The following is a 70,569-nucleotide window of genomic DNA, read 5'->3' as shown; positions in this document are numbered from 1 at the left end:
ACATCTGCTGTTAAACCAAAAGGATAGAGGGAGGGAATGAATGAGGCAGGAAGGAGGAGAAGGAGAGAGGGAGGGAACGAGGGAATGAGGCAGGGAGGGAAGGAAGGGAGGATTGGAAAATGTGAGTCATTGAAAAACAAAATGTTTAGGAGGTCGGAGTATAGGGTTAGATGCGATGTAGGTAGAGAATGAAAGAGAAAGAGAGAGATGAGATAGGGTTTGGAGAAAAGAGAGATTTGTTGGAGGGGAAGAGTGAGCGGATGGTATTGGGGAGGTCTTTGAGTCTTATCGGTGCGATTTGGGCTCGTTTGCAGGGTAAAAGCTTTCAGGTGTGGTGCACTCATTTTTTTCAACAGCCACGTCCGGCCGGGTTCTGCTCAGCCTTGGGGGAGAGGCATGTTGGCAGGGCTTAAGAGGTTCTGGGTCCAGCCGCTGATAACGGTGCCGAGAAGAGGCCTTGGTGATTCTGCTGTTTGGGCTTTGTACCTCCATCACCTCCCCTGTATACTCAGTGTGAGTCTGTGTATGTTGGTAAGTTGAGAATGTGGGCCCACTTTTAATGCCTCTGTCATTTTGGACATAAAAGGCAGCAAGGAATGGAAGCAGAGGTACACGGTGTCATTTGAGAAGATTAGATGCAGAGTGGAGTCTGAGATAGTTTTTCTCCTTTGTGATGGAAGGAGACAAATAGAGATAGAGCAAGAGTGAGTTGGAGCGAGAGAGAGAGAGAGAGAGAGATGACTGTTCTGTGATTAAGCTAATCGCTACCATTGATAGAGTTCCCAGAAGCCATTGCTCTGTCAGTAATTATAGTGGACCACCACAGCTGGTGGGAGAGAGTCTAAATTGAGGATGATTGAAAACAGGGGTGGTGACCATTTTGTTCACTTTTTGTCTGAATACTTTGTTTTAGCTGTGTGTGGTGTGTGTGTATGTGTGTGTGTGCGTTTCTTCCACTCTAATTGTAGAGTATGGGCACAGACACAGCAATGTTTGTCTGATGTGTGTGAGGATCTGGGCTCTGTGTGTATGTGTGTGGTTTGTAAGTTTTGCTGTTTAGGGTCCCTCTGTGTTCTGTTTTTGGAGTCATCATTGGGTAGGCAGTCGAGGCCCTCTGGGTTTTCCAGGGCACATGTCTCATCTTATGGCTGTTCCAGCTGTGAACAGCTCTGTGCTGCACACACACAGAGACACACACACACACACACACAGAGTCCCGTTCCTGGGTTTTACTGTAGTTGATGGTTGTGTCAGAGACCACACAGCGAGGAGAAGGGGAGGTGCTGGCTTTAGTTAGGGGAAGGCTTTAGCATGGAAGCGGAGGAGGAGAAGGAGGAGGAGGTGGAGAAGGTGGGTGTACAACTCACAGACGGTCTCTCATGTTTTTTGGCTCGAGCGACACTTATCAAACAGGCATGCAGGGCTCTGAACATGGAGGCCTGGATCTGCTCTTCAAACATACTATAGAGCCGTGCATAAACACTTCTCCTCTCTCCTCTCCTCTTCCCCACTACCTTCTTTTCTTCTGCTCTTCAAACATACTATAGAGCCGTGCATAAACACTTCTCCTCTCTCCTCTCCTCTCCTCTTCTCCTCCCCACTACCTTCTTTTCTTCTGCTCTTCCTGAGTTTCTACATCATGGCTCTCCGGTGGCCCACTGGCCTTGCTGCACAGACAGAGGGAGTTCCAGATGACAGAGAGATGGAGTGAGGGAGGAAAGGGAAGGGGGAGGGAGGGGGGGTGATGGACAGAGAGACAAAGGGAGGGAGAGACAGAGAGAGAGAGAGAGATGAGGTGAAAGGAGAGGTAACATCCCAACTCAAGGCCTTCTGAGAGTTTAAGTGAAAAGCGTATGTTGCCTTTATTCCAGTGGAATAATTTTTTTTCCTGTCAAAGTTAATAGAGGCCAAAAGGAAAAGACTGGTGAAATTCCGCTCCATTCCGTCTAATGTTCTCTGACTGTAGTAATCACTGGCAGCCTGCACTGAACTAACGGTGTTGTGCTTCCTGAACATGCCGACCACAAGTTAAGCCCACTGTCCGCAAGCCACGTGAAGTTTCTGTGCGATTATACTATAATATTACTATATTACTAATAATACTGTAATATTCTCCTCTAATATTTGATATCTTTGGCAAAACAATTGGAGGTAATGGCTTCATCAAGTCTACTCATAGCGGTCCTACACAGCTCTGCAAAGACAGAGGTCACTGCACACGTGTATGTGTGTGAGTATGCACTGCGCTTCAGATGTGTCCACTCTGCTTGCTAATGGGGGTGGGGGGGGGGGAGCTTACAGCCTTGTGGCAGGGTGTGTATGGCTCTGACTGGATGCTTCTCAAAGGCCTGTATATGGATTTGTGCTTGGGCCAAGTAACAGACACACTAGATTGACTTTTATTGCCCAGTGGACCTGCTGATGGGGGAAAGAGGCTCCTGACATGTCAAACTTAGTGTGTGTGTGTGTGTGTGTGTGTGAGAGTGTGTGTGTGTGTGACCATGTGAGTGAACCGCAAGACCCAGGAGATGGTACCTGCCATTCACCAGCACTGCAGTGAGCTAGGTTCACGTCAGGGAAACGTGTGTGTGTGTGTGTGTGTGTCTGCAGTGGACGGGTTGACCTGAACAGAGCAGGCTGGGGATGGGAGCTTTAAGGACCGGCGAGGCCTTCTGCAAACAACATGTGTCGAGGCTTTGGCGCCTAATGTAGCGTGGAACGTTTATGTACTGCTCGCCCACTTCACCAATATCCATGAGGAGGGACCAGTAGGGGGCCAGGGGGAGGTTTTGGCTGCCGTGACCACCCTCGGCCGTTTCCACACCGCTGTGCCTCATCTACCCCCTTCCTGCTAATCTCTCTCTCTTTGAAAATGAAAAAGAAAAAAACTCCCAAGGGACGGGTCTTCCCTCACCACCCCTGGCTCAGCTGTTAAGTGTGCGGAAGTGCCTCCCCAAGCAGGTGGCCCCCTCACAGACCCCGTTGTTTTTCCTGTGTCCTGCCAAAATAGGCGAAGGGGAAGGGGTGACTGAAATGTTATGAGCCTGTGTTTTTTTTTTTCTTTTTTCTTTTGCACTGTTTCTAAATTTGGTACAACACCCAGTTCTCCGAATGGAATGAGAGAGCATAAAGTTTTCAACAGTTCCTATTCGATGTCAGTCTGGCGGTTTTAGCAACAGGCTTCACTGAAGCTACAGACAGCTTAATTTGCCCTAAGAGATGACGTAAAGACCAGTAGCTACATGGAGTCAAAAGTAAACATTTTTGGTGATGGTGCTCACAAGACACTTGACCTCTTGCCCATTCCTTGGTAGCTGTGTTTACAAGATGAGAGAAGAACCATAATTCTTTTGACTCATTTGAGAGGGAAACAAGCTGAGACCTCTCTCTCTCTCTCTCTCCGAATGAGCTGCTAACCTCGCTCGACCTTCTCTCACTCTGATGTTTATCCTTATCTTCCCTCTCTTTTTTTCTGAAGCCAGGATTGTTTTTAGCTTCATAGGCAGTTGTGTGCAATTAGCCTTACAACTCAGCCTTAGTTCTGCCAGTATCATAGATAAACACCACACCGCAGGAAGGAGAGAGAGAAAGAGAAAGAGAGAGAGACCGACAGACAGACAGACATTGGGTCATTGTCTGGAACTAGTAAGAGATCTATTGAATCTCCAAAGAGATCTCGCTGGCCTTCTCTACTTCCATTCTTGGATAATCCAAGTGCTGTCTGCTGTAATTATGGCAAATCAATGAAAACAGAGTGAAAGAGAGACAGAGAGAATGAGAGAGAGCAAGTTCATAAGACGAGAACTGACTTTTCACTGACAATGCCACATTAACGCACAGGCTATGTAAAGAATCAAAGGGCTGTCCCTCACTGCTCTTTTGGCAGCAGTCTGATACACTAAACCACAGGTTCTCAGCCTGTTTTGCCAGCTGAACCCCTTCAACCCAAATTATTTTCCTTAAACACCCCCTTGAGATTTCAGCTAAATGATTTTAATTTGACAATGACGTTTCCATCAGAACCTCACAAACCCAGTACAATACCATTATGATATTATGACAAGGTTAGCATATGACACAATCAGTTACCACCGAGGTGGTAGGTTAGCATATGACACAATCAGAAACCACTGAGATGGTAGGTTAGCATATGACATAATCAGTTACCACTGAGATGGTAGGTTAGCATATGACATAATCAGTTACCACTGAGATGGTAGGTTAGCATATGACACAATCAGAAACCACTGAGATGGTAGGTTAGCATATGACATAATCAGTTACCACTGAGGTGGTAGGTTAGCATATGACATAATCAGTTACCACTGAGGTGGTAGGTTAGCATATGACATAATCAGTTACCACTGAGGTGGTAGGTTAGCATATGACATAATCAGTTACCACTGAGGTGGTAGGTTAGCATATGACACAATCAGAAACCACTGAGGTGGTAGGTTAGCATATGACATAATCAGTTACCACTGAGGTGGTAGGTTAGCATATGACACAATCAGAAACCACTGAGGTGGTAGGTTAGCATATGACATAATCAGTTACCACTGAGGTGGTAGGTTAGCATATGACATAATCAGTTACCACTGAGGTGGTAGGTTAAGGAGCTTCCTGTGCAGGAGCCTCAGACTGGATGCATTTCCCCTCAGCCATCGAGGGACACCAGAACATGTAGTCACCATCTGACAGAGCATTCTCTCTCTCTCTCTCTCTCTCTCTCCCTCTGTCAATGGGAAACAGACTGCACGTATTACCATGAAAGGCCAGCCAACGCTCAGTGATAATATGCTTTTCTTTACACTTCAGAGGATAAACAAACAGGCACTCACACAAACAATCTGAGCAAACAAAGCATGTTCAGGAATGCTCTGATGACAACGGACACATGGTGAAGACACATATGCACTCGCGTGGACTTACAGAGATACGGTAAAAAAGAAAAGGATAAAGAGAAGGACTTGTTTTAAAAATGTATGGCAACCTGTTGTATAGCCTTCTTCTTTATGTCACTTCACCGGTGAGTGGAGGGCTTTCTGAGAAAAGATATTTTTGTTCCTTAAGAAAGAAACCTTGTCCATAACTGGAGTAAAGTCAAAATGGCAACATACAAGGCCACACTTTATTTCTTTTATTTATTTACTTTTTCACGTATGCTTCCATGTGCACACACACGCTAGTGTGCGCACACACATGCACACACACGCTTTCTCTCTCACTCTCCCTCTCTGTCTGACTCTCCCTCCCTCCAGATCTTATGCTTGATTCAGCATAGTGATTTTTTTTGAAGTCAAAGACATTATAGCATTACCATTTTTTTTTAAAAACAAACTTGAACCCTGGTGTGCCTCACCCATCTGGAAGTGGTAGAGGGCTTGTCTGAAAGATAAAAACGATATGAATCGCTCCTGGCAACACAAACCTCCAATCTGGGATCAATTACAGAGACAGGACTCTGAGCGTAGAGCAAGGGTGTGTGTGTGTGTGTGTTTGTCTGTTTTGGGAGGGGGGGAGAGAACAGATTGTGAGCCACAGTCTGGCCCAGAGAAAGTACACACACACACACACACACAGACACACACACACACACACACAAAATAAACTCCTCTCTCTAACCTACAGTTTGAGTACAGCGTCTAGTTGCTGATTGGCTTAAACTGCATGATACTTTGTTCCCGCCCTACCAGCGCTGTGTTGTCGGCCTCAAACAGGGCCTGATGGCAATTCCAGTTCTACCAGAGGGAGGCCACCCCAGGCCAGCTATTCTGCCAGTATTCATTTGGGGCTCTTTCTCTCTCTCCACTCAGAATTAACACCTATATCTTTATACATATACCACTAACTTTGGTCATGTGTTCATAAAGGCTTGCACTATTCCAAAGAAAAAAAAAAGGGAAAAAAAGTTATGACCCAGAAAGTCACACACAAGCACATACACACCCCAGAATGCCCCAAACTGTGAGACATCTGCCAAGCAGCCTAGGAGCAATGCATTATGGGAGTAGTGGGGGTTAATGAAAGGAATATGAATAGCACAAAGTAAAAACAGAGAGGCAAAACAGGAGGAGAGAGAGAGAGAGAGAGAGACAAAGGAATTTAATGCAGTCCAGATTGTCTGGAGCTCTCACTCTTCCAAATGGGGCTTTTGCCACAACTGTGTTAATATGCATATGTTGAGAAAAGCAGAGACACTCTTTTGAGTGTGAGGCACACTGCTCTGCCTGTCCCCTTCACTGCAGATGTACTGATCTCACTTTCACACATCACATGACATAGACCCATCATTAAAGCAGCAGAGAACACGCAGGCGTTTCCAGCTCATCTTTCTCCTATACACACACATCCGCACGTGAGCATGGCCCAAACTCCATATCCACTGATTGATATGCTCCTATCAATCTTTAACTCTGTTTATTCATGTCTGTGTTTAGCTCTTTAGTGGCCATTTGGATGGCAGAGTGTTCTGTAGAGGATCAAATAAGTGAAACGAACATTAAACTGTGTCGTACTTCACACAGGGTAGATTGATTTTATTCCAGAACATCTACGCTGTGTGTGTTTTATGGCTGCGTTAATTTACTGTGGGTTACTGTAGGGAAGGGTTTACACTGCGATCAAAAAGCCATTGCTCTGTGGTGTGTTAGCTTAGCCTCCCTCTTCAGTTTGTCGAAACCTCTGTTTGAGCTTGTGAGTGTTTTATGAGAGGCCCTTGGTCACCTCAGAATAACAACACTGCCATCTAGTGGTCAGTTTTCCAACTCACAGTTCACAGTGATCATTCTATTACTCTCTCACACACACACACACACACGCATGCATGCACGCACACACACACACACACACACACACCCACCCACCCCTCAAGCTTTGTATAAACCTGTGTATATATGTGAATCACATGAGGAATAATCAATAAAGGACAATGACAGAGTTGTGGGAAAGTCAGTAACCATCTCTGCGTAGGCAGGTGTGTCTAGGTGAGTAGGCAATGTTTTCAGAACTGAGTCAGTCTAACAGGGTTTTACTATTCTCAAGAGTCAAATGCCATTCATGCATGGGCATTTCTTAAAGGTTTAATCGTATGTAAATATTCAGGGTGAAGTTTATATGAGTTCTCTTTAGACAGGAGCCTCCAGTCATGCTGGTTTGTCTGTGGGGTTCTGGAAAAACTTCAGACTGATTGTCTGTCCGACAGTCAAAGCCTTTTACAAAATATGAGATAGTGTTCCCCTTAGGCACTTGACTGCATGTCGAAATTATGAAATGCAAAAAAATAAAGAAAAACAAAACAAAAACAGCACATAGCATTTTTTGAGTGCAGACATTTACAGTTTAAATCTCATCTACTTCTGTGTCCCTTTATTGTGTTGTGTGAAAAGGGATATTTCAATTCTATATTTACACTTAATAATAAAAAAAAGGGCTGTAAATACAACTCAGTGTTTCTCAGAGTAAAACATTAAATCTTCAAGGGGAATCTATGGACCTAACCACTCTGCATTTGACATAATATCCAGAGCTTCACCTGAATAAAACAAACACAGGCATATTTCTTTATTCACTGTGCTCTGCTAAGGCTTTTTAATCCACTGTTTAAATAATGCAGTGCAAACAGATAACTATTACTGCATTCTAAAATGGTAAGTTCCCTTGGCGTTTGTAACCTTTGTCGGTGAGACCGTGTCCATGAACAGTACTGGCTCAGCCTAATCCTCAGCCTACCCTAGCAGGAACCAGGTGGTTGTTGGTTTAAATCCCATGCTGAACGACAGAAGTGTTGGTTTAGTACAGGACGACTGTGTGTTATTACCTTCTTTATTCTTTCTCTGATGGTGGTCACTGGAAGGCACTATACCCACTGCAGGAATACTGTGACACGGCAACCCTGTCTCCTTCACGCTGGCAGGGCAGTCCAGGCTAGCCTGCTCAGTGCCTCTACTCCTGAGTAAACGTTAAAATAAAAGGAATACATGAATAATGAGTAAAGTATTGCACTGGCTGCTCGAACTCCTCAGTTCAGCAAAACTGCTTTCTTTGGTGGTATTTTGAGCAGACACACTCAGAGTTCTCATATATGCAGGGGTGAGAGAGTCTTCCTGTTTCTTTCTTTCTGCTATGCTAATGTTAGCATGTGGAGCTCAGTGCATCATTTATCAGCTCATTTGACAGATGCAATCTTGCTTTAGGCCAATTATCACTGCGTGTGGAACACAGTTTGCGCTCTCATCAACAGGTTTATCAGCAGGAACTGGTCATGAGGAAAGGGCTACAGCAGCCACATAATACAGTGCTAAATTTACCCTGCTACATATAACCCCCCCCCCCCCAACACACACACACACACACACACACACACACACACACACACACACACACACACACACACCTGTCTAGATCTGGATGTGAGAGGTCGTTTGTGATTTTGTGGCATGTTTTATTAAATTACAGGGGAGAGGAGCTGCGGTGCAGGTTGGGCTGACTTCTCCTTCACAGACACAATGGCTGGAGTATTGTTGTCACCAGGGAAACCATTAGTTGCCAGGCAACCTCCCCATCATGGCCGAGTTGTGAGCGTGGCATCTAATAATGGGATTCCGGCAGCCCAAAGTGTTAATACATCTATGTGGGTGTTTGTGTAGACAGTAGGACGGGTGGCTGAATTGAGAGTGAGACGTAGAGATAAAAAAAAAAAAGGCCCTACGTAACAAAAAAAGACTGGCGAGAGAGAGAGAGAGAGACAAAAAAAATATAGATAAAGATATTTAGAGATATAGACATATAGATATATATATACACGCAGACACATGCACACATGTATATACATATTAATGCAAGAGCAAAAGTGGATTGAAGGGGCCGAACCAGCTCGTTCCAATAAGCCTCCATTATAAAGGCTTGTTCTTTGCATGTGAAGTGCCCTTGAACAGTTGTATAGATAGGAGCCACACTTGGCCTTGGATGTGTTCCAGTCTGTACACAAGCCGTGTGCTCTGACTGCAGCCCCCTGCTCTGCTTTTTCTGACATGCCCTTGAAAAGTTTCAGGATAAATGGCTTTGTGAGGATGCTGGAGCTCATGTAAAAACCTTTAGCAGAAAGCGCGAGAGAGAGAGAGAGAGTTCAAAGTCTGTGTGAGATATATAGCACAGGTCTGATAAAACACACCCATACTACTCATTGTAAAACCATTCCTTTAGTTTGTTTATTACATACAAGCATGCAGCATGGGCAGTGCAGTTCTCCAACAAAGAATTATGTCATATTAGCATTAAATAAATAAAATAGATAAATAAGGATTACAGCCACTTTATAATTCTGATATTGTCTTACCTTACCACACACTTCAGTTTATCAGCTATAAATTACAAACACTGCTGGGATTTTCCTCTGACTTTTCTTTTCTGTGACACGGATGTTTATACTTCGTTTAGCATTGGGTAAGAGAAGTGTAAGAATGGTTTTGGGTTATAAAACTATAACAAGTTTAGCTACATAACATGTCCAGCTAGACATCCACTGTGTGACTCACAGTGGAGTACAACGACACACACAGCAGAATTAACAAATAGAGCAAGTCTACTTGCTAAACTGTCATATTTGATTAGCAAGGGCCAAATTCAAATTCCAGGCTGAGTTAGCTTTGCTGATTCAATGCTACTCTCTAATCTTCTCTGCATATGGGTGTTTGTACAAGAAGGGTATATTTGACTAAGTTTTTTCTCTCTCTCTCTCTCTCTCTCTCTCTCCTCCGGTCTGTGGGTGTTTGTGTAACTCCATTTTTCTTTATTAAACACTAATGTAAGGAGGGGAAAACTCAGTGTCTCAAGAGGACTCCCCATTGCTAACGAGCTTAATTCAACTTGAGAAAAACAAACAAGGCAACATTTGTGGCACAAACCACAAACACACATGCAATCACACACACAAACACACACACAGAGATCTCCCCCACCTCCTAAACCATCCTACTCAGATCCTCCCAAGCCTAATTAAATTCACTTCTTAATGACTTAAGTCAAGAACTGAGCTGTCTAATTAGATGCTCTTTCTTCCAGTTGCCTGTGTTTTGCCAGCTATCTTTGTGTGCAGTTCCAGGTTTGATGTGTTTACACCCCATGCTTGTAATCTGGATTCTGTGTTTATACCCCATGCTTGTAATCTGGATTCTGTGTTGGCATCATATATGAGCCTTATTAACCTCCTGCCTCTAGAAAGCTGGACTCATTTTAGACTTGTGTTTATGTGTACATGAATGTACATTTTAACCATCTCCTTCCTGGTGAACCCATAGAAATACATATGCTATCACTCCCATTCTCCCTCTCTTGCTCTCTCTCTCTCTTTCTCCTCTTGTTATCCAATTCCGTTACACTCTCAGATGGTAAACCAATTTACATTCTTGTTTTGGTCTTCAGATCCTTGCCAGTTTCCATGACAACACTGCTCTCTCTCTCTCTCTCTCTGTACCTCAGGATCTTTTATTCCCTTACTGTTTCCTACCTCTCTTCTCTTGACCTTCCTCCTTTTTTCTCATTCTCTTTCTCTTTACATTCTGTTTTGTCCTTCTCTCCAGCCCTCATTTCCTCATATAACTGAAGCTGATCCTCTGCTTGGCACACAGAGGTACAAGGTAATATGCACTATGTGAGAGAGATTTAACTGAGGAGAGGAGAGGAGAGGAGAGGAGAGGAGAGGAGAGGAGAGGAGAGGAGAGGAGAGGAGAGGAGAGTTAATGTACATTTTTATGTACTCTGCCACTGATGTTAGTGGTCAAACTGGTTTTCACTGAGATGAGAATGAGAGAATTTTCACGATGCAAGCACAGACCAAATGAACAAAGAAAAGGGATGTCTTTAAAAAGATGTTAAGAATACACACACCTTGTGCCATCTTACCCTGCCTCCCACCCTCCACTACAACCCCACTGTTTTTCTTCACCTCTTCACTAAGTTTTCCTCCTTCCCCCCAAAGTGTTCTCACCCATATAAACTCAGCCCCCCCACCCCTTCCTCCAGGCTTGCCAGCGGTGTAACACAACACCAAGTCAGACAGACAAAGGAACAGAGCTATGCTTCCCTCAGTAATGTATGTGAACTTGGCACGCACTTCAGATATAGAGATTTTCGCATTACATTCACATGGCATTCAGTCAATGGAGTGAGAGTTCCTCTAAATTATTACAAACAAATGGACTCATTTACCTTTGATAATGTCACACTTTGAGTGTTCAGGTAAATTCCTCTTTGATTAAAGAAAGCATGTAAACCATTTCTGGGGATTTTTTAAATATCATATACCAATCTGTCCAGAATTTCAGAGTATTACATCATATATTTCTTACTTTAATGAATGTCTGTTGAAAGAGAAATAGCTGAGCAATTCGTCAGGATAGTATTTTTTATAGGCTGAGTCTAATTTGTCTGTGGAAAGGTATACTGGTGTTCTGTATGGATTTATCTGCATTAGTGTAAGTACTGCATGATGTTTTGAGTATTCCTCTATAACGTCACAAAGTCAAGTGTTCTGCCAAACTGAAACCCAATTTAAAAGCATTTATGCTTGACTTGATCTTTTTTTCTTTTTTTTGGGGGGTGGGGGGGAGGGGGGTGATACATCCTACACCACCAGAGGGAGTGCTCACATGCGAAATCAACGGAGATTCACTGAACACTGGCTGCCTCGCCTGAGCTGCGATCAGATCGTGAAATATGGTCTGCCTCATACAGAACCGCCGAATTGGAAATCCAATTTCCTTGATCTACTATTGCTACATTATAAATAAATAAAAGATCGAGCGTAATAGCCTACTTTATTCCTATTGGTATTAATGTAAGCGAATTCGTCCTTTTTTGAGTTGGAATAGATAGGTCAGAAATTACAGTAAAAATGGAGTAATTTGAAAAGTTGAACAGTGTGGTTTTCAGATACCTATTTGTTCGTTTACAGATATATGTGAATGGTTTGGTGTGATCAAACAGGGATGTATCTTGTCTTCAGATATCACAGTTGGGGCACGAGTCAATGTTACCCTGATTTCTTTTTTTTAAAACCACTCAATAAATAACTGTAAATAATTAATATAACTAATCAATCTTCCAAATAAAATTATTCACTAGATGGTGATGATGATAATGACGATGATGATTGTTGTTATTATTATTATTATTATTACTATTATTATTATTTTTTTTATTATTATCATGAATAAATTCATCTCCATTGTAAAATAATAATTCCTCCGGCTCCCTATTTTCTTTGTCAATGGTTATGCGTTGGAGAAAACACGGTAGTTGATGTAGCTAGACAAACATGCCAGTCAACTGGTGAGTCCGGTAATCAACACTACGGCGGTTGTCTAAGTCGCTTCATCAGTTTGCTTAGTTGTATTTGGTGTAAGTACTGTGTTGTGGTACCTATGGACTGTAATATGCAGACAACGTCCTGCCCTTCCTCGTCTCCAATTGTGAAGTCATGATCTGCTGTCTTCCCCAGGACTCGTCTTCCGCTTTCAGCTGTACAAAAAAAAAAAAAAAAACAATATTGAAAGCATCTAATATTTGATCGCCGCCAGCCACCGGCTACAGTGGAATTGGGAAGCCCGGTGGTGGTTGTTACAGCCAGGAGGATCTTGCGCAGTGGCAACGGTGCAAGGCAAGCAGTGGCGGCCACTTCGGGTGATGTCTACTGGCCGTCACTCCTGACATCGGCCTGTCTGTGATACAGCGGAATGGGGTAGGAAATCTACAGCTGCACTCACCACAACCTCCACATTTGTCTGCAACAACGCTCTGGCAACACTGCCCGTTCGCAATATGGCAATGAGCTGACCATTGTGTTTCTTTACACATAGGAAGCAGACCAAGTTGCTACTCCGCAAAATGTGTCTCACATGATGCATTGTAACATTACTTAGGTGAACTAGACCAGAGCAACGTCAGACACTGTAGTTAGCTTCGTCAGCTAACTGGCTAGCTAATCTCTTTATGCAATGGAAGCTAATGAGCTGTGAGTAGGCTAGTGAAACATCAGGCCCATCTCCATGTGACTGTTCAAACGCGGATAATAAATTAATATTTATAACAGTAGGCACTGCTTCTAAACAGACGAGTGATTTGTTAAGTCGTATTTACGTGACATTTTAGGGCTTGTTACCAGGTTGTCCAAACGCTAGCCTGTTCGAATGTCGAGACAGCTTGGCAGACTCGATAAAGCACTTGAAGAATTTGGTCTTCAGCTATGCTACCACTAGCTCCATCAAGTCAGCACCGTAGGAGGCACGATAGTAATATGAAACAGTTCTGTGTCCCAGCGGACGTGATCATTAGAATGGATTCATATTGTGACAACGGTTCAAAAATCTTGTAGTCCATTGTCATCTTGGGTAACACGACATTTTTTAAATCAGTCTTAGAACTTAAATGTCGTTTTGAGAACGGGGGGAATAGTAAAGGAGAATACGTGACAATATTTTACGTTGTACCCGACCGTCATGTTATTGTTTGACCGTTATCACTTCTAACAGTAAATGTAACTGTGAATGTTACTGTTACTGACGTGACTTGTTACTCCGGTAGCGTGCGAGCGCGCAACGACCCAGCCAGAAAATGTATGTTTCCAAACTCTCATTAAACTGTTTATGACATAACTGATTTATATAGATAGATAGATAGATGTAATGTGCCCGAGTTCTGCGTCTGTCGTGTAGTTTTCCGCACATCTGAATGGAGAGCTCCTGTGGGTAGCAACACGTAGTATGTTCCCATAGCAGCGTTAGACGGTCCCTATCTGATTTTTTAAAAACTTGATAACTGTCCGTGGCATTGGACTAGCACTCAGAGCACGCCTTTGCTGATGCCTTCCTAATTCCCCGCTTCCCGTAAAGCCCCCAATGACATGATGACGCAAGTAAAGTCGCTCGATGTTTTGTATGAGATAGCGGTGCCATCTTGTTGATTCCTGATTAAATCAGAACTTCAGATAATGTTCCATTTCCGCTTAATTGTGACAGGGCTGGTGATGCCTCCTTTAAGCAAACGGAGTTTCTTTGGTAGGCACTGCACAAGCGCCAAAATGATCAAATTATAATATCCTAATCAGCCTTCTGGACCACACGCAATGAACAATGTGCCAAACATGCTGCATAGCATTAAACAGTACTTTTTTTCTACCTCCCCCCTTTTATACATGGCAGCTTTGCTGTGTGTCAATATGACTATGTATGTGTGTGTGTGTGTGTGTGTGAGAGAGAGATGTGTGAACTGTTGCATTAACTGTGTTATGCTGCTCCTTGGCCCAGTGGCCACACAAGCTGAATTTTCCCCATTAGTCTGTGCTGTGAGTGTGATCTCCTCACTGTGCTATTTATAGCAGCTAAACAGAGTTTGCAACTCGATCTGAATTGTCTTTGAGAGCCTTAGAGCCACAGTGTGTGGCTGTGCATTTACCCCAGTTCAGCACCTTTCCAAGCCTATTGACCAGCTGAAAATTCAGCACAAAGCAGTGGTTCAGTTTGAAAGTGTCTTACTGACCACTGAGGGTGTTAAGCAGTGAGTAAAATCTGTGATATTATGGAGGTGAGTGATCCATGGTGTGTCGTGTGAACGCTGCAATAAGGAATGGGCACTGGGTTTGACTACCTGCTGTGTTCAACACTGTGCTATGGATCCCTTGTCAGCATTGTGAGAAATAATCTAGTCCTTTCATCCTCTGTTCGTGTGTGTGTGTATTAGAAATCAAGGTACAGATGATCGCAGGTGTTGTGGTGGCTCCCAAACTTGTACACAAGACGACCCCCCCGGACTTTAGAGTGAATTTGAATGATTTTTTTGAAAAGTTGAATCTTGTTTTATGTCTGTGATTTGGGGAACATAGTCCCTTGGAACACATTGTCCTTGTTTTTTGGTCTTATTTATTGTTTTTTTTTGTTGCAGATGGGCAGTCTTTAGAAGAGACGCCAACATGCACACTGTGCATTGTTTTGACATGATATTGCAATGGAAAGTATGTTTTTTAAGTCAGTGATGGTTGTGTGGAATATCTCTCGTTTTGGCTTTGTACCAGACAGTACACTTAGTGCTCTAACAATTGTCCATGTGTGATTCACCACTAAGGCACACCAGTTCCTGAACAGCTCGATATGTTGAGTGTTTTGTTTTTCCCTCCCCAAATACAAACAAATAAGCAAACAAACAAAATGTTAACATGACTTTTGTTGCTGAGCTAATGTAAAAAAAAAAAAAAAAGAAAAAGAAAGAAATCATCAGTGACAGTTGAAGTTAGAGCTGAGACAATATTGGAGTGTTTGTTAAAAAGTTTGATTGTTTTGAATGTCAGAGCATTCACGTTTTACAGTCATCTGGTGAAAGCTGTGTGTGTGTCTGTGTGTGTGTGTGTGTGTGTGTGGGGCATGCGTGTCTGTCTGCATACGTGAGTGTGTGCACACGCCCGTGTGTGTGTGTGTGTGTGTGTGTGTCTGCGCCCGTGTGTCTGTGTGTGTGCGCGTGCCTGTGTTTGTGGGTGTGTGTGTGAAGATGGACAGAATTCGGTGCTGCTGACATAAGGTAGCTTATCGGGACAGGTGATCTGAGAGTGTTCCATGGTGAATTACCAGCCGCAGCAGCGTGGTGCTAAGGCGGGCCATGAAAGAGTAATGTGATATTGAGAAGCTTTTCCGTAGGCCAGAGAAGAGCCGTGAGATAACCTTCAGTTGCCACGGTGAAAACAACTGGGTTAAAGGAGATACCAATACTCAAACAGATACACACACACACACACACACAAACACACTGCCTGTTCATGTCTGGTTAGGAACACAGAAATGCTCTTTGACTCAAAGTAAAAGGTGGTCATTTGAAAGCAAAAAATTGGCTGTGCGCCTGCACCGAAAATGGAGAAGTGGAGTGAGAAGTGTGTGTCTGTGTGTGTATCTGTGTGTGTGTGTGGGGGCGGCAGGACGTTGTTTCCTTTTGAGTTAAGGAGGTTGTCTCTTGAGCTGAGATAGAGAATAGGGTAAAGTTGAATGGAGTTTGTGTACATACAGTATTAATTTAATACTTTAAATATTTAGATTGGATCGCCCAGAACTCTGTGAACACTCTCTGGGAAGACAAGTGGCACCATCATTTTGCTTTGCTAATGAGTGCTTGTTACTACTTGTGTATAGCCTACAGGTTTTCTCTTGTTTGTTCTAGCCACACTTTAATATATTAGCCGACTTGGTGTGTCTGTGTGTGTGTTCCAAATCACTATGTTGAAACTTTCCATATTTTGGCCTGTATTTTCATTTTATAAATCCTAATCTTAACACGTGTTCTGCATGTTAACAGTCAGAGGACAGTGTTCGCTCAGTCTAGTCCTCACCCAGTGCTTTCCTGTTCTCCGTGTGTCACTTTCACGCTCCCTCTCCCTTCCCCTCCGTCTGTTGACATGAGTGCTACACACAGTTCTGGGACGACAGATCAGCCTCTATCCGTAAGTCAACGGTCCCTCTCTCTCTCTCTCTCTCTCTCTCTCTCTCTCTCTCTCTCTCTCTCTCTCTCTCTCTTTCTTTCTCTTTCCCTCTCTCTCTCTCTCTCTCTCTCTCTCTCTTTCTCTTTCCCTCTCTCTCTTTCTCTCTCTCTCTCTCCCAGTCCTCCTGTCTCCTCACTGCTGAGGTTGCTCTGTGGGCTTTTTCCTTGCTCTACTTGGCTGTTATCCCAGAATGTGCTGGATCAGATACAACCCTTGACCCCCAACGCAAAGTGAACCTAGCACTTTCTCTGTCAGTGAATGGGGGAGAGAAAGACCGGTGAAGCACTAACGTACTGCGTTTACTGAACTACTCTACTCAGCTCAAGTCAGACTGTTGTTCTGGTTCTACTGCAGTCCCTGTTACTGGGCTTCTTTTCTGTGTGTTAATTCACTCTCTGTGTCATCCTCCTTTGCTCCCTAACACACTTTCTCACTCTCTATTCTCTCAAGTCACTCTTTTTTTTTCTTGTCTCAGTATCTTCCTCTCTCTCTCTCTCTCTCTCTCTTTCGCTCTCGCTCTTGTTCTTGTTCTCATTCTGGGCCTTGACTGCACTTCTCTGAAGTCATGAGGGTCACGTGACTGCCCAACAAAATTCAGTTTCTAGACACACACACACACACACGCGCACACACACACACACACACACACACTCATGTTCACGTTCTGCACATGTATGTTGTCATGTTCCTGAATGCACAGATACAAACACGCAGGGGCATACACACACACTCACATAAAGATATAATGCACCCATTAGCAGATTCTCCATCTCAAAGTCGGATCAGCTGGTCTCTCTCTCTCCTCTCTGTCTGTCTCTGCTTCTTTAATTCTCCTTCCTTTTCCAAGTCTCTACACAGCTTTTTATGTGCTCTCTCTCTCCCCTTCTCTCTCTCTCCATCTTTCCCTCCCTACACAAACAGTGCTGTATTCTCTCATAGCCTGGGTGTTTTATAATAATATAGCAGTGTTTGAACAATGGTGGCTCTTAAAGATGGACTCTCATGGCCCTGCGTCTTATCCGGAGAGATTTGGCATTCTCCTCCGAGCCGCTCCGCTCCGCTTCCCACCGCTCCTCTCTCTCACCTCCAGCAGTTTCTATTTGCTCAGGCCCATGTCATGTTTTGTTGCCACAGCAACCGGCCTCAGCCCCCCAATGGGGTGATTTCTTGGCTGTCACCTGTCCGCAGTCCCACAATGCCTCACACATTACCTCTAACGTGCTGCAAACACGCAGAATTGTTGCGAATAAAAGAGGCACTCTCTCCACGAGCTCAGTCGCTGAGCCCACATTCCGCTCCAGACACGTCCAAAAACAGCCACAGCTGGTATTTTCCTCAACAGCAGCGATGCAGCCAAAACAATACAACACGTCAAACAGATTTGATGTAATTATTGATAATTATAACAAATGCTTTTGGAGGACATCTAATTGTCCTCTGAGAGAGAAAAAGCTAAAAGATTGATTGTAATTTGAGGCTGATTATACTTTTTAGTGAAGAGAGCACAAATTGTTTCGACAGTTTCTTTCCCTAATGTTTATCTGTCCCTTAGGTCAGGGCACACAACTACTGTTTCAGACCAAACCACTCACAGTAAGTCACTTATTTACCTAAGGCCCTATTGACAAAGACTGTTTATGGAACATAAATACAAGACCATTCACTACGTCATTCAGCTCAGTTATAGAGAGAATTAAATGACTGGGTCTCCTTTTGGTGTTTCTTGGCACATCATGTAAATAATCAGGTTTTTTTCTTTTTTTTTTTTTGCTTTGATTGCAGTAAATTCCGACATGATTATAATTGTCACTGAGCTGTTGGCATCTATCAGAGCAAATGACCATCGTTCAGCAGACATGACCAGACCATGTACTCCTCAAAGACACTGAATAACAAGTCAAGTCTCAGGTCTGAAGCGTTTAGACACTGTAGTGAAAGACTAAAGCTTTTGGACACTGTAGTGAGAGACTAAAGCTTTTGGACACTGTAGTGAGAGACTAAAGCTTTTGGACACTGTAGTGAGAGACTAAAGCTTTTGGACACTGTAGTGAGAGACTAAAGCGTTTAGACACTGTAGTGAGAGACTAAAGCGTTTAGACACTGTAGTGAGAGACTAAAGCTTTTGGACACTGTAGTGAGAGACTAAAGCTTTTGGACACTGTAGTGAGAGACTAAAGCTTTTTGACACTGTAGTGAGAGACTAAAGCTTTTGGACACTGTAGTGAGAGACTAAAGCTTTTAGACACTGTAGTGAGAGACTAAAGCTTTTGGACACTGTAGTGAGAGACTAAAGCTTTTGGACACTGTAGTGAGAGACTAAAGCGTTTAGACACTGTAGTGAGAGACTAAAGCTTTTAGACACTGTAGTGAGAGACTAAAGCTTTTGGACACTGTAGTGAGAGACTAAAGCTTTTGGACGCTGTAGTGAGAGACTAAAGCTTTTGGACACTGTAGTGAGAGACTAAAGCGTTTAGACACTGTAGTGAGAGACTAAAGCTTTTGGACACTGTAGTGAGAGACTAAAGCTTTTGGACACTGTAGTGAGAGACTAAAGCTTTTGGACACTGTAGTGAGAGACTAAAGCTTTTGGACACTGTAGTGAGAGACTAAAGCTTTTGGACACTGTAGTGAGAGACTAAAGCGTTTAGACACTGTAGTGAGAGACTAAAGCGTTTAGACACTGTAGTGAGAGACTAAAGCTTTTGGACACTGTAGTGAGAGACTAAAGCGTTTAGACACTGTAGTGAGAGACTAAAGCGTTTAGACACTGTAGTGAAAGACTCAAGCGTTTAGACACTGTAGTGAGAGACTAAAGCGTTTAGACACTGTAGTGAAAGACTAAAGCGTTTGGACACTGTAGTGAAAGACTAAAGCTTTTGGACACTGTAGTGAGAGACTAAAGCGTTTGGACACTGTAGTGAGAGACTAAAACCCGGAGACAGTGGAGTGAGAGACTAAACCAAAGGAAAAGCAATAGTCTTATTGACCTATATTCGGAGATTAGCTGATTTGGTACATTAGCTGAATGTCAACTATGATTGGTGAATCTAGACATTCATATGTCCTTTCATTCTGAGCTTCCTCTTACACAATGTGCAGCAAAGATTAACCAGGGCATTGTTCTCATTGGCTCACTGTTTGCCAGACCAGCCAAGCTCTGATTGGGTAGTACAGATTTGGAAATGTCACTTTATCACCTTTCTTGGGGGAAACATTCTGCACCTTTTGGAGTGCCTTGATAACCCCCCTTCTCTGTCATGCACACACTAAACTGTCCAAGTGAAACACACACATCAGCTCCCGTCGTTCTGGTTGCCTTGCACATGAGGTAATTGCCCTCCTATAACCTTTTGTTTTTCTTGATTCTTGCCTCACTCCCAGAGCCAGAGCCACACGGTGTAGAAAAACAGACAGTGTGTCGCAGGAGAGAAACAAGGAGGTGATTGAGGAGGGGGTGGGGACAACAAGTGACGGAGATGGGCAGGGCAGGGAAAGGACACGCCACAGAAAGAGAGAGAGAGAGAGAGAAAGCAAGAGAGCTAGGATGAAAGAAAGAGAGGTCCCCAGTGATCAGTGTGGTGAGTGTAAGGGAAGGAAAACGATGAGTGTAGATGACCTATATTTGGAATGTGTTGAACTGTAGGACTGTATGGTAACTCTTTTATTTAAAGCTGGTGTGTGTGTGTGTGTGTGTGTAAGGGCCTGTTAATCAGCCATGACACACTGAAACTTGTTCTAAACAAGCCTTTCTTTCAAAACAAGCGCCATCGCTCTTCTGATGTCATGTTGTGTCATTTTTAGGCTGTTTGAGTGGGAAAAGAAAGTGACCTCATTACAAGCTGCAGCATCATATGCATCTGTGATTAAACACAAACCCAGAGGAACAATAACTCCTCCAAGTTTTTTGGCTTTATGTGAAACCACTGCTTCATTCCATCAGGTTTTTGCCATTATTTTCCTCTTTATTAAACGCACTCACATCCTCAAGACTAAAGAGTCACCAAGATAATTGCTGATTTTGTGCCTGAAGTGATATATTTTGACTGTTTTTGCATTCCCGCTGTAGTCAGAGGATGGTGCTAACCCAGGTCAGGACCGACTGACGTTTCCCGGAGTTGTTTGGTCATTGGCATATATAATTATATATATTTTTTGTCAATGCGGTTTTGTAGGCAAAGACAAAAGAGTCCTGCCTGGCCATGTGCTGGTGATCAGGTCACTTGCGCTGGCAAAGTGATAATTAGTTTAATTGATGGATGAGAACCAGCACAGCATTTTGCAAAACCGCATTAAGATCTAACAAACATTGATCAATCACAGAGTGCTCGACCTCTGCAACTTCCATTTTCCAGACCTTTCTGTCTTCAACTTCTCTCTGTCTCTCTCTCTCTCTCTCTTCTGTCAGTGGGCGAACTTTCTGTGAAACAAATATACGTACAATGTCTTATGCAGAGGGAACACACCATAAACTTTAATGCGGATAAAATTTGTCTCATGATTAAACTCGACCAAAGAATCGTTTTTTTGGGGGGGGGGGTTCAAGGGGGGAGGTGTTCTCGTTTAATCTTACTTAAAATGCTTTGCACGACACTCTTTTTCGTGGTGTTGGGCAGTGTGGGTGTGACAGAGATTTTAGTCCTCAGTATATGACTCACATCTGCCCTCAACCAAGAGCCATGAGACAGGAGCTTTTTTATGAGCAAAATGTTTTTCTTCACAGTCAACAAAAACTCTGCTGCTATACTGGAACTCATAATGTTACTGACTGCTTCACTCGCTTTCCTTTTCTTACTGGATTTTTCCTTTGTCTCTCTCTAGTTTTTTCAAAGGGGGTTTATGTTCCAACTTTGAAAACATTTGTAAGGCCAGTTGGCAGTACCTCTGTGTCATCTTGAACATGCCTTGTTTCTCAGTTCAGATGAATCCGGTGTCTTCCGTGCTGAGCTGTGGTGACTGGGTTTGTTGATGGTCACTGTGGTTTTCTCTTTGAACCACTCTGTCATGGTTTGCCTGCTCTCATATGAAGCATTCACACATAAAGAGTGAAACCATAAAATGACCGCCGTGTTAAACAGATGGAATCGCTCCGCGCAGGACATCTGTCTGTCTCAGAAACATATACACTGACCTGTGTGATGGATCCAGGCCCATGTCTTACCCTGTGTGTGAGTGAGTGTGTGTGCACATGGCTGTATGTGTGTGTGCGTGTGCATGCATGTGTGCGTGTGAAAAGGGAAACACAAGATCTGTGTATGACTTAATTGAGTCGTCATGCTACGCTGAAGCCCAGTTGAGTGTCTGTCTTCTGTAGTTGAGTGTGAATAATGAGATTTGAGAAGGTTTTTAAAGCTGCTGTGATAGCCCCATCTCTGACCTGTGTACTACAGCAGGGAAGATCCTCAGAGCGCGTGTGGGTGTCCAGTGCCGTCACTGTGGTTGACGAATGACTAAACGTACTTCAGCAGTGACTGTGCACCCCGTTTATTGTAAACAGTGCGACACTTTGGTGTCTGCAGCACGAAGGGATGCATATCTGTCTGTTCTCTCCAAACTTTAAATCAAGTTGTGTTTGCAGCCTGTTGACTGTCTGAATTAGAGGAGAGAGTGTTTGTGCTGTGTGTCTGTATTAGAGTAGAGTGTGTCTTGTGTGTTGAGAATATTAGAGTAGAAAACTGAGCGTGCTTTGTGCATTGACTGTAAGTTGTGTGGAGATATGGTGTCTGTACTTCATGTTTGAACAAGACTTGAGTCTTTTCTCTCTCTCTCTCTCTTTCTCTCTTTCTCTCTCTCTCTCTCTGTCTCTCTCTCTGTCTCTCTCTCTGTCTCTCTCTCTCCCTCTATCTTTCTAAGTAGCTGAATGGTTTAAGGGTGTGGGTCAGCAAGTCTTCATTGTAAAATGAGGGGAAAAAAGTCTGAGCTGAGTTGTAAAAATGGATTTGGTAACACTCCCTTGTCCAGGTGAAACACCTGTAGTCAGTGTGCACTGTTACGTAACATAACTCCACCTGGAATTTTCCAGAATAAACTACAGAGCACCTCTCACAGAAAATGAAAGAAATACAGTCATCAATCATATGTTTTATCAGCATAACAAAGTATGTTTCTTTCCAAAGCAAACAGGCTTTGTTTATTTGTAGGTTGTCGGTGGCTTTGAGTCTTTGTGACGTCCAATCAGAAGAAAGCTTTGAGCGTTCGATTAGTTTGTGCTCAGTGTGTCAGTCAGTCGGTCTCTCCATATTTACCTTCCTCTGACACCAGCTGCCAGAGTTCAAAGGTCAAACTGTCAGGTGATACCAACTAAAGGCTCAAGTACAGTGACAAAAACCTTTGCTCTCTTCTGTTAAATAAGAGAGTGCATGAGCGTGTGTCTGTGTGTTTTGCATTTTGCGTGAGTTTCATGGTACTGTGAATTCATCTTAAGGGAATTCTCTGAACTCTGTTGTTTTGGGTGAAAACACAGTAAGAATTCACACTGCCGTGTCGGTGCCATCATTTTTCACATATTGCTTTTAAAAAGGGCCAGCTGTGCTGTCTGAGTGTGCATGTGAGTTTGAGTGTGCTCTCTCACATTGGCCTTGCTCTAAGCTCAATCAATAAACATTTGTCATTCATCTGGAGAAGATTCTGGAGCTCTTACGGCTCCTTAAACTCGATTAAATCGTCCGGGCAGCCTGGCCACCATGGCAAGGTTAAGTCGCCAAAGTCAAAGAGCGAGTTGTTGTTTTGGAAACAAACAGTCTGGTCTGCCAGCCACAGCCCAGTGCTCCAACTGTCAGAGGAGGAGGAGGAGAATGGAGTGACCCAGTGCATTCTTCCCCTCTTCTCTCTCTCTCTCTTTCTCTCTGTCTCTCTCTTTCTCTCTCTCTCTGTTTTCTATCCCTCTCCCTCTTTCCTTTCCCCACACCACTTTCCTCATTTTCCTTGGCGCCATGCACAAATGTAGTTTGTGAAACCAGTCCAGTGTTAGAAAGCCTTGACTGTGTGTGTGTGTGTGTGTGTGTGGTATGTATTCTGCTTTACAAACAGTTACATGATTGTGCTGTGTATTTATGTGCGTGTGTGTGTGTGCATGTGTGTGTCTGTAGGTCTGTGTGTGTGTGTGTGGGTCTGTGTGTATTTATGAGTGTGTTTGTGTATATGTGTGTCTGTTTCTGTGTTTGTTTGACTGTGTTTGTGTGTATGTGTCTGTGTCTGTGTCTGTGTGTGTGTTTGTGTGTGTTTATCTGAAGAGTGGCCCCTGAATTTTTTCCCCTTACTTTCCTCCTGCTCTCCTCTGGGACTGCAGAGCTATAAATACACACAGTCCTCTAAAAATACACAACTCTGTGTGTATGTGTGTGTGTGTATGTGTGTGTGTGTGACCTGCTCTGAGACCTCAAGACAGAAGCTCCCTCAGTACATCTTTCTGTCTCTCTGTCTCTGTCTCTGTCTGTCTGTCTTTCTCTCTGTCTCGTCTCTTTGTCTCTCTGTCTCTCTGTCTCTCTCTCTATCCCATGTTCTGATCTGCTCTGTTGCAACTGTGTCTTTGCCTTTGGGAGGCATCAAGTTTGGAAAAAGACACACACATGCGCGCGCACACACAGACATACATGTGCACACGCATACACAGGATTCCCTAAGTTGATTCCCCTGTGTGCTGCCTCTGGGGCCATCTCTGAAATGAGAAGATGTTTGGAATGAGCAGAGAAAAAAAAAATAGTCCTACTGTAATGAAGCACACACACACACACAGACACACACGCAGACACACACACACAGACACATGCAATCAAAGCTGCTCGCTTTTCTCTTCCTTCTAGTAAATGTGATTAATGAAGAGAAATGATTATGGTTACCAGTCACATCAGAGTCAGTCCACTTTTAGACTTTTACATAAACTCTGCAGCTGTTTGTGTAAGCAAGCACCATGTGTTCTGCACTGCTCTCATTCACTTTCTATTCTCGCCTCCTCACTGGCTCTCCTCACTGGTTCTGCTCCCCACTGGCTCTCCTCTTGACTAGCACACCACCATGCAGGCAGTTATGTGGGATCATAGCATAAGACAATTCAGTTTGATTTTCAGAAAACAAACAAACAACCAAACATTCAAACTCGTAGAATTCAGAAAAGTGATGCTTTGAAGTTATGCAGTCTCTCTGTCACACACACACACACACACACATACACAGACTCACACACACACACACACAGACTCACACACACTCACACTCAGACATATACTCCTTGTAGTTTGTGTGCGTTTGTGTAAGTATACCTTTTACCACCCTGATTGTATTTTACAAGCCTCTGATAATCAGATGTCATACACTTAACTTAGAATGAGTGATGATGCATGTACTGAAATGAATGAGTGATGATGCATGTATTGAAATGAATGAGTGATGATGCATGTATTGAAATGAATGAGTGATGATGCATGTATTCAGATGAATGAGTGATGATGCATGTATTGAGATGAATGAGTGATGATGCATGTATTCAGATGAATGAGTGATGATGCATGTATTGAAATGAATGAGTGATGATGCATGTATTGAGATGAATGAGTGATGATGCATGTATTCAGATGAATGAGTGATGATGCATGTATTGAAATGAATGAGTGTTGATGCATGTATTGAAATGAATGAGTGATGATGCATGTATTGAAATGAATGAGTGATGATGCATGTATTCAGATGAATGAGTGATGATGCATGTATTGAAATGAATGAGTGATGATGCATGTATTGAAATGAATGAGTGATGATGCATGTATTGAAATGAATGAGTGATGATGCATGTATTCAGATGAATGAGTGATGATGCATGTATTGAGATGAATGAGTGATGATGCATGTATTCAGATGAATGAGTGATGATGCATGTATTGAAATGAATGAGTGATGATGCATGTATTGAGATGAATGAGTGATGATGCATGTATTCAGATGAATGAGTGATGATGCATGTATTGAAATGAATGAGTGTTGATGCATGTATTGAAATGAATGAGTGATGATGCATGTATTGAAATGAATGAGTGATGATGCATGTATTCAGATGAATGAGTGATGATGCATGTATTGAAATGAATGAGTGATGATGCATGTATTGAAATGAATGAGTGATGATGCATGTATTGAAATGAATGAGTGATGATGCATGTATTCAGATGAATGAGTGATGATGCATGTATTCAGATGAATGAGTGATGATGCATGTATTGAAATGAATGAGTGATGATGCATGTATTCAGATGAATGAGTGATGATGCATGTATTCAGATGAATGAGTGATGATGCATGTATTGAAATGAATGAGTGATGATGCATGTATTGAAATGAATGAGTGATGATGCATGTATTCAGATGAATGAGTGATGATGCATGTATTGAAATGAATGAGTGATGATGCATGTATTGAAATGAATGAGTGATGATGCATGTATTGAAATGAATGAGTGATGATGCATGTATTGAAATGAATGAGTGATGATGCATGTATTGAAATGAGAGAGTGAGGAGAGAGAGCGGGAGACACACAACTCTGACTCTAGTCAGAAAGTTTCAATTCAGTGATGTGTGTTAATGAGTGCCTGTGTGAACAAAGCCTGGTGCTGTGTGTCTGTGTGTGTGTATGTGTATGTATATAGGTATGCGTGTGTGTGTGTGTGTGTGTGTGTGTGTTAATGACTAATTACAGTCCCAGCTCCCTGTCCCAGGCAAGGTGAGTGCTACAGATGGTTCCAGCTGAGGCTGGCTGCAAGAGTAGGGGGAGAGGGAGAAAGGGAAGGAAAGGGTGAGTCAAAGACAGGCAGATGGCGGCTGTGAGAAAGAGGGAGCAAGAGACTGAATGACAGAAGAGGATGAATGAATAAAAGAGTGAGCAAGTTATTGAATGTGAAGATGAAATGGAGCGAGTACAGGGAGGTCGTATGCTGTTGAGAGAGAGAGACAGAGAAAGACAGAGAGGTGGGTGTGGAGGGTGTTGAGGTCACCACCCGAAAATGGCAGCAGGGTGGAAATGTGTGTGGGACCCTCTCAGCATCACCAGAGAAGACTGTGATATTCCCAGAATCACTGTTCTTTTTTTGTTTGTGTGTGCGTGCGTGCGTGCGTGCGTGTGTGTGTGTGTGAGAAAAAGAGAGAGAGAGATAAAATATCACCACACATGTTTTTCCAGTGGATAGGAGAACCACCTGAACTAACTCTTTTGAGCCACACAGAAAATAGGCCAACATTTTCTGAATGTGTGTGTCTGTGTGTTTCTATGTGTGTGTGTGTATTAATGTGAGCTTGTTTAGATATGTGTGTATTTCAGTTTAAATGTGTATGAAATATGAGAATGTCTGGACCCTGTCTCAATGCTATTAAATGGCTCCTATACCTTTTGTACTTTATTTGTTTATTTATTTGTTTACTTAAGTGACAGACATGCCAGCAGAGTGTGTTAAAATAACACCAAACAGATATCACATGAGAGCCTTACAGTGCCTGTATCAAACTGCCTATTATTCACTTAAATGAGATTAATTTCCAAGAGAACCGAGACTCATTCAACATTCAAATACTGAAAATACATATTCATCTTGGGACAGGGCTGTGTGGGTGTGTGTGCATGCGTGCGTGCAGACATGCATGTATTCATGCCTGTGTGTGTGTGTGTTTGTGTAAGACATGTGTAACAGGTATGGAGGTGAATTGTTGAGACCTGTTATCTGGGAGGAAATGTATTCAGTTCTCCTCCACTCGCATGTCTGTACAACAGCCTTGGTGGACTTTATGGAAACTCCCATAACACACACACACACACACACACACACACAGAAAGCGCAAAATGTGGTGAGTTGAAGGTCTGCAGTGTACAGACATGGGCAGGTGAAGGCTACCTGTGTGTGTGAGTGTGTGTCTTCTCAGGAGACTCTTTTTGATGTGTAAGTGGTGGCATATTCCTGAATCACTAATGCCTTATGAGTGTGACGAAATTATTTGGGCCTGGTGTGAATTGGCATCAGTTTAAAAACTTCAGGGTAACACTTGTAATAGGAGCATTTAAAAAATTTACTGTGAAAAGTTACAGGGAGATGTGTTGAGAGAGATAGTGCCTCAAAGGAAGACAGAAAGCCTGAAAGAGAGAGAGTGAGAGAGCAAGAGAGCTCTTTAGAAATGTAGTTGTGGAATGTGTGGTGGAGTTTTTGTGGTTTTCAAACGGCTTGTGGTGGGCGGGGCTTGTAGTACGGGAAACACATATCAGAGCAACAGTCTCCTCCCCTAGCTGAAGTTTGCTCTTTTTGCTCATGCTCTCTTAAAGGGACAGTAATGCTACGGTGCTTTCAAATTTATGTAGTTTTCTCTTCATTCCTTTTTCTTCATTTCTCTTCATCCCAAGAGCCAAGGTGCATCTCTTCTCTTCTCTTCTCTTCTCTTCTCTTCTCTTCTCTTCTCTTCTCTTCTCTTCTCTTCTCTTCTCTTCTCTTCTCTTCTCTTCTCTTCTCTCTTTCACCTATCCATGCTCTGTACAGGCTGATGCATAGAGGCTGATGTGAGTAGGTGAGCTGAGTGCTGTGAGTATGTTTCAATGCACTGTCTCTTTCTGTCTTTCAGAGCAGAGTGTGTGCAGTGAGTGGACGTGTGGCCAGAATATGCCCCTCTGTACCAGTCTGTTTTTGGACTGAGGTGAGTGTCAGTTAGCCCACTGCCTACGCGCGTGCACACACACACGCACACGCACACGCACACACACACAACATCCCCATCAGCTGTCAAATGCTGATGACATCATGACACCTGTGCAGATGTTGCATATCAAGGTTCTAGAACTGTCCGTGCGTTTCTCCGTGATAAGACGGATATGTCAGTGTTTGCTGCTCTTTCTGTGTGTAGCCAGCAGGTCAATACATACACATTTGGATCTGACATGCTAGTGTTACCAGTGACTATTTTTGTATGATGTGTGCATCTCTCCCCCCGTTCAGATGTCTATTCTGTCTGCTCAATGGTGAAGGCCCAGCGTATCTATCTGATATGAGCCGAACCGAACCCTCGGTTCATTAGGAATGAGTCAGTTAGTCCTGCCTGAGGTAAAGACTAAACATGGAGAAGCAGCGTTTAGCTATTACACTTCTCTTAAGTGGAATCAGTTGACAGAGAGCATTACAAGAGCCCCAACACTAGACACTTTGAAACCCGGGGCTGGAAATGTTCCTGTTTGACCAGGCTTTTGAGCTCAGTTTAACACACTGTTAGCTCTACTGCACTTCTGTCCTTGAACGGCACCTTATTCTCTTAATTAAATTTTTAATTTGCTTTTTATTTACATGTTTAATTTCTCTTTTTTTAAAGTTCTCTTTTAAATCTATTGTTTTAATCATGTTTAATTTCTTCTCCTTTAAATCTGTTGTATTAATCATGTTTTAATCATGTTTTTAATTTCTGTTCTCTTATATCTTTTTAATTTGAATTTGAATTATCTTTGTATTTTGTATTTTCTCATTTGTAAAGCACTTTGAATGACCACAGTGTATGAAAGGTGCTATATAAATAAACTTGCCTTACCCTGCCTTCAGAGAAGAGAGGGAGGCTGGCCCTGAGTGCTTAATGAGAAGAATGGAAATATATGACGTTATTTCCTGAACTGACTTGTCAGTAAAATGAAAGAACAGGTTTTTGGGAAGCACAGTAGTGGGCAGGGTCCAGCACTGGGAATTCTCCTCTTCAGTGAGTGATGGCTGTTTCAGGTGGAGGGAGAGAACCTCCAGGGAATGATGAAATAAAAAGATTTGTAAAGTTTAATTCTCTCTCTCTCTCTCTCTCTCTCTCTGTCTCTCTGTCTCTCCAGCTGTCTGTGTACGGTGTTACCTTCACTGACAAGCATAGGCAGCAGCAGACTACAGTAACTGTACCCCCCACCCTCTTCCTCATCACCAACCAATCAAATGCACCCAGAAAATAAACTTACCAATCATGGCAAGCAAGTGAGCAGCAGCGCCCAATCACAGATCCCTAATGTGAATCTGCAACAACCGCAGGGACCCGGGGGCAACCTGGGGTCCAAGGGCGGAGGGGCGGGCAATCATGGAGTTAAAACCAATCAGATTTCTCCCAGCAACCCTGGGCTGAAGAGCGTGAGCCAATCAGGTGCCGGCAGTGGCAGTGTTGGGGTTGGAGGGATGCTGAAGACCAAGGCCAAGAGGGAGAGAAGCGTCTCCATGGATGCAGGAGACCAAAGAGATAGCATCACCCCTGTTCTTGAGCCTGATGCCAAAGGTATGGCCAATATATAAGTGCGCGCACATACGTACACACACCAACATTACCTCTCTTCCTTGTAAGTTCTTCCTCCTTTCATTTCTGTCTGTCACCATAATCATTCAACAGTTCTTAGTCTGATAGTCTCTGTAATTCCCCTTCCACATGAAAGCAGACAGAAGATGAAACAGCTTGTGTTTCAGCAATGCTGAAATGCCCTGACCTTTCGTGTGTGTGTGTGTGTGTGTCTGTATGTGTGTGTGTGTGTGTGTGAGTGTGTGTACGAAGCGTCAGAGTTTCCACCTGGCCCTGAGAGAGGGGTAATGCTCTGTTTCTGTAGGGGAAATTTGGGGCGGTGTTGTCAAGGTGATGTTTAGATGGAGATCGGGCGACAGTTGAGGGAGGACTTAAACGGGATGGAGAATGTAGAGTGGGAGGAAGGAGAGTGGAGGAGGACACACACACACACACACACACACACACACACACACACACTCTCTCACTCAGAAGACTACTGAGTCAGTTCATCTGATCAGCATGTGTGTATGATGTGCAAAGAGAGAGAGAGTCATGCGTGTATCTTCCTGGAGTCTGTGGGTGGGGCCTTTCTTTTGACTCTAAGAGTGGGTGAATGTGTGATGAGTATGTGTGGGTGTGTGCACGTGTGTGGGTGGTTTCTCTCTAATTTGCATTTATTTGTTTCATTGTGCTATTCCTGTTTTATTTGCATTAGACTGGTATTCACTAGCCTTTGCAAGCATTGTGGATGTGTTTGTGTGTGTGTGTGTGTGAGAGAGAGAGAGAGAAAAAGAGACAGAGGGACGATGACAAGCAATAATATGATTTTTCATGAAACCGAGTCATCTGGGCTTCCTGTAATGATACAGAGAACCCTAAGTAACCCACGAACACACACACACACATACACGCGCACACATCATATACATACACACACACAAGCACACACATGGATCATACACATATACACATACAGACCGACACAGCTGTGTAACAAAGTAAGGTGTGGTCAAAACACAAAGAAATGGAGGAGAAAGAAAGAAAGAAAGAAAGAGAGGCTTTTGAATGGAAACGTCAGATTCTCTTTTTCCGTCCCTTTCTTTCACTCTCCTTCCTCTGTGACTGTGTGATGTTCTGTCAGTAGAAAAACAAACCAACACATTCAAATGAAATGCAAGTCACCACTCCACTTCAAAACCACTCCAGCTCCACACCTGGCCGTGGCCAATGATTAAAGAGAATGTAAACGAGAGAGAGAGAGAAAAAGAGAGAGAGAGAGAGCTGACTCACTCGTTTACGTAAACTAATGTCTGCTGGGAACAAAAGAGGATGCAGAAAAGGTCAGCTCTTTATCTCTGCTCACTGTTGTCACTGCTTGCACAGGCTAAGGACACCTCACAACCTTCACCTCTCTCTCTCTCTCTCTCTCTCTCTCTCTCTCTGGTCATTGCCTCACTCTGTCACTCTGTCTGGTATTCAGGGCTGTGAGATAGTTGGAGGCCTTTGCAGTCCTCTCACCCTGTCTGTAAATGCCTCAGCTTTGCTGACGTACTTGTGAGCTGTGTTTTTTCCTCTTCCTTTTAACAAAACCAGTTTACCAGATCGACAGTCAGATCTTTTAACTGACAATGAAACTCTAACCTTTGTACCTTTGTATGTGTGTATGTGTGTATGTGTGTGTGTGTGTGTGTGCGTGCGTGTGCGCGCGCGCGCGTGTGTGTCTTTGCATGTGTGCGTGTGTGTGTGTGTGTGTTTGTCCAGTAGAGGGTGTGATGCGCAGTAAGCGGCGCTGTGTGTTAGAGAAGAAGCAGCCGTACAGTGGAGATGAATGGTGTTCAGGTCCTGACACCGAAGAGGATGAGGATAAACCCCCCTCTACTACACACCGTAAGAGCTCTGTGCAGTACACACACACACACTCACTAACACACACACACACACACACACACACATACACACACACGCACGCACACACACTAACACACACACTCACTAACACACACACACACACACACACACACACACACTCACTAACACACACGCACACACACACCATTGCACACACACTAACACAAATGCAGACGGAACAGCTGCTGTCATGCAGCAACAGAAATACACATGTAAATATTGTCCTCTGAGGTCACTCAGTGTTTTTGAACATAGATTATTCAGGTTTTCTAGTCACATATACAGACACAAATTGTGGACTTCAGTGTTGTATTTTGTTTTTCCATCAAGTTGTACATAAAAAAAAATACACCCCATCTGTGAGACTCTGATGATTAGGGATTGTTGAATTGAACCTCCCTATTCGCTGCCATTGGACCCCTCGCATACATCTAAAGAACACTCATTAGATTTCTCTGTGTTTCTGACATTTTAAAAGATTTTAACACATATTTTTGCTCATTACCCAGTTCACACTGCTTTGGTTAAAAATAGAACCCAAAGAGAATATACCATCAGAAATCAAACACAAAACAGGGGAAGTCCACAAATTTATCAAGCCCCCTCAACTGGTGGTGTAAGAACAACTTAACCAGTAGTAGTCGTTGCAACAGAAAAATTCAAATGTAGTTGCTTTTGACTCTGCTCTGACAAAAACGGCCTTGCGCATTTTGGCAACTTCCCAAAGTGATCTCCAGCCTCCCGCAGAAGAGCAGGCGTGGATCACAGCTAAGCTGATGTTGATCTGATCCATAGAATGGAACAAAAGCATTTTTGATGACCTGGGATGACCTTTCCTATGCCCTGGGCCTGTAAATCAGCTTTGCTTTGTTACAGCAAGCTGAAGCATACTGTGCCATACAGTGCTTTGTGAAGAAGCTATAGTCTCTGAAGAGGAAACACACACACACACACACGCACACACACACACACACACACACACACACACACACACACACACACACACACACACACACACACACACAACTAATGACAAATGAGTGTGTGCTGAAAGCAAGGCACAATGATATCTACTCTACATTTTAAAACAAAACTTAAAACAACAATTATCAGTCAAATTCCAGACTTATGCTGATATTTCTCAAACATGCTTTAAAATATTAAGATATTCAGAGTCATCTCTAAAATGTTGAAAATATGAATCATTTCTAGCGTTTTTAGTAGAGCAAAATCTGAGTGTAGTACAGGTAGCCTGGGGCACAGGAAGACACACATCTAGATACTATCAGGTCCCTTCCCTGAAACGGGCTTCTACTACATTTATATAAACTCCACTTTTGTCAACTTCAAAGCCTTGTTCTTTGTGTTCTCTGTGTTTTCTGTGTGCGTGAATGTGTATGTGTGTGCGCATGTGCACGCAGGCATGCATGTGTTTACATGTGTGTTGGTTGGTGGCACACAGAGAAGCTCAGAAACGCGTACGCTAAAGGTTTTTACAAAAGCACAAACTGAAATCTCCTTCACACCTTCTCCCTCAGAAAAATGTCCCTTCTTGTTCTTGACGGTCCTTAAGGGACACACAGACTGTTCAGGCCTTTGTCTTTAATCCCCGTGGCCTCAACTGACACTGAGCTTGGCTCCCTCTCGTAGTTCATCATACACGCATAGGAGATTCTTTTAATGCTCAGATCCACTTTTTAATTTTTTCACTATCAGTTTGGACTTCCCTCTGATTCCTTTAGGCCGAGATTTGACTGTTTCTCAGATTCCTTTTTCTTCTTAGAGTTTTATGGCTTTGCCCAACCCACAGCTTGGTCTAATCCCTTCATTTTTCAGTTTTGGCTCTTTTTCTGTGTTCTTCAGGGCTTTCTCTTTGACTAATCAAATTTTCCCATAATATCTCATTTTTTCATTCAGTAATCTGGTCTCTTTCTCAGATTATTTGGGGCTGTTGAGGAGAGCCTGAGGAGATGAGTAAACTTGTGTTTTCACTGGTGTGTGGTGTTACAATCACTTTAGGGTGAGGGGAAGTGTTTCCTGTGTGTGTGAGTGTGTGTGTGTGTGTGTGTGTGTGTGTGTGTGTGTGTGTATGTATGTATGTGTTTGAGAGAGAGAGAGAGAAGGATGACATAGAGGAGTGGAACACCTGGGGATAGCACTTAATTCAGTGAGCTAATATGGCAGAGCTATGCAAATATATATCCATTAAAAGACAGATCTTTTCTGATGCCCTGTTTCTGAGTGTAATGGAGAACCTGCTTTTAACATACAGAGCAACAGGTTTTCAACAATGGCATGCTATGTATATGATACATTCATATACAGTCACCCATACCGCAGAAGCTTCAGAATCACACACACACACACATACAGAGAGAGGTATGAGTGTAACTTTATCTCATCCTCTGTATGGGTAATCCCCTCTATTGTCGGTAGATCGACAATGTGTTTTGATTTGCTTTGTTCCACAAGACTAGCAGTTCTGCCCACATTAATGTCAGTGGTTGGATTGTGCTTAACCATAGCAGAGACACCAACGTCCCCCATCTCGCACTTTAGGAATGACACATCAAAACCTTAAGCCTTGGGTCTGGTTTTTTTTTGTGTTTAGTTATTCAGAGTGACTCTACAGTATAAACATTCTTTTCTGACACTCACTCTGTTTTTTCATCTCTAGTAAGATAATGTTAGGGCAACAGAAGCTGATCGAAGAGGCGTTGTCTGTGTGACCAAGGTCTCTGTGCATTATTTGTCTTTTTGTGTCCTTTAGCTCCATCTAGTGTTTGAACACTGGTAATGCGTTCACAGCTGTGCCACTATTGAAACTCTTCTTCATATGATGCATTAACACATGTCAGCATGAGCATATGAATGCTCAACATGGCTTTGGTGATCAGCTGTTGAAAAGAGGAAATGAAGCTCACACAACTTCATGAAATGAAAAATCTGTCCATTAAGATATGTTTTGTTAAAATTTCCTGGGAGAATAGAGAAGAGGCTATGCTAAAATTTCCCAGAATATCCTCCGCAGCAGTTTCAGTTAGTAACATTCCTCACACAAGCAGGAGTGAAATATCAAATGCAAGAGGCATATAGGCAGACAGACATGCTGTAATTCTCTTTCATTTGTCAGTCTTTTAGAATCAGTGTACACGTTGAGACACACAGCCAGTAAGTAGTGCAGATGCTGCTGAATCCTGCTCTGCACACAGAGTTGTGTGAGGCAGGTGTGTGATCTGCCATTATTTTTCTGACCATCCCTTCTCTCCACTCCTCAGGGGAGCGTGTGATGGCATGCCCTGGTCAGTCCCTGTCTGGGCCCTCCACAGTGGGGTCGGCGAACACTGAGCAGGGGGGCCCAGTTTTGGGACGTGGCGTCGGACCGGCACCACTCTCCGATCTGCCAGCACGTCCTGCTCAGCAGGTTGTTTATGTCTTCACCACCAGTCTCGCCAACAGGTGAGTCAGTGTGTTCAGCCACCTCTTACAAGCAGTGAAGAGAGAAATTTCAGTAATGAGCAATAACTGAAGATGTGCTTCATAAGCCATAAAGAGTGCTAAAATGCTTAAAAAATGTAAAACAGGTTAAAATACATGAAGTGTGAGGCTTATTTTTTCTTCATTTATTGATTTTGTTATTGTATTTTCAGTGAGCTGCACTTGCCTGTGTCAGATGGTCTCTAGTCAGTTTTCTTATTTAACTGTGTTTAAGCTAAACCCATAAGTTTCTAATTTGTTTGTTTGTTACTTTCTTTCTTTCTGTCTTTCTTTCTCTCTCTTGCTGTCTCACTCTCTCTCACACTGTCTCACTCTCTTGCTCTCTCTCTGTCTCTTTCTCTGTTTCTGTATGTGTGTCTATCAGTGCTGCAGAGGCAGTCATGCATGGCCACACTGACTCCATCCTCATGTTTCACCAGCAGAATGTACCCCGCACCAAACTGGACCAGGTCAGACTACACACACACACACGCTCGTAACTAGTGTAAATCATTATGTTATGGGTGTGATTTTTAGAAGCAGAGACTTAGACCCCAGTAACAGTGCATAGAACAATGGTAGAGCCAACTTAGGCATATCTGCTATAGTTTACAAAGGTCATACTTGCCAAGATAAGTGTTAGGTCTTCCTGATAATCTGTGGCAAGATTTCATTGCCACAATCGCCCCAACTCAACATGTAAAATTTTGTGGAAAGATACAAAGAAAATGCCCAAATTCAGATGTGCGTAATCAACAGACTCATTCCAAAAGACTCAGTGCTGTAACTGATGGATTGAATATTTGGGCAGACATTTCAGTTTTTCATTTTTCATTTTTTTTGTATGTGACACTACAAAACTCTTTGCACTTTTAACTTTGTGGCATTTGAATAGAGAGAGAAAAATTATTTCAATGTATGAAATATCCAGGTGGTAAAATTTACAAATGTTGAAAGGAAATGAATACAGACCCCCATGCAAACAGATGTGATGTGCTGTGATACACATACGCACACACACACATGCGGACACACACACACACACACACATGCGTATGACTCATACATACTCACGCTCTCCTCATCCGGTGTAGCAATGAGAGAGGATATATTCATGATTACACACAAGTTTAAGTTCACTCATTTGCATCAATTTCTGGTATTGTGTTCAGACTGCAAAAGAGAGAGGCAGAAGTAGAGACAGTGTTTTCAATGGGCTTCCTGCAGGTGCTGTAATATGTGGGAGGCTGTGTTTGTTTAAAATTCTATTTAAATCAACACACCTATCTTTGTTCCTGTTTCTGTCTGAAACAAATGTATGTTGAAGGAAACCCGTGTACTCATCGAGTTGAAAGAGCTTTATTTGGCTTATGTGTGATAAGGAGTTATGACTTGTGTATGTACTGAGGTTTCATTGCTGCTACAAATCCCAAGGAAAAAATCTAGTGGGGTCATGAAACCTTTTGTTTTTTTTTCCTCTGCTCCTTTGCTACAGTGAATAACCTCTACAGCCCCTAATTCTGCTCTGTTTTTCTACCTGTCTCACAGCAGTGTACTGGTATGGGAAAGCTCCCCAGTCTTTCAGAACAGCTCAGTACCAGTAGCACCCCACCTATGGGTACGCCCAAATCCCAGAGCGGAACTCCTAGGCCTGCCTCAGTTGGGGGTGTAGTTGGAGGAAACATAGCGACTACTGGCACCCCCTCTTCCACCAGTCACACAGAGGGTGAACCCACGCAAAACCGCCAAGGGGGAGGTTCTAGTAATAACGGTGGTGCTGGGACTCACTCGACGGGTCCAGGGGGATCAGGACCACAGAGTGGGGGAGGATCGGGTCCAGGAGGGGTGGAGGGCCCAAGGTCACTCCCCAACCCCAGCACAGCAGTTTCCCCCTCCTCCAGTCCCTCTGTGCTATCTACACACCTCCAAAATGATGGAAGTCAGCGAGGAGGACCAAGCAATGCTGATGGACTGTCTAAAGAGCAGTTGGAGCATCGTGAGCGATCTCTACAAACGCTAAGGGACATTGAGAGATTGTTCCTCCGTGGTAATGACCCCGGAGGCCCCAATGGTAATCCCAATAATAACACCAATGTTAATAACAATAACAATGCAGATGGCAGTGGGGTACTGGAAGATGGTGAGAATGTTGCTGGCAATAGTACCGGGATGCCTGCCATGGCTGTAATGAAGAAGTATGAGGAACCTCTGCAGTCCATCATCTCCCAGACGCAGAGCCTTGGTGGACCTGGCCTGGATGAGCCTCCCATGGGCCCACAACACCATGGCCTGCCCCCCCACCCACACCCCCACCCCCACCCCCACCCTCACCATCTCTCCTCACCTTCTGGGATGGACATGGGCCCCATGCTTGGGCCAGATGGGCTTACCCCAGAGCAAATCGCCTGGAGGAAGCTACAGGAGGAGTACTACCAGGAAAAACGGCGGCAGCAGGAGATGCACCCGCAACACTTCCGTATGATGCCTGACATGGGGATGCCAGGGGGGCCTCCACACATCATGATGAGGGGTCCTCCACCTCCATATCACAGCAAGCCTGGTGACCAGCAGTGGGGACCTGGACCCATGATGGGGGGAACCATGGGGGGGAATGCCCGGATGATGGACATGCACCAAGAGGGGCCTCGAGGCCCCAGGTTCCTTGGGCAGGTGCCACGAGGGCCTCCAGGTGGTGGGGGTTATCCTGGCAGCCCTGGTGGAGTTCTAGGTATGGAGGGACTTGGGACTCAGAGACCTTCCAGACCAGGCATGGGTTGGCTGGAGGACTTGCCTGGAGGTCCGTTTCATGGATGCTACCCCCCTGGAGGGCCTGGTGGACCCCCTCAGCACCTTCAGGGGGATCCAGATCGCCTCCTGACCAGAGAAGAAGTGTTCCGGATCATGGAGAAGCGGCAGCTGCAGAGACTAGAGCTAGACCGGTTAGCCAAGCAGCAGGGTGGGCTTGGGGGTCCCAGACTGATGGAGAACCCTGGTGGCCCAGGATTCCCTAACATAGGTGGTGGGCCCTCTGCCAGAGGTGATCCAATGGACTTTCCCGGCTCACGGGGCATGATTGGTTCCCCTATTGGGGCAGGTGGTGGTGGTGTCCCACCTATGAGAGACATGGTTGACTCGCCTTTGGGGGGTAACCTGAACATGAGCATAGGAATGAATTTGAACCCACAACAGCAGCAAATGTTGGCTCAGAAGCTGAGGGCAGGATCTGGTGGAGGGGGTCCTATAGGAGAGATTCTGAGTCCAGAGGACATATCTCGCCTCAGGGCTGCACAGAATGGGCGGGGGGGTCCTAACAAGGGGATGATCCCTGGCCCAGAGGGGCCTCTCCAGTTTCCCAACCATGGCCCATTTCCCGGTGGTGGTAGTTCAGGCGAAGGACCTTACCTCCAGCAGCCAGGTCATGAAGCGTTCATTCAAGACCAGCCAGGTCCTCCCCAGACAGGTGGCACCTCAAGGCTCAGCCACATGCCCATGAATGCTGGTCCGACAGGAGCTGACCTTGGTGGCCGCCACCCCTCTGATTTGTCAATCAACGTAAACCCATTGGGCTCACCAGCCATGCCCCCTCCTCACCAGCTTAAGTCCCCATCTCTAAGCCAAGAGCCTTCACCCCTTATGCCCTCACCTTCTGCCCCGGGCCTCAAATCCCCTACTCAACTGCCCTCAACAGGGCCACCCCACAATCCTCTCCCTGCTGCTACTGGTGCAGGAACACCCTCCTCTTCTTCTATGAAGTCCCCCCAGGTAATCGGTCCTTCTTTGGGGCTACGCTCCCCTTCTGGCTCCCCTGGACACCTCAAATCACCAGTCATGCCGGTGGCCTCTCCCGGCTGGACTGCTTCCCCTAAAACTACCTTACCCAGCCCAGGGGGACCACCTAGTGGAAAGGGAACAGGTAATGGAGGAAGTAGCTCTACTGAGACAGGTGAAAATTTTCAAACACTCCTCAAATATACTTATAGATATGGAAATTTGTTTTTGTACGCTATTTATGTTTTTCATTTGATATCTAAATGTTAATTATGGAAAGAGATACAGTGCATTTCATCTAATCTTCTCATAGTAATATGTGTTAGTGAGTGAAACATTGCTGTTAGAGTTAAAAATGGTTGACTACTGTTGGCCTTGAAGCATTTTTAACACTCAGCATTGAGTTTGTGTTAGTATGTATGTGCATCATAATGAAATGTATCTCTACACTCTCTTCATCCCAGGTCTTTCCCTGCCACCCAGGAGCACAAATTCAACTCCCATCAGCCAGCCTGGTTCCCTTAATCCCAGTATGCCCTTCACCTCATCACCAGATGCCCCACCTTCCCAGAATCCTCTGTCCCTCATTATGTCCCAGATGTCCAAGTACGCCATGCCCAGCTCCACTCCACTCTACCATGATGCCATCAAGACCATCGCTACATCTGATGATGAGATGCTGCCTGATCGGCCGCTTCTGCCTGGAGTAAACATGCCAGGTGCTGTGACCATACAGTATTTTACTCTCTAGATAAAATTCTTCATTTCCAGTCCTCGATGTCTGGAGTCTTGTTATTTTCTCCTCTACTTCACAATTGATTTTTACCTGGGAAACAGCTGTGTGTACTTTTCAGCTGACTGGAAACCACAACGTTTAGTTAAAAACCACCAGGACTTTAGACCTTTAGTACTTGACTTTAGGAACCCTGGGCCTCATTCACCGATATCTTAAGTTTTTTCTTAAATTTGTTCTTGAGAAAGGTCTGACTTTTTTCCCCTCACTATTCTGACTTTATTTCTCGTAATTCTGAGTTCTTTTATAACAACCAACAAGTAGCTTGAGGCAAAGCTTCTGCTCTTGCTTTAATGGTTTAATGCAACGTGTGTATAGTAGCAGACAGGAGCGAAGGCTACAATGGCTGTGTCTACTCTGTCCAGGTATTTTAATATTAATCCATATGTAAAAGTGAAACTGACCGATTATCACACACCTGCTTTACAACCTGTCTGGTTTCAGATGGGATAACCCATAAGTAGTGTATGTAAAAGTACTGCTCACTTATCACAGTCTCCATCAACTTTTATATTCTCATATTGCTCTTTTAGTTCATTGTACAAAAGTATGAATACATATGCACTACATTCTGGAGTGTTACATGAAGTGTTAGTGTAGTGTTTTTGTTGTAAAGGACCATACTGCTTTGTAAAATGATGAAAGTAATTATTTAAAAAAATTGTAAATGATAAAAATATCATTTTAATTTAAATCGCATAATGCTATACAACTACAGGACTGAAGAAAACACAATAAACAATGATTTTGCACAAACATGTCAGCACTCAAATGTATGTTAGTGTGCTCTTGAGTGTGTGTAGATTCTGTTCTTACCTAAGAACAGATATCAAATAAGAAAACTTTGGTGAATGTCAGAAAACTGTGTAAGTGGGTTTTAAGAGCAAATTTCTTCTTAAGAACAGTTGGTGAATGAGGCCCCCTGTTCTTAAATGAAGCTGGTTTTAAAATGCATAGATGCTCCTGTTTCAAAAAGTTGAAGTTGATATCACCTGTTGCTCTAGTAGATACAAGAGGAAAACAATTGAGGACTAGGATTTATACCATTGGGTTTGCGAGATAAAATATTCTGTGTTTTTTTAGAGTAAAAAATATCAGTTCCTTTTATTTTACAGAGACACTAGAAACATTCATATAGGGAACATGTGTTATCTATTTTATGTTCTCCTTCACTCATCAGGTAACATGGGAAACCACCAGTCGAACCAAATGGCTCTCTCTCAGGGTGCTATGGGACCTCACAGTAGCCCTCAAAGCCCCATTGGAATGGTCCTCCAAGGAGGTCAACAGCTGTCCCATGATCCCTCTGGGCCCATGCTTCCTTCACCGAACCCCATAGGCATGCCCGGTATGAACCCAATGATGGCTGGTGGCGCAGGCCCCCCAGATGGTATGGGACCCTGCAGTGTCTCCCCAATGCATTCTCAAAACCAGATGGGAGTTTTTTCCCGAATGCAGCCCCCTTCACATGGACCTCTGCACTCTCCAATGGGAGGGATGGGACAGCAGTATCCACAGCCACCAGAGGATGTCCTCTCACCCCAACAGATGCACCTCCTCAGCAAGGGCCTGCCCCACCCACGCGCCCCCCAGCCACCAGAATCCTTCCCCCCAATGTCAATGGGCGATGGGCCTGACTTGAGTGAGGTGATCCGGCCCACACATACAGGCATCCCTGAGTTTGATCTCTCACGTATCATTCCAGCTGATAAACCTAGCAGCACTCTGCAGTATTTCCCCAAGAGTGAAGCCCTAGCTCAGCCGCAACCCAACTTGCACCAGGGCCAACAGCCCCAGCAGGCCCCTCCAGCACAGCTCTTGAAGCAGCTCACCTCCTCTGGACCTCCCCCATCCTCTGCCTCTTCCAACCCCCACATTGCCAATCTGCAGAACATGATGGCTGAGCAGCAGCTTCCCTTGCACCCCTCACACTGTGGCCTCCGGTCAGGCATGGGAGGTCCTAGGGGCATGGGTTCAGGTGGAGGCATGGGACCTGGACCAGGGCCAATGTGCCACCCAGGGCACATGATGGGTAGGACAGGCATGGTATCCCAGCCACAGCAGCTCCAGCAGCAACACCACCAGCAGCAGCAAGCCATGATGACCAACAGCATCCTCCAGCACCCCTCCCATCCTCCCCCAGGTATGATGTCACCTCAGCAGCAGCATTCACACAGTCTGAAGGCCCAACAGAACCTTATGATGATGCAGGCCAAGCAGAGGGGTATGGCCCTGCCAGGGGAACACTTTGGTCAGCCTGGGCCCCTCATGTCTCCCCAGGGTCCTATGATGGGGCCCCCACACCCTCAGTCAGGCATGATGGGCCCCCAGTCTCTCAGACAGAGAGGGATGTCTCTGGACAGTCCTCTGGGCTATGGACCAAGCAGTATGGCCAACATGCCCTTCTGAGTATGCTACTCTTTCAAAAATGTACAAACTTTTGTTCTTTATTTGGTTGTTTCCAACTCTGAACATCTTTTTATTGATGTTAATCAAATATGGCACTCACTGATAATTGATATTAGTAAATTTTTTTCATTCTGAAATAGGTTTGGGGCGGGAAACAAAATTTAAAAAATGAGGTGCACCATTACAGTTTAGCAGTAAATTCTGAAGCCATTTTTTAAGATATTTGTATAGTATGTATATTTCACGTAAATGTTTTTGTTTCAAAAGAGGTGACAGGTGAAAAAAAACCCTCTTTGTTTCTATGTTCTAATTCCATAATATTTTATTTCCTCCGGCTACCAAACTGTTGTGCAAGGGAAATATATATAGAAATATATAAATATAATCTATATATAGTTGCTGTAAATAAGATGCAATTTGTGCTTGTTTGCAACTGTTCTGTATAACTGTGTTTTAATAGAAGTTTAAAAAAGTAATAATAAGGAAAAAAAAAACTCTGCTCAAAACTTTTGTGATGGTGTTATTTGCTAACGTGGAACAGATTGTGTGTGGTGAAAAGAAGCTAAAGTACAGTATTAGACAGCGTGACAATAATCCATTTATTTCAGATTGACTCATTTGCTTATATTACATCAGACAATTACTAAATGAGCACTTAATTACACTGCCACCCCATGAAGCGATTCATCATTTTTGGTTAATTGTTAAGGTTATCTCAGGAAGGAAAAATACCTTTTCAAAACTAAAGTTCAAAGCAAACATGAAACATGTACATAGTATGTCATCATGGATTTGACAAAACTTTAAGATTTGTGTTACTCTGTGTCTTAAGCCACAGTATTTACTAAGAAGCTCAAAATGATTAGAAGTATTTCCAGCGTAGCATGACAAACTAATTGGTATCACATGCTATCTTCGTGCCACATCTCAGATGGTTGTGGTTGTGGTTGTGGTGGCCATCTCTGACACAGACACCCTGTTGAATCCCTCACCTCCCAGTACGGGTGCACACACCTGTCCACAGCCCGACCTATACAGCAGCCGTAGGAGATCCGCACGGAAACGCACTCCTACGAATGCATAGAGGATTGGATTGAGGAAGCTGTGGGTGTAGCCAATGCTCTCGGTCACGCTCACCCCCTCCGCCAGTCTGGCCCGGGCCCAGCAGCTTTGCTCAGGGAGAATCCCCAGCACCACTAGTGTGTCCACCATAATGGCCAGGTTGTAAGGTAGCCAACAGAGACAGAAGACCATGGTGACAAGCAGTGCCAGGCGAATGGCACCCTGCTTCTCCAGACCCCTTTGGCTGCGACAAAGCGTTGAGACCACAGCAGTGTAGCAGTATATCATGATGACCAGTGGCAGGAGGAAACCGAGCATGAGGGTAATGAGGCGATTGGCCAGGTTCCAGTTGTTGGCGTGAAGGCCATGGTTGTGGAAAGTACAGACAAGCCGATTGGGGTCATTGAAACTCTTTGTAACGCCCAGAAAGGCCATGTGGGGCACTGACACCACCAGACTAATGAGCCAGAGTACAGCACAGGTCTGGTGCACGGTTCGTGGCCGGCGGCTTTGCAGGCTGGTCACCGCGTGGACGATGGCCAGGTAGCGGTCAATGCCAATACAGGCCAGGAGCAGGCTGCCGCAGAGGAAGTTTATGCGGTTCAGTAGACCAACCAACTTGCACAGAAAGTCCCCAAAGACCCAGCTATTCAGCCCCTAGGAGAATAAAACGAAACAGAGCACAGTGGTGCTATAAGAAATGTAGCAGAGACTTGTTTAGGTGCTAACTGGATGTTTTTATCATTGAAAGTCATTCAGGCTCAGCTTATCTGTGCGGTGGTAAACTTCTTGAGAATTTTAACATGGTTTTATATGATTATGTGTGCACCTGGATCACAGCAAAAGGGAAGGTGACAAGAAGAAGCAGATCAGACACAGCCAGGTGCAGGAGATAAATCTCAGTGATGCGCAGGGGGTCTCGACGTTTCAGCAGGACAGTTAAGAGCAACCCATTTCCAGTTATGCCGAACAAGAAGACCGCACTGTAGATCAATGGCAGGAGAATGGTGTGAAAGAACTGCAGCTGAATCACATCGTCACAGATGAAGTCATTTGAATCGGTTGTGGGGCCTTCTGAGTAATTCTGGAAATCTGTGAAATCTTCAATCTTAGTTGGGAGAGACAGGGTTGAGGATATGACTTAGTCAAAACAGTCACTGCAACTTTGTCCTGGTAATGTCTGGCTCATTGCCCTAAATGACAAATTGATGATAGGTCTGGACTTTATCCTGCAACTTTGCATGTTTCTTTCCCAGGAGAGAGATCCTTAGGGTAAATACATCACTGTGGTTCACCAATGGTTTAAATAGGATAAGTACCACGGCAGGTGGATCTTTGAGCCCAACCGCATATATACAACACCTTTCTCACTTCCCCTCGGTTTGTGAGAGCCCTTGACCAAAAACTGCCTGACTGTCTGAGAGAATGCTGATGCTTTAAGGCATATGTATTTCAACTTCATATACCAAAAAAACCACAAAGCAAAACTAAGAGGGTTAGTATGTTTTCGTTTGGTAGAGTGAAAGAACACCATGTCATATGCAAATACCCTCTAACACACACTTACAGTATTTTTCTCCTGTATAACATACAGTTCTCAAATATTACATAATGCAGTACTTTTCTGTTTTAAAGACTGATTCGCTCTGTGAAGTGTTGTTATGATGATACTTTTTAAAATAATTAATGTTGCTTTATTTTGTATCACTGTCCTCATGCTGCATACCTGAACCACACCAAAAATGTCCTCAGCAAGTCAACTCAGGATTTGTCAGAATTTCAAAAAATCAGTTATTCAGATAGGTGAACATCTTCAAAAGATGACCCACATGGAAGAGTGCCAAAATTTGGGGTGTACTCACCTCATTAGCAGTCTGTGTTATGTCATTCATATTGTATGTTAGTTAAAGATAACCATAGCCGTTTGTGAGTGTGTTACTCTCGACTGGAGAAGGAAACCTGTAACAGACACAGATCAGCCAACCAAGTCAACATTTATTTCCTGGGGAGGGACTCTTCTCAGGGTAACTGTGAAGTCTTCACCTCATTGCTCAGATTGTTTATTGAATACATCATTTTGACTATTTTCCTTAATCAGTTTCATTTTAAGCACACACAGGAAACCAAGTACTTTTATCAAAAGATCATACAGCACTCTGTAGCGTTTCTGCATTCTGCGTTCCTGCTGGCAACATGATAAAGTGATAGACTCTCAAGCAAAGCCATATAAAATTTTGTCACAAAATGTCACAAATTACAGATTTGCTAATTGCAATTTCCTTACAGTTTGTTTATTGATTCACCTACCACAGATAATAAAATCAGATGATAATACAATCCAAATGGATCGATTAATTCATGGATTTATTTCAATAACATTTTATTCTTTTACAATGAATTTATCACCCATTTTGACACATTTCCATGTGTAGAGCAATAAGTATATTTTGAAGAATTACAACCAGTAGGTGATTTGTTATTTTTTTACAGGGGGGGATGGCCCAATAGTCACTGACACTGCCCTATAGAATATATAGGGGGATGACAGGTTAACAAAGGGGGGTGGCATCCCCCCTCATCCCCCTATATGTCGCCTAATGATTACAACAGCTCTTCCAGCAGGCTAAATTGTAAAATGTCAGTTCTGTGCTCTGAGGAGGAGTGGAGAAAACAATTATGGGCAGCTTTTGTTCTGCAGAGTGACAGTGCTGCCTGATACCTTTAAACTCTGTGTTAAAAATCAGCAATTCCCAGAGATTGATCAATATGAACCCTGGTTTAATTACAAGAACCGTGGTAAAGAACGATGAGAAAGTATGAGTGAGGACCTTATGAGAGTGTCTCACAGCTCTAAAACATACACTGTGTTTCATCAAGCTGTGATTATCACTGTGCTGGTTTCTTCTAGACAGCAGAGGAATATTCCCTTTAGCTGTAAATCACGACTATCCGCGATGAATCTTCTCCTATATGACAACATTGACACTTGTTATAATGATAATGAACTGCAAATCATTAAATTGTGCAATCCCCAATCTACCCAGGTGGCTTTAACATCGACCCAGTCAAACTATCATTTATCCATTAAAAACCTTTTTCTACTGAGGATTAATAACTTCATATACCCTTATTGGTAGCTCTGTCCAACTCTGAAAATGCTTCTGCCTAGTGTGGTTTGAGAATAAAGACCTTCGTTTCACAGCTGAATCCTGGACTGAGAGGTTGATTATCTGGTACTATCTGGTGGAGAAGAAATACTATGACATAACGTTCTAGATTATTTTAGTACTTTCTTCAATTACCCAGCAAGTGATATCGATTATGGAGATACTTCTCCGTTAAGTGACGTAATATTCTTAATTGCTGAGCAAAGATACCCCAAAGACGTTCTGACGATAGTTTGGCAGTTTTCCGGTGTTGACCGCACGTGTATAGCTTATATTTGGTCTGAAAAGACCAAGATTAATATTTTATGTATGATTTTATTTTAAAGAAGCAGCTAACTTGTCTCATGTGTCAGGTGACGAACTGTGGGAGGGTTTAAAGAAGACTGGAAGCCATCTTGGTTGTTCGGTTTAGATCCAAAAATATATCTCACAACTCTTCACAGAGCTGCCCAGAAATAATAAAAAGCGGAGTGATAATCTCAGCCATTTTGGTGAGTATGTCTGAAATAATGTTCGGGATTTCATGGGGTTTGTACATCATCAATATAAAATTCGTTGTTTGTCAGTATTTGGGCAGTTAGGAACGTTTCATGTTTCGGGTTTTCTGAGTGTGACGCTGGTTGTTGCTGCCATCCTTTCTTTTACCTCAGTTACAGACTGGCCGGCTAGCTGATTCGGTTGTTAGCATTAGTATCCATGCTCGATATTTGTCGGCAATTTGAAGACATCGTCGTTACGCAGATATAGAAATGTTTAGCTCTTGTTTTATGAAAATGGAAAATTGAGCAGTGTTGTTGAATAAAATGTTTTTGTTTCTTGTTTCGCATGCGATTTAACCATACATAAGATGTTTTGGCTAACTGTCGTGCGTTAGCGAGCTAACCGAGTTTAGCTTAGGATATTTTCTCTAATGCTAACATTGGACGGCTAGCTACTTATCTGTGTTGGCAAATATAGCCAACGTCATGGCTAATGTCCTAAGCTAGAGTTAAATTAGTCAGCAATCTGTGACCGCTTTCGCCCTGCCACCTGACCTGATGTTATACCAGTTCAGTGTATCGCACATTTACTCAGCAGTTGAACCGGCTGTACTATTACAATAACGAACCTCGTTCGGTAGTCATTGTAATAAGAGTCGCAGTTGGCGTGCGAGCAAGCTCATACGCAGTGGATGCTAGCATGCTAAGCTGCTAGCTGGATAAGTAGGATGGACAAGCCATCGTTTATACCTTGATGATAACGTTAGCAAGTATACTTTGTCGACAGATCTGCTCAACGGCGCATTACTTTCAAGCTTAGAATGGTGCCTTTCTTCATAGAATTGGTTTGATAGTACGGCACGCTCAAGAAATAGTAACGTTAAGCGTACAATTAACCTGTGTTTTGTAAACAAGCACTTCCTGACACATTACTGTAGCTATAGGAGGTTGCTGTTGGTAGCATTTACACTAGTACTTTTCGAGCCGTATTTGGTAGTTCTGCTGATTAGACAATGCCAGATTGACGTTCAGTCGGTCGAACTTGTGGTTAATTTGTATTGACATAAGCGTAATAAACGAATGTATGCGATGAAAATTACGTTTGTCTTTCACATCTAACGTTTCATGCAGCTGAGGCCTACTCTTTCATTACAGTTTGCAGTGTGCAAGGTTGTTCCGAGTTGGATTAACTGGCACTTGCAGGATATTGGTATAGCACTGTAAATTGTTCTCCGTGCGGTTCAGATTTATTTTTATTAAAAAAAAAAAACATTTGTCTGGCCAGTTTGGTCAGCGAAATGGCATGCCCTAACCAGTTTAATATCTATTAAGCCTTTAAGCCTAAAATGTGTTACGCTTCGGACATGTTCGTGTTAGAGTTTATAACGTATTTGAATGTCAATTTTTTACTGTAATATTCGTGTCCATAACTTGATCTCTCCTCTCATCATAGGTTGAAATATCCAGAATTTGTGGACTTTGAGAATTAGGAGAGAAAGGAGTAGACTTGGAAGGTGAAACTAAAATGACTAACATTTTGGCTGTCTGGCCAACTGGTTTGTGAAACTGTACCTTTACAAGGAGCGATTCTGTTGGAAAGAAAAAAGACCCATCTAATTCTCCAGCTTGCAATATTAATGCCTCATTTAATGAGTGACATTTGAATTTTGGTGAACTAAAAGACACTGAGGAACAAAAAGAGGGGAAAAAAAAAAGAAATTATAGTGAGGTTTTCTTTTTCTTTTTCTTTTTTTTTTTTTTGGAACGGAACGTGTGCGTTCTTTTCCCTCTGAACATTTAACAAGGAGACATAAAGGACAAATTGCAAGTTGGCTTGTAAACTCGTTGGGGTGAAGGAGCATCCCTGCTGTTTAAATAAAGTTAGACTTTCACAAACTGTTTGGAAGAAGGACAACTGAACAGACATGAGCACGGCCAGAACAGAAAACCCCGTGATCCTGGGCTTGTCCAATCAGAATGGCCAACTGAGGGGCTCTGTGAAGCCAGCAGGGGGACCAGGTGGAGGTGGAGGGGGTCCTCAGACGACGCAGCCCACCCAGATCAAAGCCTCCAGCACAATCAATAACGGCAGTTCCCAGCCAGTGCCCACAGCCAACACTGTCATCAAGTAAGCTGATGCTACAATGTCATCCTCTAATCAGGCTGGTGTCACTCGCACCTGAGGGAAATATCAGAACCCGGATCAGTGCCAGACTGGTCGTCTGTTGTACGTGCAGACAGTACTTCTGTTTAGATTGTGAAAGTGCTTTACTACATTTGAAAATATTCAGTCCTGACTGGCTTCAGTATAAGTCTTAGCTAACTGAACAAAACTAACTGTGCTCTATGAGGATGAGAATTCTCACCTCCCCCTCCCCGGCCCCCCCACCCATTTCAACTTGAATTAATGTACTGTGACTTGAAGCTCTGGTTTACTTAACATGATTGCCTGTCTTCACTAGACCTGGGGATGACTGGAAGAAGAATTTAAAGCTTCCTCCAAAGGACATGCGTATGAAAACTTCGGTAAGTGCAGTTTCTTAAAGGAAACCTGTTAACTAGCTGAGCTGCCCATGTGGGAACTTAAATAGTCTTTCTTTGGAGCCATGTACGTCCTTTTCCAATGTTTTGTCGTAGCTTGTCAGATGCAGTCCTGTCGGCTGTAGAGAAAGTATTTCTTCAGTTAAACTTCAGGAATGGACTCAGTAGCCTATGATTTGATCGGTTCACATTAATGTTGGGCAGTGATTCAGATTTTAGGAGGTCACTCTCTCTGGTGTTTGTGACACACGCAGGATGTGACGGCAACCAAGGGCAACGAGTTTGAGGATTACTGCCTGAAACGGGAGTTGCTGATGGGCATCTTTGAGATGGGCTGGGAGAAGCCGTCACCCATTCAGGTACACAAGCCTTAAGAAAACGTCACCACTGAAAGTCCAGCACATGTGCATGTGTGTATTTCTTAACAAGCAAGATTTTGACTGTTCTGTCCTCAGTTTAGGCAAAAGTTACATGAAAGTGGTAATCTGTTTGCTGTCATTAGGCTTAGTATGAAAGACTGTCAGCTGAACCTGTGTGTGTAATATGTGAAGTGCATGTTTAATCCTGTATGGGTTGACCAGTTATTGTGATTCCAAAGCTTGTCTTATTGGTTGTATGTCATTTTTGTAATATTAAAACCAAAGTGAGAAATAGGTTTTAATATTTACAGCACCTGAGGTGTTGACAGTCAGCTACAGTTTAATTAACCCCTAATAAGAAGTTCAGCAAATTGTTCTGTCAGCAAACAAAACAAAAAACTAAAACAAATCCAAATTGCTCTGTCAGATTGATGCGGTATGTTCTCAGTGGCTGGCCTGGCTGTCAATAGCAACACAACCGACTCCTGAGCTAGTATTAGGTTTTTTTCTTTTTCTTCCCCAAGTGTATAGCTCTCCAGTTAGTTTAGTCCTGAACAAATGGACAAGTTCTTTGTTCTCTGCTGTCAGTGGTGTAATATTATTTGCTTTTCTGTCATTCTTTATTGCATTTTTTTATGTGTGATTTTTTTTTTAACATTTGTTATATAACCTGTCCACAGTATGTACACACTGAGTAATTGTGTCTAGCATGAAAGACTGTACTGTTGATTATCAGGTTCATATGTTGTGAATCATTTGTGCTCATGGTTGCTTGATTATTTTCCTGGTTTGCTCTCAGTTGACCTATTGATTTTGTGATGAATAGCATTTGTTCACGTATCTCAGTTTATACTCATCAATCCAGATTTATCTGAGTGTACATTGGTTTCATATGGAAACCAATGATGTGGCCAGAGAAGTATTACAGATGCCTTAAACTGCTTGTTGAGTGTCTGTGGTCATACACAAACTAAAGAAAAGACCAGCCTGGTAAAGACTCAGAGAAGCAGGCCCTTGTGTGTCTTTCGTGACTCGGACAGGTTGGTCTCGTCCTTTCAAAATGTGTGCAGCCAGCACGGGGCTCTCCTCAGGCCCATATGCTCATTTCTGTGCTCCTCCTCCTCTCCCATGCAGGAGGAAAGCATTCCCATCGCGTTATCTGGGAGGGACATTCTGGCCAGAGCCAAGAACGGCACAGGAAAAAGTGGCGCCTACCTCATTCCCTTACTTGAACGCATTGACCTGAAGAAGGACTGCATACAAGGTAAGAACTGAGTCACCCTGTCTGTCCCCTCAGGATACACCTTGATGCTTTGGCACATTTTGTCACCCCCTCCCCACCATTTCATTTACTGTGTAGTACAGGCTTGATTTTTCTTTTTTCTCTCCCTCTCTCTTGCTGGGTTCTATAGACTAATGTCTGTAAATCACCCCCTTTTTTTAAAATTTTTTTTTTTCCTCTCCCCCACCTTCAGCGTTGGTCATTGTGCCCACCAGGGAATTGGCTCTGCAAGTGAGCCAGATCTGCATCCAGGTCAGCAAACATATGGGCGGGGTCAAGGTCATGGCAACCACAGGTGGAACTAACCTGCGTGATGACATCATGAGACTAGATGAGACAGGTAAACACAGAATCCGGGACCTCTCGCTGTGCCTGTAGAAAAGGACTTTTATACTCCAGTAAAACTTTTTTCCTAAGATAATGTTAATGATTTCACGTCTAATGAGTGCAGTTGTTTGTTTTGTAACTTTTTTCCTTTTTTTTTTTTATAGTGCATGTTGTGATTGCCACTCCAGGAAGGATTTTAGACCTTATCAAAAAGGGCGTGGCAAAGGTTAGCCAAGTCCAGATGATCGTACTGGATGAGGTAAATGACAGAGAAACACCTTTTTATGAGACTGTAAAGCAGCTCTTTGGTCCTTTTATGATGGTCTATTTATATAGAGATGGACATTCTGATACTGTAACTCTAAGCTGTACTTTGAAGTCTGCCTTATGTCATTGGCTCTTTGTAATTTATAGATACATATTGAATTGAATGTGACACACTCAGTCTTTCTTTCGATTGTTGAACAGGCAGACAAGCTTCTGTCTCAAGACTTTGTTCAGATGATGGAAGAAATTCTGAGCTTCTTGCCCAAACAGAGGCAAATCCTACTGTACTCTGCAACCTTCCCGCTCAGTGTACAGAAATTCATGGTGAGAACACAGCCCTTAGACTTCCTCCACCTCTTTCTTTTTTTCCTGGACAACAAAGGCAGCGTGGCATTAAATTTTACTGATCAAATACCCAGTTTCGCCGAGGAATTTACCCGGTTTTATCCACAATATCTTTTTTACAAATGAAACTACCAGCTAAATTCTTGGACGTTATCCACCTAGAGACCAAGAATAAAGCTCAATGACTGAGCAGGTACTAGAGTTTGCTGTAAATGGGCCTTTTCAGGAGGCCAAGCAAGTGTAACATCACAGTGCTATTTTCTGACCATATTTAACCAATCACAAGACAGCCACGACAGCTCCAGAACAATCAATCACCCGTTGAAAAGAATGCAGCATTGCCCCAGCTTGGCAGGTTTTCCTCAGAAATGAGCTGTGGTTAATCACAGAGAAAACTGGGACAAACAGAGCCTAATGTGGCTAACGTTCATCTGTGCAGATTAGGGGAAAAATGTCGACTGATTAGGCAACTTCATGGGATTTGATTACATACAGTGAGCTCCATTAGGTGCTAGTCATCTTAGTGGACATGCTCTGAACGCTCAGCTATTTCAGTTTAACTTTAAACATAGCACAGTTGTGTTGAGCGCCTCAAATTCAAAATGGAGTATAGTTATTTTAAAAAGATCATATGAAGGCTTTTCCAGCTGTGAAATGTTCTTGTCGGTTTTTCAGAGTTTCTCACAAGCACTGTGAAAGGGTTGCCCTGTAGGTCTGATCTGAGAGATGTTTACAGAATAAGAAATAACTTAAGATGGTGAACAAATACAAAACACAAAGACATAAGACCACTGAGACCAGGCTGAATTCTAATCAGGTTCAGGTGAAGGAGAGAGAAGTTTGGGGTCACATTGGAGTGATTGTGGTTGTGGTTCACTGTAAGCCTGCCTTCATGGTCTGAGTTACAGACGATCAGAGTGTCTCTGAATTGCCATTCCTCACTTCTCTCTCCCAGACATTTTTTTTTATCTGGCTGTAGGCCTGTTAAATCAAGACTTTGTTTTCCTGTTTCCTGAGCTATTAAAAAATGTCCACTGTTGCCAAGATCAGTTTTTGATGATGGCGTTTACAATATATGTTCCAAGATTTACAGCCTCAGGAGCTTGCCAGAATGAATGTCTGTTTCATCTTGGACTTTGGCGTCGCCTTTTTAAATTTAAATTTGCTTCGTGTGCCGAGTAGTGTTTCATACAAATTACCCTATGCCCCTGTCTTTGGTTTTCAATGTTTAATTACTGTGTGGATTGACTGGGGGGAAAAATGAGAACTGGTTAACACTTTGGGCTTTTCAGAGCTGACCTGTCATCTGTCATTAGTGTGGAGGTGATGTTTTAGTCTGTGAGGTTGACCTGTATCTGTACCCCTCAATAGAACGCCCATCTGCAGAAGCCTTACGAGATTAACCTGATGGAGGAGCTGACTCTGAAGGGAGTGACGCAGTATTACGCCTACGTGACCGAGAGGCAGAAAGTCCATTGCCTTAATACTCTGTTCTCCAGGGTAAGTTTGGGCCTCCTTACAGAATGGTTTTGGTTTTGTTTTTTGGCCACACTGGGGCACTGCACATGCAGTGTGGTGGAAAAAGTTTGTTGATCTACCTTTCCAAACATAATGTCAAAATTAACGTGATGAAATTTAGAACAAACATCTTGTGTTGAGGTCCAGTGTTTGTGTATCAGCATCTTTTATTGTTCTGGCTTTTCCTTTGTTTGGTGTCTTTCAGCTTCAGATAAATCAGTCCATAATCTTTTGCAATTCGTCCCAACGAGTTGAGCTCTTGGCGAAGAAAATCTCCCAGCTGGGCTACTCCTGTTTCTACATTCACGCCAAGATGAGACAGGTCAGGCAAACAGAATATCATTTTACACTTGGAAGGTTTGCCTGTAGCTATCTGTGGTTTAATTGGCTGTGTCTTATTTGTTTGTTGTTGGGTTTTAGGAACACAGAAACCGTGTGTTCCATGATTTTAGAAACGGCCTGTGCCGGAATCTTGTCTGCACTGGTAAGCTCCTTGGTTTCATTGTTTTGCTTTTTCGTTGGGTGCTTTGTTTTTGAAGTTTACTTTGTCAGACACAGTACATAAAAACTGAAGTACATGTGTTTCTGGCTCTTAGATCTCTTCACTAGAGGAATTGACATTCAAGCTGTGAATGTGGTGATCAACTTTGATTTTCCAAAGCTTGGAGAAACGTATCTCCATCGCATCGGTAGATCTGGTAAGGACGTTTGTCGCTAATAAATCAAAACTCCGTTAGTGTAACGATTTTGCAACAGTTTGCGACCATTTTCATTAAACACTGAGTTCTGTATCTTAAGCTGAGCTGTCTATCACGAGCTACCAATTGAGACTTAAATCTGTCAATGCCTTAGGCTTGCAATCCCATCCCCCAAAAGAATTTTAGCTTGATATTGGACAGTTGTTACTTTTTCACAAGGCAAAATGTTTTGTTAACATTTAAGACATTTCAGGATAATGTGTATGAAGAATAAACCAACTGCCAGTGTTCATTTTGTTGGTTATTTCTGTTATTTTTAATGTTTCACTGTTTGCTCATTTGGAAAGCCTGCACATATTGCAATGCAGACAGTTGCATTATTTATCTGTACAATATTTGATTGAACCTGTGAACCTGTGTAACTTTGCATTTGGTTTTGTGTGTGTAAACATGTGTTTTTGTTTAATTTGAGAGAGAACTATTTCCACTAAGTTCCACCCATATCTGTGTTCAGGTCGATTTGGGCACCTGGGTCTGGCCATTAACCTGATCACCTATGACGACCGCTTTAACCTGAAGGGCATTGAGGAGCAGCTTGGCACGGAGATCAAACCCATCCCCAGCAGCATTGATAAGAGTCTCTATGTGGCCGAGTACCATAGCGAGAGTGGGGAGGAGGTCAAGGCTTGAGCAGACCAGGTGTGTCTATACAGCAATAGAAAACCGTCCCTATGCCACAAGTTTCTCATTGCTTTTGATTGTTATTTCTTTCAAGGGAGATGTGTCTGTTTCATTTCAGATGGAGAAAAGTGCTAATGGCTCTCGTTTTGTTTTTTTTCCTCTTGTTTTCCAGATCACCAATCTCATGTCTTTCCCCCTTTTCCTTTCCTTTTTTTTTTTTTCTCCCCCTTTCCTCCCAAGACTTTCTTAGGGGGGAGGGCTGTTTTTTTTTCCCCCCTTCATCAGATATCTTCCGTCTGTCTTCCTACCTTACCCCTAGCTTTCTTCTCGTTTTCGTGCCACCATAAGGAATGTGATTATGCCGGACAAACAAAGGGAAAGGAACCATGGCCCTCTGAAGGACTGCTGCAACTTTTGCTTCCTGAAGACTTAAAAGAAGACAAAAATAGCACTTGTGAGGAGTGATGGAGCGAATAAAGAAGTGGATTTGTCATTGGGGGGGGACCTGACTTGCTCTTCATCACACTCTCACACCACCGGCCTTCCACACCACCTGTTTCTTCACTGTCCTCATTAGCCCACCCCCCTGTCTTTTTCCGTTTAATCCCACCCCCCAGTTTTTTAGCAATTTGTATCAAGTGCCTTAACAAGCAGCTGAACATGTTGAAAAAGTAATAACCTCTTTTCCTCGATGTACCACTCATCCTGTTCTTGCCATCACTTGGTACCAACCAAATTTCATTCTTCCTTTCAGAAGATCCACCCTTCCATCCCTATTTGCCTGTATTTTTTTTTCTTTTTCTTTTTTGGATTGAGTAGAAACATCATTGAAGAGGTCGGGCTGATCTATTTTACAAAGACTTGATGGGGGAGGGGTGGAGGTGTTGGCATTTGGATTTGAGGTGAAATTACTGATTTCTTGTACACATGACTACAGCTTGTGTGTGGTGGGAGAAGCAACTGCGATTTCCTGTTGACCTGGAGCTGATTATGGTGATGAAAGAAAGGGGCAGATATTCGCGGGGGTTTTTGTTTGTTAAATGTCCCAAAATGCGCTCCTTTTTTGTGGTTAATTTCCCATTTTGCCATAATGAACCGCACACTTCTATGGATCCAAACTCTTTCCTCCTCCTGTCTTCAGTGTACCAACACTAAGGGACTTGTTCAGAGACACCCAGCAGCCTTGTTTAGGGCCATGATGATTTCCCAGATGAGCAGAATGTGGAAAATTCAGATTTGTTTGAGTTGGTTACCTTTTCTTTCTTTTTTTTTTTTTTTGGGATTGTACCGTGCAGTTTCGCATTCCTGTTAGGTGGTCACCATGTTCTCTGAGATGTGCCGTCTGTATAGATGTGGCACGCTGTAAAACGTTGTAAATACTTTCTTTCATTTTTAAAAGATTGTTTTAAAACAAGCATAAGAGGCTGGACGATGAGGAGCATCTAAGATCTGGGATTCTGTCAGCACTGGAGCACGTTTTTGTCCCCTCTCTGCTGTTCCCCAACAAATTGGACAATAGAGTCAGCGCACCTTTCATGAGGGTCCAGATGTTTTGAGCTGTGAAATTTGCCTCCAAATTTAATTTTTCTTTTTTTTTTCTCCCCCTCAGCTTGGTGTTTTTGGGTGTAAATAACCGTTGAAGTGTGTTGCTCTTCCAGACTTCTCTGGAGATGCTAAGGTTTAGCTTCACATCCCGCTTTGAAAGCTGGTGCATAAAATGAGTCCTGGGACTTTTTTTTTTTGTCCCTCTCCTCTCCTGGTTATTTACCTCTCTATACTTAGACCAGTGCTGACATGAGTTCCCCGTCTTCGCTTTTTTTTTTTTTTTTTGGTTCTGTTTTGTTTTCGGTGGCTTGAAAAAATAGCCAGTGTATGTGGAACTGAAAACATGGACAGAAGTTCTTTGCTTTCCAGCCTTTGCTTGTTACACACACTGACTTACGAGGCACTTGCCAGGACCCCTTAGTCAGGGCAAGTCTGTTCACCAGGAGGTAAATGACGATTTGCAAAAATGTCGTCAAGCTTCTCGCTGCAGTGCAGCTTAATTGGCCGTGTGGAAAAACTACAAAGTTGTAAATGGTGTGTACAGCTGTTACATTGGACTGTGTTCACTGCCTTTTGGCACTGGTACATTGAAAATCTGAGTTGAGTCGCCTTTTTTTTTTTTTTTTTTTAGAGACAGAGGCAAAAAAATGAAGAAAATGTAGTTTGTCTTTGCTCCAAGAAGAACTGGGTGGAGAAATGTACCTGACAAGCAAATGACTCAACATTTAAATGTAGCGGCGACAAAAAGAAGTCTTGCAGTGCATCGTAAGTCTGCTGGGTTTTTTCTAAAACCAGTTTACATAAGATGCTGCAGAGATGATTTCATATATATATATATATATATATATTAAAAAAAAAAAGAAAGTGAAACTCTGGCAGTGTGGGCTGCACTTGAGTTTTGACTTGAGTTCTGGGGTTGGGCAATAAGACAGACTGCACTGCCCAGCGCTGCCTGCACTCTATGGAGCAGGGATGTGATGGAGAGGGGGGAGGGGTGGGTGGGTGGGGGGGGTGTGAGTTGATAAATATTGGGTAACGCTGGGGTTGTAAGGGTGCTGATAACCAAAATGCTTGTTTGTTTTGTTTTGCTTTGTTTTTTTCCTTTGATTTCTACTGCGACAGAGTCTCTCTCTCTCTTTGGCTTCCCCCTTCCCCCATTAAACACTAAAGGTCGTGAAGGACTCACAATTGTTAACTTGTGCAGGGGGCTGGGGGGACTGCTTAGGACACTTTTGTCCAAGTTTTTTTTTATATATATATATATATATATATATATATATATATATATATATATATATATATATATATATATAGAGAGAGAGAGAGAGATGTTAACATCTTTTTTTGGAGGGATGGGATGTGGTATGTGTATTATCCCCCTCCCATAAGGTCAGCTGATCCTGTCTATGGTTGACGAATGAATTTGGTCTTTAAATGTGTGTGTGTGTGTGTGTGTGTGGGGGGGTCCCTGTTCCATTTGTCAGGTAAGATGCTCGTTTTTGGATCCCAACTGTGTTTTCGGAAGGCTGTTACCACCATGTGTAAAGTGTGCTGTTCTACGTGGATGGCAAACAGCTGTCTAAATGGTCTTTAGTAGACCCTACGATCACGTTGGAAATGACCTTCAGCCACGGCGTGTTCGTTGGCGTGTTACTGGGAGAACATGGGGGTGAAGAACGCCTTAGAACACAGTTGGGTTCCAGACTCCTATTCTCAAGTCTACAGTTGGCCCCATATGCACACAGATGGCCTAAATTGTGATAAATGGTTTTCTTTTGGGGTTTGGGGTTATTTATGGCTAGTGTAAAGGAGATCTGTGTGACTCTAGATGAGAGAATAGGAGTTAATCAGGCATTTTGGCAGCTGCCTGTTTGTTTTTTGTTTTGTTTTTTTTTATGTGCACTGCTCCAGTGTGGAAATAGCAGCTCGTTCAAGTGTAGAGATGAGTTCTCATGACTCATTTGTTCACATGTTTGAATGTGTTGTCAATTCTACAAGGGCTGTCTTTTTTTTTTCCCCCTAGTTTTTGAAGAATGAGATGGAGAGCATCTTGCCAATGTTTCAATTGAAGTGTTTAAATTGTCTTTCATATGAATGATAAATTCTCATTCTTCAGAAGGGTTTTATTGTTTTTTGTTTTTTTTAGGGAGGGTTTGGGATGGGTTCGTAGCTGCCCTGATGCATCAGCATCCTCTCTGGATATCAGCTGTCAGTCTGAGAAACTGGACATGAAAGATCTATGTCTTAGATTAGAGAGAACTTGAATTCAGGGGTGCTGATGGATCAGTTTTTTTTTTCCTTTGATGATGGGTAGGAGGGGTGGTGTGGGTGATTTTCTTTTTTTTTTTTTAATTGGAAAATTGAAACAAACAAACAAAAGAATTGGAATATGGAAAAAGGTTGTGGGAATGGGAAAACCTGTGTTGAGAAACTACTATCCCCTTGAATTTGGCCAAATGTTTGCTTTTTGTTTGTATTTCTTGCCCAGTGAAATATGATCAGGTTGTTCAGTGTTAAAAGGACAGTACAAGATTAAAATTGAAAATGAGACATTTAGGCCTTTGTTCTGAAATTTGGCTGTTAAATTGGATTTTTTTTTCAGTGATGCTGAATTCACTTAAAAAGTTCTGTGAGGTTGAAGTTTAATGGTTCATAGCAGATATGATTGAAAGGTTTTTGTTTGGAAAAATAAAGCTCACTGAAATTCTATCATCTGATGTGTGTTTGTGTTTGTTTTCTTCCACTTAAACACCTGGTAGTAACTGTGAAATTTGATCACAAATACTGCATAAATCTCTCATCACTGTGTTTCCACCAAAAATGTGAAATTTAGCGTTAGAAAGCAAAATATTCAGAATTAAAGGTAAATCACCTTAAACAAACCTCTGTGCAGCAAAACCTGCAGTGTGGAAGAAAATCCTGGCCACACCCACAATGTGTGTGGTTTTTTTTTTTTTTTTTTTTTAATAAAGATTTTGCAGTTTTTTGTTCCCATGACAACTGAAATATTTGTAAAATTAGGTGTTTCATTATGGTGTGAACATAATTAGGGAAGATTAGTCAGTGTCCAACAGTGGTTCAGTGCTTTAAACTTACATTTTCTCCAAAATAGAATATAATCTCAGCAATTGTGCACACACACACACTGCAAACAGTGTGAATTTGTCCTCTGCTTCTAACCCATCCTTACACACCAGTGAGCGCGCACACACACACACACACACACACAGCAGTGGGCACCATTCCTTGCTCGAGGGCACACAGCCATGGATGTCGGTCCCGGGAATCAAACCAGCAACCATTCAGTCATAAGCCCGGTTCTCTAACATCCAGTCCACAGCTGGGCGGTTTCTATGATAAAGTTGCTATTGCCAATCTTTTCCTTCATTTTGGCCAAAGCTAAAGGAAAGCATTCAGTAAAAATTCTTCTGGTCCCCCAATTTTTTTTTTTCTCTCACGGTTGTCCTTATCGCTAGATGGCAGTGTTTTTTCATACAGTTCCGCTACAGCCGGTTTTGCAAGACCTCAGGAAAACATAATAAAGAACGGAGTTAAGAACTCACTGTTTAAACATTTGTAGACCGCTGAGTTTCAGCCTTCAACGCTCCCTCCTTAGTTTTATATCTTTTCATGCAATAAACTAGGGCATTGACCATTAACACTGTTTCCGACTAAGCTCTCAGTGTGCTGCCCTCACAGACCATAGTGAGCTAGCCTACTGCAGACATCAGTTGTAACAAGAGATTGTGATTTGCTTAGTCACTAGAGCAATAAAAAAAAACAACAAAAAAAAACACATCATGCATGCACTGATAAATATAGGGAGAACCCGACTGTCCCAGCTGTTTTTCTACCACTGCTGCAGTGACAAGGTGGTAGGAGCCTGACTTGAGTAGGTTTTTAAAACGTGTATTTATCTTGTGAAAATGAAGTGGATTAGTATGTGGATCTTTTCTGCCTTTCTCCTCGTGTCTGAGGTGTGGGCTCTGCCTCCCCCCTGTGACAGGTTAGTCTTAAATTTATGCCGTTTAACTTTTACATTTTCCCAGTTTTGACAGCTGAAAGCATTTAGAGACTCCTAGTTAATATTTACTGTTAAAGATCGTAGGTCAGAAGACCTCTCAGACAGTTTAGAGTGTGCTTTGCAAGTTTACGTTCTTTTATATTGTAATTCAGAACAAAGAAAGGTGGTTACAGACAGTTTCCGGCTATTTCTGCGAATGTTCAACATTCTGAGTAGGGATACGTCTCACTGTAATCCAGTACAATCAGAACAGAGATAGTTCATTCTAATAATAAAGCAAACATTAAGTGAGCAAATTGTGACGGGGTATCTCTGAAAAGACACCAAAAACCGTAAAACTGACAAAAAGTCCATTGATCTTGTGCTTGTTACCACGGCCTGAAGATATGGCGCGTGCACAGAAGCTAACATCATTTCCCTGTTCCCTGTACTTTTACCTACCCCCCTCCCTCCCTTCTATGCCTTGTGTCTTGTGTGTGTGTGTATGTATGTGTGCGGGTGTGCGCTGTCTTGTCAGTGAAATCTATTGCACAGGAGAAATTTTGAAACAGATACAGACAGCTAAACTGTTTAACGATGACAAGCACTTTGTGGATATGAAGTTGACTGCAGCCCCGGGTAAGTCTTCTGTCTCTCTTTTGTCCAGCCACCCTATAAACATCTTGGTCTGCGACCTCGGCTAATGCCGTTCCCTTTTTTTTCGTTTCATCTGCAGAAGTAGTTTTGGGGGCATTCCAAAATCTAACGTCAAAGTTTCCGGATGGAGTTGTACCGCGGACAGAGCTACAGGAGTTCTTGAGCACGTTCTTTGAGGAACCAGGGAAAGAGTTCGAGCCGTGGGTTCCACCAGACTGGCGTGATAAGTGAGACCTTGCATTTTTAGATTTTTTTTTTTTACCCACTGTCACCAGTTTAATGATTCATTATTGAATATTATGAGCCCAGACTAAAGTAGTGAGGTTGCAACAGAGATGATGTGAATTTCCTTATTTTCAGCCCTCATTTTCTGTCCAAGATTGCTGATACAACGCTTCGTGAGTGGGCTAAACAGTTGAATGGGTTATGGAAGTCACTTGGACGAAAGGTGAATATACAATAAATGGATGAAGATGGCTATATCTAAGTCTTATTTTATGGTTGTAGCCATAAAATAAGACTAAAGGATTGTTGATTGCAGAGGTACAACTTTTCCTTTCTGTGCTGGCCATGTAAGCTTTCATGTTCTGTTAATTTGAGAGATATAGGTGCTGTTGGCACCCAAAACGCTGGCATTGAACCAGACATTGGTCAAATAAACATTTGAAGTATTTGAATGATGGTCCCTTTAATAATCCAATATTATTGTATACTTGCTTTGCCTTGTCTCCTTGTCCTGTAACGTTAGTAATGGGATTGAGTTTGTTAAAACAAAATAAAGCTGACATTTTAAGAATGCCCTCAAGTCCTCAAAGTGGCCACTCCATTTATCCAGTTTTGAGAATTGGGAAGCAAAGAAAGTGAGCACAGAAAACTATTGATAAAAAATCTGATCATTCAAACTCTCACTTGACCTAGGTTGGTGAATAGAAATGAAAAGTAGAAACTACACTTCAAAAGTACAGTAGTCACGAAAAACTCCTGCTTTAGTTTATGCATGTTTTTGTATCCAAAGAAATGAAGGTAGTTCTCCTGCTGTAGTTTTCCTTCTCCTCAGACCTGAGGGCTTGATTTCAAATGATCAAAAAGTTTCATGCCTAGATAGATTAAGTTACACATAAAAAGAATACGTTACATGACAAAAAAATGTCTTTTTTCTGACCAAGAGACTGACTATAGCCACAAATGTTAAAGAAATTTTAATGCCAAATTATTATTTAATGCCAAAGTCAGTTTCTCCCTGTACAGGCAGTCCATATGAATCATCTGGCTTTGATTTTAGAATATGAAAACTGATATATAGTTCACACAAGCTGCCAGTGTAAGGACAGTAAACCTGTGTGTGTAAATCAGCGTGTGTGTGTGTGTGTGTGTGTGTGTGTGTGTGTGTGTGTGTGTTTTATGTTTGTCCTCACAGTTTTGCTATTAAAATGCCAACAAACGCCAAGATTAAGAAAAACCCCAGTCCTTATTGTACTATGTGTTTGAGTGTGTTCACAGCTTCGTGATGATGTAAGGATTCATCCTGAACTGTACTCCAGCATCTACACCCCACACCCTGTCGTAGTGCCAGGGGGACGCTTCCGTGAGCTCTACTACTGGTGAGTGGGCATATGGGAATTTGGCACCCACTGTCAAGGACTTGTATAATGCTTCTCTGAATCAGCTCCGGGTCCACAAATATATCTCTACACACACTGCTGCCGAGGGTGTGTTTCACTGACAGGATGAGGCAATCAGTGAAGTGTGCAGACGCGCACACACACACACACACACACACACACACACACACACACACACACACACACACACAAATAGCCTTTTCTTTCACATTCACATTACCTAGTGTAACCTTTTTTTAACAAGTTAACAAGCAAAACATTTTGCCGTTCAAAGGTCTTAGTTGCAATGGAGTTTAGACCTGAAAAAACTGCTCTAGGCTAAAGCAAAACAACCACACTTACTTTGAACAATGAAATACACATCAATATATGACCCAGTAAATAACAGCATGACACTTTGAAGTATTAGAACATTAGATACATTAGAAAGTGTAATCAAGAGGTAATGAATTAAAGTTTACAAATTCATATCATGACACATTCAGATAAATCAATACATCAAATCACTGCCTGAAAGAAATAAAATGTAAAGCACTAAATTGTCTGCTTGTTTTCTCACATGACATATTTAACCCTGAAATATTTATCACCAAAAATGGAAGCAATTGTAACTAATGCTGAAATCAGATGTTAATTAGAAACAGTTTTCCTCTTAACCTTGACCTATGATTTCAAATGAACTCAGTATTATAGTAACACCATTAGTAACAGGATGCATAATGAATATTGTGTAACCTGTACAAGAAATGATTGTATGGAAAGATCTATTGATATCTCAATAATTAAATCAGCACTGATTAATGTAAGGTAGTAATAAGATTTAATACCGTAGGAATACCATCTTTAACAGCGAGACCAGTTTGTGCCAACTCTGTCTGGTTCTTATCTCTCTGCTATTTGCTGTGGGCAGGCAAAAGTTAACCTTATCTTGACAGTAGTTTGTAATTTACAATGATACCCTACATGTATAAGCTAACACTAATGCACAATTATAGATGTTGACCAATAGCTGAGGATATAAATGTCAGGGACTTTGGCAAAGACAGCGCATCAGAGGGAGCGCGCTCAAACAAACGTGCCATAAAAACTCTCGTAAAGCCTGTCTGATATGTCTCTATCCGTTTCTCAGGGATTCATATTGGGTGTTGAATGGTCTCCTCTTGTCTGAGATGACCGACACCGCCAAAGGAATGATCCAGAATTTTCTGTTCCTGGTGGACAAGTGAGCTCGCCTCTATTTAAACTCTTCCCATCTGTCACACACACACCCCTCTTTCATTTTAAGTCTCTCAACTTTCTCCACACATTGGTACAGCATGACTGGCCTGATCTGCAACAAAAAACAAAACCCCATTGATTTCGACTACCTCAAAGAGGGTTATCTGAGGCCAACTCAAATGCCAGCTCAAGTTTATCAATAAACCCATTCATAACTTTCTTCCAACCTGTTTCATCAGCATCCTTGTGCTATATTTTTTAAAGGGATGTTATAATTAAAAAGGTCGCATCAAATTCTTATTGCGAAAATGTCTGGTCTGTCTTCATTTTTGTCCTTGGTTTCCATGGTCTGCATAGATGTCAAGTACGCAGAAAAGGTCTTGGGTCTGCTTTGTCACCCTCTTTTCATTAATTTTATGCAGATATGGTTTTGTACCAAACGGATGTCGAATTTACTTCGAGCGGCGCAGCCAACCTCCATTCCTCGCTCTTATGGTGGAGAGTTTCTATGAGGCCACCAAAGACCATGAATTTATCAAGTAATGAATGTTTTTTTCTTTTTTTCATAATCAGCTACACTCATGTAGATTTTTCACATTACGACCAGAGCTATGAATGCTGTAGAGCAGAGGCATAAATGTGTGTGTTGTCTTGGTAGACTGGCTTTGCCAGCCTTAGAGAGGGAATACAACTTCTGGATGCAGAATCGCTCGGTCTCTCTGGATCTGCATGGGACAACACATGTTCTCAATCGTTACAATGTGGAGGTGGGCCTGCCCAGGTAGGAATTAGAAACAACTGCCCCCTCATGGATTATGTTCTGATCACTGTTTTCCTATTTCACATTGTTTCTGTGTATTGTTTCCCCTTTGAAACAGTGTGTCATCTCAAATAAATCTTAAAACACTTTTCCAGACCGGAGTCCTTTACCGATGATGTAGAGCTAGCAGAGGGATTATCTCCAGGTAAAGACTCAGCACTTTCCACCTATTACATGCCTGAATATACATTATTTGTTCATGATTGCTCTCTCTCTACTATTGCCTTGTGTTTGATACTTTGCCAAGCAATTTTTATGTCTATTATGCTAGCCAGGCAAATCTTATTGTTGTGAACGGCTAACATTAGCTACCTGGGAGATGCCGGTGTGTTTGAGGTCTCTCTCTGAAAGTTGAATAGCACAGGGTCACTCCACTCTTTGCATAGTCTGTACGTTTTGGTGCATATTTATTGGTTAATATTGGTTTGGGCCAAATCCTGCTGTGACTTGAACTTACTGTTTAACATGCTTTTTTTTCATCTCATGCCTTTGAATGATAGTTAGTTAGCCACTCGGATCAGAATGGTCGCTGAGAGTAGACTGTGTGTAGATTTAAGTAATTATAAGTAATCAGAACTATGGGCTGGTTTTGTATCTGGCTGTCAGATGCTCAGGAGAAACTGTGGGTGGAGTTGAAAGCCGGAGCAGAATCTGGCTGGGACTACACCTCACGTTGGTACATAAACAGTCAGAACCAGAGCGGAGGAACATTCAAAGACACCCGCACCAGCGCCATCCTGCCCGCAGATCTCAATGCCCTCATGTGTCGCAACGAACGCGTGCTGGCATACCTCTATAGGATAGTGGGTGAGAGTTGTATACACACACACACATGCGCACACACATTCATTCTGTTTTATTAACAGAATAGGGTCATTGTAAAGCTTGAGAATCAATGCTGGTTGTACCTCTCCAATGCCCATTTGTATATTTGCTCCCAAAGACACTGATTCACTAATCAGAGGTATCTTACTCACAGTAGTGACGAATCAGGTTTGAGGGTTTGTTAATATTGCCAAATCCAGGAACAGATGATGTTTGGAGGTGTAGTTAGTTTAAGCCATTGTGGTTCAGCAGAGCACTCTAGTGGAACTGAATAAGTGTGACTTTTATGCGATCATGTTGTTCAGGTAACGAAGAGGCGGCAAAGCGATACGACCAAGCCGTCAGTGCCAGGATAAAGGCCATAGAGAGTCTTCTGTGGGACCCAGAAATGGGCTCCTGGTTTGACTACAACTTGCTTAGCAACTCCAGACACCTGTCCTTCTACCCATCTAACCTGGCACCTCTTTGGGCTCAGTGCTACTCTCAGCCCAGCATGGGAGAGAGGGCGTTACAGTACCTGAAGGTCAGTGCTTTTTCATACAGAATACACAGCACTGTATAGAACAGTATCACACACCTCAATCTGCTCATTCTGTTTTTATGTAGTTTATGGAGTTGCCTCAACCGGAGTCACAGGTGACTGAATCACTGTCTACAGATTGACCTATTAAACTATGAGTTGTATATTCATTGGATTTGTGGTTCACAGTCTTAAGATGTGGCCGCTTGGTAGGAGCTAAAACCGAGTGTTGTTGCCACCATGAGCAAACTGTTACTGGTCAGAGCAATACGAAACTGTCCATTTTAGTTTGTAATTCGTACAGGTGAAAGCTGTTCAAAATTCCCAAGCCTAAATAAAATGTCCAAGCTATGATTTAGTATTAGACAGTCAGGTAACAAGCTAACTTAGGCTGGATATATTTAACTGTCACAGTAGTGGTGTGGTGCACGAATCGGCTGTATGCCTGAGGTAGACATGAGAATCAGCTTCTCGGGATCAATTGACTGTGAGACCTTGTCTGTCACGACCACATAAATACAAAACTCTGACTGCACACCTTAAGTCAGGTTTTCGTCAAAGCCAGCCCTGTGGGTCCTGAGTTCACCTGGTTTGCCTGTCAGGTGAACCACTGTGGTCTGTGATTAGTTAGAGAGCACACACACACACACACACACACATACCTGTTGGCCCTGATGGAAGGGAAGATAGAAACGGCATGCCTCCAGACCTCTGGGACTAAACTCTGGTAACTTCACCCTAAACCTTACCTCATCCTTGTAAAATTATGCAGCTTAGGGCCATAACATTACCAATGTGGCCTATAGGACAAGAGGAATTAGGATTGCCATGGGCGATGACTGCACATCAGTGAAAATACTGGTATTCTTCATTGACTCCCACTCCTGTAGCTTTCCATTAAAAAAAAGCCTTTTTAAACAATGGTGTCTTTTTATGTGTTTAAGAAGGGACTTTCTGTTCAGTGAGTCGTCGTGTGTTTGCACACAGAGAATCAAAGCCGTGTGGCGTGTATGACAGAGTTACCTGCATGAAAACAGCACCTTCTTAATAATGGAATGAAAACGGTTCTCCTCACTCTTTGTTTAATTGTCTTCATGGTTTGTGACTATCAGCTGGGGCTCTTAATGACCTGCTAATTACACTCTTCAAACATGCTGACATAATGCAGCAACTGTGACCTTATATACCTTAAGCTTCCACTAGCATAAACCAACACTAGCTTTTTCGTCACTGTGTTTGCTCATAGGTAAGACAAACTGAATAAACCATATTGGCTTTTCCTCCTGAGTGCTGCGTGAAGCTGTTTAATCTCTTGTAGAGTTTGTTTGTACACACTCTAACCTTTTAAAGTGAGTGAAATATCACAGCCCCACAGATGAGCTCTTTGTTTGTGTAAAATATGACTGGCCAGCAGATGGCGCTTAGGAGAAGGATTCCAACACTGCAAAGGCCTAAGTGTTCCCTCACACATCTACTCTTGACTTTCCTTTTCTCTCTCTCTCTCTCTGTCTCTGATCCGTCTGCAGGCCAGTGGTGCTCTAAAGTACCCAAACGGTGTGCCGACATCCCTCAACGTCAGTGGACAACAGTGGGACATGCCGAATGCCTGGCCTCCTCTCCAGCACATGCTTATTGAAGGTAAGCCTCCAACATCCAAACTACCAGTCGACCAACCTTGAATATAAAGGAAGTAATTTTGAGTAGTGTGACCTTGAAGTATCTTCTAAAGCAACTTATTTAAAACCCCTTCATTAGACATATCATTTGCTGTTTTAAATACTGAAGTGTATATAATTTCATCCATAACTATATAACTGATAGCACAGATATACTTTTGTTGGTCTTTTCCACCCAGTGTGCTAGATGTAACATTTTGACTCTGTGAGGGGGAAAAAGGAGCTTATTAGTAGGTGACATTTAATATCCTCGAGAGACAGTAAAACTGCCATTAAAATTGCTCCCTCCGCTGAACACAGCATTCGTTTTTCTCTCTCTCTCTCTTTCCTTTTGTCTGTCTCTCTTGTCTCTCTCAGGCTTATCAAAACTCAATTCAACAGAGGCAAAAGAGACAGCCTTTGATTTGACCCAGAGGTGGATCTATACAAACTGGCGGGCGTACGTCAACTATGATGCCATGTTTGAGAAGGTTAGCTGCTCCTTTCATTGACTGAACATCTAAGAGAATCACAGGAATTCCTTTAATTACCTATCTGTTACTCAAAAAACATTGTCATTGTGTCTATTATTGAATCATCCCAAACTAGCATACTTTACGCTGTTTTACTCTTACCTTTGTTTAGCTTTCAATGTATCCAGATGCATAGGAGGCACTTGGTGGTTCCTGTTCAACAGGATTAAAGCAAATGCCCTTTGACCTTTTCTGTCTCTCATTCCTTATGGGCCAGCTCTTTTTAATCATGTCGCTTCCCTCCCCCCCTCCCTCTCTCTCTCTCTCTCTCTCTCTCTCTCTCTCTCTCACACACACACACACACACACACACACACACACACACAGTATGATGTTAATGGAGATGGAAAACCCGGAGGAGGTGGCGAGTATGAAGTACAGGTATGGTTATCATTATCATTATTATTATCTTGCCTTTTCTGTTCATATTATGTAATCTTGCCCAGGCTTCATGAATATATATGCATATTTTATAACTACTGATTTTTGTTACAGACAGAAGATTAAATTAAATATTTATCCCTTTGTGAATTTAGTCAGTTTTTAAAAATCTTGTTGAGAGTAAGAATGTTATTTGGTGTTGGACTCTGTGGAATAAAATGGGGAATGTGGATGATGCAGAGAATGAACAGATTAAATAATTCTGATGCAGACCATAAAATTAGTGGTCACTGACTCATAAAATCCGTAATTAAAATGTGCAAAACATTAAAAATGGAGCCGGATTAAAAAACACAGCAGTAAAAAAAAAAAAAAGACCTCATTCAAACTAGAGAGAGAGTGAGCAAGAGAGCAAGAGATAGAGTCTGTCTTTTCTGGGGGATTTCCTTACTGAAGTAACACAACAGGGAGTCACCGTTTCACTGATATTTGTGGGAGAATATTGGCTCGGTGAATGTGAAACCCATTTCACATTTTTAAAAATCATTTTCAAAAACAAGCAGTCAAACAGCACTGAATTCTTCTTTGCTTGCAGAGATACTCCTTCATGCTCTTAAGCAGGAGCGAACTCTGTCGTGACATGATGTAAACCAAAACTACTAAAACCATCAATACTAATCTGCCTCACTACCTGCTCTTCATCCAAAACACAGTCTGCTTTCCCCTGTGGCACTGATGATATTTGTGTGTGTGTATGTCTGGGTGTTTGTGCTGATTGCTGTGGTCTGTGTGCTCTTGTAGCTGGGCTTTGGCTGGACCAATGGTGTGGCCATGCAACTGTTGGACCAGTATGGAGACAGGCTGATGTCCAGAGCGACCGGTGTTAGCTTCCTTCTGGAAACTGTACTCATCTGCTGTATCTTAATAATTCTTCTGTTCACCTGAACATCCACTCAAGAAGGAAATATGATGTTTGGAAAACCAACGTTTTACATTTCAAACCTTTCTCCTTTGTCATTCAGAAACCCAACTCTGTATTTTAATGGTAGCAACGAGCTGCTGTCTCAGTCACCCCCGGGTTCTGTTTACGTGTTGTTTTTGTGTGTATCTTTGTAGGATGCCATGGTGTTCTGTGAACTAAATCTAAACCCAGTGCCAAATCTGGTTTTCTACAGCAGTTGATTGGTAGTCTCCCCTTCGACGTGGGTGTAATATTTTGATGTGTATGCGTTATAAGATAATGATTTCCGCTGCGCAGCGTATAATCAAGTTGGAGATCACTGGCGTTATCTGTATGTGCATTGTTTCAGCTCGTAATTGCTCACACTTTGTACAGTCAAGATCAGAAGATTAGAGTAGCAACTAATACGGCAATTACAGAATGCATGGAAATTCACCTAATCCAATTAGACAGCTCAATGTACATCACTTTCACACTCACTGTATTTGTATTTTCAAATAAACTAGTGGGATTAGGAAAACCATCTGTGTGTGTGTGTGTGTGTGTGTGAGAGAGAGAGAGCATGAGAGAGAGAGTGTGTTCATGTGTGTGTGTGTGTGTGTGTGTGTGAGTGAGTGAGTGAGTGAGTGTATGCTCAGACTGAGCCTTTAATGCACACACACACACACACACACGCACACACACATAAATATATTCTCCATTCTGACTAATGGATGGTCAGATAAGCCAAGATATGAAAAATAGCACTGCTGTGAGATTTTTATAATAATAAAAAGCCCTGATAAATAAACACAAGTCTTGATGGATAAACAAAAAGCTGTGAAGAAGTAATCAGAAGGGATCAGGGAATTCATTACAACAGCGCTCAGCAGGGAAGCTGCACAGACTAGACATGTTTCACTTCACATATCAACATTCAGAAATCAAACTACCCTTCTTTTAGCTGAAGTGAAGTCTTTGCAAACATTTCAGCCTCCAGTAAAA

At 42.8% G+C, this 70,569-nt stretch overlaps 4 protein-coding genes across 6 annotated transcripts; 3 read left to right on the top strand and 1 right to left on the bottom strand.

Moving 5' to 3' along the window:
• Window positions 1-12,663: 12,663 nt before the first annotated feature.
• On the top strand, window positions 12,664-42,421 carry bcl9l (bcl9 like). 3 transcript variants are annotated; one of them, XM_030794180.1, is made up of 10 exons: window positions 12,664-12,739; window positions 28,103-28,174; window positions 28,474-28,578; window positions 29,337-29,764; window positions 31,526-31,651; window positions 34,951-35,131; window positions 35,535-35,619; window positions 36,701-39,092; window positions 39,382-39,636; window positions 40,891-42,421. In XM_030794180.1, exons 4-10 carry the CDS (start codon window positions 29,434-29,436, stop codon window positions 42,117-42,119), a joined length of 4,599 nt encoding a protein of 1,532 aa, XP_030650040.1. In that variant the 5' UTR covers window positions 12,664-12,739; window positions 28,103-28,174; window positions 28,474-28,578; window positions 29,337-29,433; the 3' UTR covers window positions 42,120-42,421. The 3 variants fall into 3 exon arrangements, with proteins under 3 accessions (XP_030650040.1, XP_030650038.1, XP_030650039.1); XM_030794178.1 differs by having other exon boundaries at window positions 36,698-39,092; XM_030794179.1 differs by lacking the exon at window positions 28,474-28,578 and having other exon boundaries at window positions 36,698-39,092.
• A 625-nt stretch (window positions 42,422-43,046) lies between these two features.
• Window positions 43,047-45,073, bottom strand: cxcr5 (chemokine (C-X-C motif) receptor 5). The gene is made up of 3 exons (XM_030765216.1): window positions 45,044-45,073; window positions 44,011-44,289; window positions 43,047-43,838 (listed from the first exon to the last, which is right to left on the bottom strand). Exons 1-3 carry the CDS (start codon window positions 45,071-45,073, stop codon window positions 43,047-43,049), a joined length of 1,101 nt encoding a protein of 366 aa, XP_030621076.1.
• A 3,454-nt stretch (window positions 45,074-48,527) lies between these two features.
• On the top strand, window positions 48,528-55,643 carry ddx6 (DEAD (Asp-Glu-Ala-Asp) box helicase 6). Its single transcript, XM_030765780.1, has 13 exons — window positions 48,528-48,955; window positions 49,290-49,353; window positions 49,623-49,727; window positions 50,862-50,991; window positions 51,203-51,349; window positions 51,501-51,595; window positions 51,805-51,927; window positions 53,320-53,448; window positions 53,672-53,788; window positions 53,887-53,950; window positions 54,063-54,164; window positions 54,679-54,863; window positions 55,018-55,643. The coding sequence occupies exons 1-12, from the start codon at window positions 48,753-48,755 to the stop codon at window positions 54,852-54,854; spliced, it is 1,455 nt and encodes a 484-aa protein (XP_030621640.1). The 5' UTR covers window positions 48,528-48,752; the 3' UTR covers window positions 54,855-54,863; window positions 55,018-55,643.
• Window positions 55,644-60,331: 4,688 nt separating this feature from the next.
• treh (trehalase (brush-border membrane glycoprotein)) lies at window positions 60,332-69,586 on the top strand. The gene is made up of 15 exons (XM_030765215.1): window positions 60,332-60,396; window positions 60,932-61,032; window positions 61,130-61,277; window positions 61,411-61,498; window positions 62,551-62,651; window positions 63,802-63,894; window positions 64,313-64,429; window positions 64,549-64,671; window positions 64,806-64,855; window positions 65,317-65,517; window positions 65,841-66,058; window positions 67,582-67,693; window positions 68,089-68,201; window positions 68,571-68,624; window positions 69,426-69,586. Exons 1-15 carry the CDS (start codon window positions 60,332-60,334, stop codon window positions 69,567-69,569), a joined length of 1,728 nt encoding a protein of 575 aa, XP_030621075.1. The 3' UTR covers window positions 69,570-69,586.
• Window positions 69,587-70,569: the final 983 nt, after the last annotated feature.

This window comes from Chanos chanos, chromosome 2 (assembly GCF_902362185.1).
Source record: "Chanos chanos chromosome 2, fChaCha1.1, whole genome shotgun sequence".
In the NCBI taxonomy this organism is placed as follows: domain Eukaryota; kingdom Metazoa; phylum Chordata; class Actinopteri; order Gonorynchiformes; family Chanidae; genus Chanos; species Chanos chanos.
Note: the sequence above shows the minus strand (reverse complement) of the source record. Positions and strands in the feature narration are given on the sequence as shown.

Excerpts from the sequence above, each read along its gene's own strand:
- bcl9l (XM_030794179.1), top strand. The coding sequence starts at position 29,434 with ATGCACCCAGAAAATAAACTTACCAATCATGGCAAGCAAGTGAGCAGC. Across the intron at positions 35,132-35,534 it reads ACCACCAGTCTCGCCAACAG|TGCTGCAGAGGCAGTCATGC; the intron begins GTGAGTCAGTGT and ends TGTGTCTATCAG. Across the intron at positions 35,620-36,697 it reads CCCGCACCAAACTGGACCAG|CAGTGTACTGGTATGGGAAA; the intron begins GTCAGACTACAC and ends CCTGTCTCACAG.
- cxcr5 (XM_030765216.1), bottom strand. The coding sequence starts at position 45,073 with ATGAATGACATAACACAGACTGCTAATGAG. Across the intron at positions 44,290-45,043 it reads TAACACAGACTGCTAATGAG|ATTGAAGATTTCACAGATTT; the intron begins GTGAGTACACCC and ends CTCCCAACTAAG. Across the intron at positions 43,839-44,010 it reads TCCCTTTTGCTGTGATCCAG|GGGCTGAATAGCTGGGTCTT; the intron begins GTGCACACATAA and ends TTATTCTCCTAG.
- ddx6 (XM_030765780.1), top strand. The coding sequence starts at position 48,753 with ATGAGCACGGCCAGAACAGAAAACCCCGTGATCCTGGGCTTGTCCAAT. Across the intron at positions 51,928-53,319 it reads TCAGTGTACAGAAATTCATG|AACGCCCATCTGCAGAAGCC; the intron begins GTGAGAACACAG and ends ACCCCTCAATAG. Across the intron at positions 53,789-53,886 it reads TTCACGCCAAGATGAGACAG|GAACACAGAAACCGTGTGTT; the intron begins GTCAGGCAAACA and ends GTTGGGTTTTAG.
- treh (XM_030765215.1), top strand. The coding sequence starts at position 60,332 with ATGTGGATCTTTTCTGCCTTTCTCCTCGTGTCTGAGGTGTGGGCTCTG. Across the intron at positions 64,856-65,316 it reads AGCAGAGGGATTATCTCCAG|ATGCTCAGGAGAAACTGTGG; the intron begins GTAAAGACTCAG and ends TCTGGCTGTCAG. Across the intron at positions 68,625-69,425 it reads GTGGCGAGTATGAAGTACAG|CTGGGCTTTGGCTGGACCAA; the intron begins GTATGGTTATCA and ends GTGCTCTTGTAG.